Raw genomic sequence first — 72,089 nt, forward strand, 5'->3', positions numbered from 1 at the left:
CAAACAAATGGCCAAGCAGAAGCATCAAATAAAGTCGTCTTGGATGGACTAAAGAAAAGGTTAGAGCAGGCAAAAGGCAAGTGGGCGGATGAACTACCTCATGTTTTATGGGCTTACCGTACTACACCACGACGATCAACTGGAGAAACACCATTCTCCTTAGCTTATGGCGTGGAAGTAGTAATCCCACTGGAAGTTGGTCTCCCCACAATTCGAAGCAAAAATTTTGATCCAGACTTGAATGGAGAAGCCATAGCATTGGAACTCGACCTTGCCGGAGAAAGAAGAGAAAGAGCACTGGTTCACATTGCCTCATACCAACAAGAGTTATCCAGGAAATACAACAAGACAGTGCATCCAAGACAATTCAAGATCGGCGATTGGGTACTGCGCAAAGTGATGGGAAACACATTGATACCAGGAGATGGCAAGTTAGGGCCAAACTGGGAAGGTCCTTACAAAGTGGTTGGGTTAGCAGGCAAAGGGGCATACCACCTAGAAGACAAGGACGGCAAAGCAATCCTAGGCCATGGAACACGGCCAATCTCAAGTTATTTTATTTTTAGCTTTTCAAACATATGTAATTTCTTTTTCCTCAATAAAATGATCAATTCTTTTCAGCATGAGTTGTTCTTTGTAAAAGTTAGCTTTAGTGAAGTTTAGGCACATTACGAACATTTTATTCTAAGTTAGCTGGAAAAACTAACTTAGAGGTTGGCTGGAATAAACCAACACCCCTCCTAAGCTTAGGATAAGGATCCAGGCTGCAGGACGTTTGGTCGGAATAACCAAACATTTTATTCTAAGTTAGCTGAAAAAACTAACTTAGAGGTTGGCTAGAATAAACCAACACCCCTCCTAAGCCCAGGATAAGGATCCAGGCTGCAGGACGTTTGGTCAGAATAACCAAACATTTTATTCTAAGTTAGCTGAAAAAAACTAACTTAGAGGTTGGCTGGAATAAACCAACACCCCTCCTAAGCCCAGGATAAGGATCCAGGCTGCAGGACATTTGGTCGGAATAACCAACTCTTTATACTCTTCAGCCGAAGTAAGGGTATGGCTGAAGAGTGGTTGGCTTGATTAAATCAACTCTTTGTATTCTTCAGCCGAAGTAAGGGTATGGCTGAAGAGTGGTTGGCTGGATTAAACAAACTCTTTGTACTCTTCAGCCAAAGTAAGGGTATGGCTGAAGAGTGGTTGGTTGGATTAAACCAACTCTTTGTACTCTTCAACCGAAGTAAGGGTATGGTTGAAGAGTGGTTGGCTGGATTAAACCAACTCTTTGTACTCTTCAGCCGAAGTAAGGGTATGGCTAAAGAGTAGATTGGCTGGCTTTTAACTCTTTGTACTCCTCAGCTGTAACGCCCTCGAAATAATAACATTAAACCCATTAAATACGACATGCATTTACATATAAACTAACCACATTCCTTTATTTCATTAAGTTTCATTACATACGTATTACATGTTAACATCAAAACAAAATGCCCTACGGGCTTACAGCTTTCCAAGTTAACACTTGGTTACAACAAAAGAGTACTAACTCGTTTACACATTAAGCCCTTGGCTTGAAGTTACATGTAATACATCAAAAGTAAAACAACTACACTATGTCCGCCTCTAGCCTCCCAAGCTATGTCCTTGGAGGTGGCATGCTTCCTGTACCTGAAAATGATATTCCCATATAGGGTGAGCCACAGCCCAGTAGAAATGCACTAAACCAACCATGGACAATGACTAAAACATTAGCAATTGATAGTTGGTCAACACTGATACAATCACATAAATAACATATTTATGTCAACGACTTACAAGTCCCAATTACTTTTCATTTTCCCTTTAACAACAGATAAGCATACTAGCTCTATCATCATTTCCACAGATATGTATAAAAACTATATCTCACATTCAGATAAGCATAAAAACTATATCCACATTCTCAACAGATATGTATATCAACAATATCCACAGATAAGCATACAAGCTGTATCCACACTTCACAAAGATAAGCATATGAGCTCTATCTTCACTTCTCTAGACAAGCATATGAGCTGTGTCTACGGAGTTCATCCCCTATCTCCTCCCAATACCTATCCGGTTTAGAGGTACATCCCCTATCTTCCCCTAAACCGCGGAGTACATCCCCTATCTCCTCCTCTACACATAACGTATACAAACACAATGGTTCTATATACAATCACCCAATACATACAGTTAATGTATTCTATCAACCGTCAAGTTCCATGACACATTTCATTGATTAGTTTCAGTTTACCTAATCATCATGCATTGTCTACAACAATCACGACTATCCCCCACCGATAGCCCAAAACAGTTATTTCTAAACAGAAAATAAACGCACAATGGATATTCAATCAACATTTCATTCCTCATTTCTCACAATTAATTATCCCAATTAATTAAACAATGTAATTAGGCCATTTTTCCATAATTACCATTTCAACCCTTAGGTCCCATTTTCATCAATGATTCAATAATCATTCCATTTTTCTATGCCAAACATGCATCTAGGTTTATTATGAATAAAACCCCAACTTTTGTAAAATTACACAAAAGCCCCAAACTTTCACAAAATTACCAAACCAAGCCCAACATCTCAAAATACCAAAATTTAAAGACAAAACCCATAGAGAGGAGTAGGATATCCCTACCTCAAAGTTTAAGCCACAAAGGAGATGAAGACTCGAAGATCAACGTGCTCCAAATCCAAACTTTTTCAGATTAAATCGAAGCTCTTAACACCCTCTACCTTTTTAACAAAGGCCCTAGGCTAGATTCACACCCTAGGGAGATCAAACCTTAGAGAGAGTGCAAGTTTAGAGAGAGAGAGGCTCGGATTAAGGGTTTTGGATCAAAAAGAGAGTGAAAAAGTGATGTTTTAGACGCTGCTGTCCGCTGATATAAAACACTCTCGCTCGAGCGAAGGATTGGTCGCTCGAGCGACCAGACACAGAAAACCCTCGCTCGAGCCAAGAAGTTCTCGATCGAGCGAAGAAAAACCCAGACCGCTCGAGCCACGAAAATCTCGCTCGAGCCAAGAAAGACAGCTCTCAGGTCCAGAACCAGGTGCAACACCTCTCTCGCTCGAGCGACAAACTCCTCGCTCGAGCGAAGGACCAAAAATCTGGGCAGCAACACTAGGCTCCCAAATGCAACCAACCTGTAACAAACCTGCCCAACGCATCTTATAACTCAATATACAAAGTAAAGAGGATGCAAACTAGAAAATAAACAACTACCAACATTCACGGAGACATGTCCGGATCACTGTACAACAAGGGTAAGCCTGGGATCACTATAACCTCCCCCCCTTAAAGAATTTCGTCCCCGAAATTAAGCACAAGTTTTCAAAAACAAGTTTTTCTTCATTTTAAACAATGTTACACTTGAACATTCAACAATTCGACCCATTACCGGTCATCCCATCCCTTTAACAAGAGACATGTCACAATATGTAAACAACATATGTATTTTCAACATGCATCAACATTATGCACTAACTTTCCAATGTCAACAATATACTTAACACATATAATGTTACATTCAACTTCCATATGAGGCAAGTTCCTAAATATACATCCAATGATCAAAACATTTTCAATGTTTCACAACTTAAGACATATATAAAAGCTCTTAAGTTCAACAAAATGTAAAATTTAAATACAAGATTACATATCAACAAACAAGTCCGGATATTTCTCTCGGACTTCCAACTCACGTTCCCAAGTGGCTTCCTCCACTCCGTGATGTTTCCACAAGACTTTTACCAAAGGAATGGTCTTGCCACGCAGGACCTGGTCCCGCCTATCCAAGACCCGAACCGGTCTCTCCTCATACGAGGCATCTTTATCTACCTCTAAATCGCTCCAATCCAGCACATGTGATGGATCTGGTTCATACTTCCGAAGCATACTCACATGAAACACGTCATGCACTCCGGACAACTGTGGCGGTAAGGCTAACCGATAAGCAACCTCACCTATCCTCTCAAGGATCTCAAAAGGACCAATAAACCGAGGGGATAATTTCCCACTCTTCCCAAACCTCATCAAGCCTCGTCTAGGTGATATCTTCAGAAAGACATGATCACCTACCTCAAACGCCAAAGGCCTCCTCCTACGGTCGGCATAACTCTTTTGTCGACTCTGGGCTGTAACAAGCCTCCTACGGATAAGCTCAACTTTCTCCGTCGTCTCCCTAACCAACTCCGGACCCAACAAAGGTGCATCACCCACCTCGGCCCAACAAACTGGAGACCTACACGGTCGGCCATACAAGGCCTCAAACGGTGCCATACCGATGCTAGACTGAAAACTGTTGTTGTAGGCAAACTCTACCAAGGGCAAGTGCCACTCCCACGTCCCACTGAAATCTAGGACACAACCCCGAAGCATATCCTCGAGGATCTGAATAGTACGCTCGGACTGCCCGTCAGTCTGAGGATGATAAGCCGTACTAAAGGTCAACTTAGTGCCCAAGGCACTCTGCAAACTCTGCCACAACCTAGCAGTAAAACGAGGATCTCTATCTGAGACGATCGTCACTGGGACCCCGTGCAATCTCACTACGTCCCGAATATACAGGTCGGCAAGATGATCTACCGAATCTCTCACGCGCATAGGAATAAAGTGCGCCGATTTAGTCAACCGGTCTACAACCACCCAAATAGCATCACTACCCCGCTGAGTCCTCGGAAGACCTACAACGAAGTCCATAGTGACATGCTCCCACTTCCACTCGGCAATAGGCAAGGGTTGCAACAAACCCGCTGGCCTCTGATGCTCGGCCTTCACTTGCTGGCAAGTAAGGCACTTCGATATGAAAACAGCCACATCTCTCTTCATACCCCGCCACCAAAACTGGCGACCCAAATCCTGATACATCTTAGTACCTCCTGGATGCACCGCAAGGCGCGAATGGTGAAACTCTCGGAGTACTTCCTCTCGGCAAGACTCCGGTACAAACAAACGGTTTCGGTATCTCACACTCAGGTCGGGATACACCGTCAAACCCTTCTCAACTTTCCCACTGGAGATCTTCTCTCGGAGGGATTCTACCTCAAGGTCACCTCTCTGTGCCTCTAACACTCTAATCACAAGTGTAGGCTGCGCAACAACAGAAAACAAGGCCGCAGCCTCAACAGATTCGCCCAGTAGCAAATCAAACTCGCCAAGGGCTCCCAACATCTCCCATTCCCGGATGGCTATACAAGCTACATCACTAATGGATTTCCTACTAAGGGCATCGGCCACAACATTGGCCTTTCCCGGATGATAATGTAACTCAAAATCATAATCCTCGATGAACTCCATCCATCTCCTCTGCCTCAAATTCAAGTCTCTCTGGGTAAACAGATACTTCAAACTCTTATGATCCGAGAATACCTCGAACCTCTCACCATAAAGGTAGTGCCTCCAGATTTTCAAGGCAAAGATCACAGCTGCTAACTCTAGGTCGTGTGTGGGGTAATTCTTCTCGTGTATTTTCAACTGACGTGAGCCATAAGCTACCACTTTCCCCTCTTGCATCAACACACAACCCAAACCCTCTCGTGAGGCATCACAATAAATCGCATAACCCAACCCTCTCCCCGGAATAATCAACACCGGAGCGGTGGTCAATCTAACTTTCAACTCTTGGAACGACCTTTCACAAGTCTCACTCCACACAAACTTGACTCCCTTCCGAGTCAGCCTAGTCAACGGTGACGCTAACCTGGAGAAATCTTTCACAAACCGACGGTAATACCCAGCTAATCCCAGAAAACTGCGGATCTCAAATACACTCTTAGGCTGTGCCCAATCTTGCACTGCCTCAACCTTGGATGTATCAACTGACACCCCTTCCCCGGATACCACGTGGCCTAAGAATTTGACTTCCCTCAGCCAGAACTCACACTTCCCAAACTTGGCATACAGCCTATGGGCTCTAAGTAACTCAAGCACCACTCTCAAGTGTGCCTCGTGCTCCTCCTCAGAAGATGAATAGATAAGGATGTCGTCCACGAAAACAACCACAAATCGGTCTAAGAACTCCCGGAAAATCCGGTTCATCAAGTCCATAAAGACTGCCGGTGCATTGGTAAGCCCAAATGGCATCACCAGAAACTCATAATGGCCATACCGCGTACGGAATGCCGTTTTCGGAATATCCTCATCCCTGACCCTCAACTGGTGGTAACCCGATCTCAAGTCTACCTTAGAGAAACAACGGGAACCCTTCAACTGGTCAAACAAATCATCTATACGGGGCATAGGATACTTATTCTTAACCGTAGCCCGATTCAACTTCCGATAGTCAATACACAATCTCAAGGCACCATCTTTCTTTTTAACAAAAAGGGCCGGCGCTCCCCACGGTGAAACACTAGGGCGAACAAAGCCCTTATCGAGCAATTCCTGGAGCTGAACTTTTAACTCAACCAACTCTGCTGGAGCAAAACGGTAAGGTGCCATAGAAATCGGCGCTGTGCCGGGCACTAAATCAATAGAGAACTCTATCTCTCGGTGAGGTGGCAAACTAACAAGATCTTCGGGAAAAACATCCGAATACTCACAAACCACCCTCGGCAACAAAAGCTGGGTCTCACCACTCTCACCACTCTCAAAACTAGCAAGTAGACTACTAAGTTCACTCCGCCCTCGCGAATCATACCCCGGTGGCAAAACACTACCAACCCGGTCTCCCAAGAAATGGAACCACTCCCCGCTCAAGGTACATAACGTGACCCTCTGGCGGTAGCAATCAATAACAGCCCGGTATGACGATAACCAGTCCATACCCAAAATAACATCAAAACCCTTCATGGGCATGACAACAAACGGAAAAAGAAGCCTATAATCGGCGACCTCAATATCACATCCTCTAACACCCTGTTTCAGGATCAACTCACCACCCAAAGGCGATACCACACAAATAGGAGATGCTAATTGTGCTAATTCCAATTCCAAAACAGATGCAAATGCAGCAGATACAAAAGAATGAGATGCACCCGTGTCTATCAACACACTAGCAACTGAGTTGCAAAACAGAAAAGTACCTCTCACTACTGATGGAGCTGGTACTAAATCCTGCGCGGTAACAGCATACACGCGCCCCGTAGGCCCCTGGTCTACCTGCTCACCTCTCGGAGCAAAAGACTGCTGCACAGACTGGGATGACGAAACTCCCGGATTGGCCCTCGAGGCCTGCACAGACTGAGCTGGCTGAAAACCCTGCGTCTGCCTAGAACCAGACGCTCCCGAAGTGGCACTCAACTGTGGGCAAAACCTCTTCATGTGCCCAGGTTGTCCACACTGATAACAAGTCAAGACCTGCCCCCTGCCCAAACTCTGACTCTGCGGTCTAGCTGAAGAAGAAGCAGCTTTCTGACCCCCACCCTTCTGCGGGCAAACTGAAACCTTGTGACCCAGCTGGCCACACTTGTAACAAGTGAATTCCCCCTGACTGCCTCTCCCCGAGCCTACACTCGGCACTGGAAAGGTCGATCTAGAGACTGCACCCTGAGACTGCTGAGGGTTATAACCCTTCTGTCTCCTGCCATCACCCTGACTATCCTGGCTCCTCTTGGAGCCTCTCTGACCCTCATCCTCCTCCTGCATCATAAGCTCCATATGAGCTGCAGCGTCCACTAGGTGTCTATACTCTCGAATATAAGACCCACCAATTCTCAACTTGAGGCCCCGCCTCAACTTCCGCTCAAACTCATAGCAACGGCGTTCCTCAGACGCCACCAGTTCAGGTGCAAACCTAGACAGACTGGTAAAAGTAGCCTCAAACTCGGCCACTGACAAGCCCTGCTGATTAAGCCGGCTAAACTGATCCCTCAGCTTCTCCCTAGCTGCTGCTGATAAAAACCTCTCCTGAAAAGCATTCACAAACGCCTCCCAAGTACCACCAACACGAGCTTTCTCGTACTTCCACCATTGACCCGCATCTCCCTTCAGTTGGAAGGATGCCAAGGTCACTTTCAGTGTTTCGTCCTCGATGCCAAGCATCTCAAACGTCTTCATTGTCTGTTCGAGCCATTCATCTGCCTTAAGCGGCTCTTTAGGATCCCCGATAAACTCGTCCGGATTACACCGGAAGAACTCCCTCTTCAAGAAAGAAGGCCCTGTCTCAGCTGCCTGATTCCCAGCTCTAAGAATACCCAAAGCTCCTGCTATCTCTCTGGCCAAGGCACCCATAGCCTGCTGACCCACTGGCTCGGCCACAGTGGCCTGCCCAACCCCCTCCTGTACTGCCGGAATCTCACCAGGTAACGGTACTTCCTGCCTCGCAGGTCTACCACGCCTACCGCGTCCTCGTCCTCGTCCTGACATCCTAATAAAGGAAACAAAGCCATTAGCACATTAATAAATGTGCCGAAGCTAAACACTCGTGTCCTAATGCAATGGACAACAATAATTCACTCCACATAAGCACATAAACACATAAGCACTTACGAATTTCATTTCCGGATAATGATAGTCCCAAGGCGTTACTAGAGTTCCGGTTAGAAATAGCATTGATCAAGTGCCTTTCCAACAAGACTCCCAGAAACTCAAGGATCCAATCAACATCCTAGAAACTAAATCCCATACCCACATAGTCATATAAGCATGTTATCAATTAAGCACATAGCATATGATACTACATCTAAGTCTCTATCAAGCGAGACAAACCCATTGTGATACTAATCACTTCCCACGTACCCAAAGTATTCGAACCCGGTACGCTCTGATACCAAGTTGTAACACCCTCGAAATAATAACATTAAACCCATTAAATACGACATGCATTTACATATAAACTAACCACATTCCTTTATTTCATTGAGTTTCATTACATACGTATTACATGTTAACATCAAAACAAAATGCCCTACGGGCTTACAGCTTTCCAAGTTAACACTTGGTTACAACAAAAGAGTACTAACTCGTTTACACATTAAGCCCTTGGCTTGAAGTTACATGTAATACATCAAAAGTAAAACAACTACACTATGTCCGCCTCTAGCCTCCCAAGCTATGTCCTTGGAGGTGGCATGCTTCCTGTACCTGAAAATGATATTCCCATATAGGGTGAGCCACAGCCCAGTAGAAATGCACTAAACCAACCATGGACAATGACTAAAACATTAGCAATTGATAGTTGGTCAACACTGATACAATCACATAAATAACATATTTATGTCAACGACTTACAAGTCCCAATTACTTTTCATTTTCCCTTTAACAACAGATAAGCATACTAGCTCTATCATCATTTCCACAGATATGTATAAAAACTATATCTCACATTCAGATAAGCATAAAAACTATATCCACATTCTCAACAGATATGTATATCAACAATATCCACAGATAAGCATACAAGCTGTATCCACACTTCACAAAGATAAGCATATGAGCTCTATCTTCACTTCTCTAGACAAGCATATGAGCTGTGTCTACGGAGTTCATCCCCTATCTCCTCCCAATACCTATCCGGTTTAGAGGTACATCCCCTATCTTCCCCTAAACCGCGGAGTACATCCCCTATCTCCTCCTCTACACATAACGTATACAAACACAATGGTTCTATATACAATCACCTAATACATACAGTTAATGTATTCTATCAACCGTCAAGTTCCATGACACATTTCATTGATTAGTTTCAGTTTACCTAATCATCATGCATTGTCTACAACAATCACGACTATCCCCCACCGATAGCCCAAAACAGTTATTTCTAAACAGAAAATAAACGCACAATGGATATTCAATCAACATTTCATTCCTCATTTCTCACAATTAATTATCCCAATTAATTAAACAATGTAATTAGGCCATTTTTCCATAATTACCATTTCAACCCTTAGGTCCCATTTTCATCAATGATTCAATAATCATTCCATTTTTCTATGCCAAACATGCATCTAGGTTTATTATGAATAAAACCCCAACTTTTGTAAAATTACACAAAAGCCCCAAACTTTCACAAAATTACCAAACCAAGCCCAACATCTCAAAATACCAAAATTTAAAGACAAAACCATAGAGAGGAGTAGGATATCCCTACCTCAAAGTTTAAGCCACAAAGGAGATGAAGACTCGAAGATCAACGTGCTCCAAATCCAAACTTTTTCAGATTAAATCGAAGCTCTTAACACCCTCTACCTTTTTAACAAAGGCCCTAGGCTAGATTCACACCCTAGGGAGATCAAACCTTAGAGAGAGTGCAAGTTTAGAGAGAGAGAGGCTCGGATTAAGGGTTTTGGATCAAAAAGAGAGTGAAAAAGTGATGTTTTAGACGCTGCTGTCCGCTGATATAAAACACTCTCGCTCGAGCGAAGGATTGGTCGCTCGAGCGACCAGACACAGAAAACTCTCGCTCGAGCCAAGAAGTTCTCGATCGAGCGAAGAAAAACCCAGACCGCTCGAGCCACGAAAATCTCGCTCGAGCCAAGAAAGACAGCTCTCAGGTCCAGAACCAGGTGTAACACCTCTCTCGCTCGAGCGACAAACTCCTCGCTCGAGCGAAGGACCAAAAATCTGGGCAGCAACACTAGGCTCCCAAACGCAACCAACCTGTAACAAACCTGCCCAACGCATCTTATAACTCAATATACAAAGTAAAGAGGATGCAAACTAGAAAATAAACAACTACCAACATTCACGGACACATGTCCGGATCACTGTACAACAAGGGTAAGCCTGGGATCACTATATCAGCCGAAGTAATTATGTCGGCTGAAGAGTGGTTGGCTAGTAAGCGTAGTTAGATTGACCAGCTAAAACCGAGATAACAGTTGAAAGTAAAAAGATCATGGAAAAATCATAACAAGTTCAAACGTACAGATCAACCGAAGTAAGAGTTCAAGCAAATTTTCATTCATCAAAAGGCAATTACAAAGGAGGGGCATAGCCCGGTTACAAAAACAAAAAGTAACAAAGAAGAAAAGTACAAAATCAAGCGAAAAGGTCTTCAATTTCGGCGTCAATATCAACTTGAACACCAGTTGCTGATGGAAGATCAGTCTCAGTAGCAACTGGCAGACCGATATCAGTCGATGGCTCAACAGTCAGGTCTTCAACCAAAAGAATCAGTATAATGAGGAATGAGACTACTATTACTGTGACAACATTGTTATAATTTGACATTTTGATATTGTATCTAGTCAAATTTTGGCTTTGACAATGCCAAAGGATGCACCATTGGGGATGCTGTAGCCAATTTTGCACTTTGCCATAGTGACAGAACTCATTTCAGTGGAGGAATTATATCTGGCTCCAGAAGCAAATCTATGTACTATTGGCAAAAACAGTGAATTTCAACATTTTTTGTCTATTTTGAGGAGATTTTGAAATAGCTTCTCATGTTTAATGGATAGTTTGGAACATTTTTTTTTGTTTTTGTTTTTGTTTTTGTTTTTGTTTTTGTTTTTGTTTTTGTTTGTTTTCTTGTTTTGCTTTGTGTTGTTTTTTATTAATTTTATTTTATTTTTGGGTTACGATCCTCAACAAAAGATGTGTTGTTGTTATGCCTTTAAGCAAAGTAGTTAGTTGTGCGGTTCACACTACAATATTTTCTTAGTTTAGTGACATTTAAAAGTGTCATAAAACTATTCCTCTAGTGACATTTTTTAGTCTTGTGGCATTTTGAAAAAGTGCTATTTATACCTATATCACGGTAGATTCTAGTGGCACCTCAGTGAAACTTGCAAGTGTTATTACACCATCATGGCTAAAGACTTTTAATGACACTTTGATGTCATAATAGGCACTATTCGTGACACTACCAAGTGCCATCAAAAAAGGACTTAGTGACACTTTAGTGACACTTGTAAGTGCCATTACACCATTAAGACTAAAGACTTTCAATGACACTTTGATGTAATGGTAGACACTATTCGTGACGCTACCAAGTGCCATTAAAAAAAACTTACAATCTAAAAAATGCCATTATATTCTTTTTTTAATGGCGCTTGTTATGCCACGATTGATATTTTTAACAACTTTATAAATACTACTAAATCCAATTCATTTGTGCTATAAATGTATATAAGTGCCATTGGAGCTTATTCTAGTGACACTTTGCAAAGCTACTACCACTACTATGAGATGCCACTTATATGTTCTTTTTAACGACACTTTTAAAAGCACAACTAAGCATGCGTAAATACCTATAAAAATTGTCCTTTATTTTATAAAAAATTAAATATTAATTTGACATCCTATATTAATTTGACATCCATTCATCCTGTAATATTTCCATAATAATAAACAAATATTACGACCATATGATCATCACATTAAAAACAAAGAAAATTCAAACCACAATTATTTTTTGATCTAAAGATATAAATTTATTTATATTACAATAAAAATCATAATGAAAATTAAAAAAAATTCTACCATACTAACAAAGTTAAAGCTTAAAAATAAATAAATAAATAAAAATTCCAATATAAGTTCTCGAAAACCATAGTTATATCCATCTTTTATAGAGACAAATTACCAAAACAAATTCAGTCTCCAAATTCTCAACCTTGCTTGTATAAGTATTCTTGACTAGCATCCATAACTTACGAAATTGCATCTAAAGATAAACATACAAAAGTATTAGAAACTATATTGAGTTAATATAAAATTGTTAATGAAATTAGAATTTATGGAAGAAATATACCACAAATAGAGCAGACCAAGCAACATGAGCTCCAATAGCTTGTCCAATTGTTTTGACAAGTCCATATGTTTTGATCAAGCTCTCATTAGGTTTGACTGACACTTGAACATGTATCTCTCAATAGTCAAGTCCTACTTCTTTTCCTTCTACTTCTTTAGATGGACCTGTATTTTCAAGTACTTCAATTGCAACTGTTTCTGTTGGCCTAATGATACTTTTTAGAACAACTATATCTCCAACCTATAAATCAAAATTTAACTACTTAAGTAAATATGTATTTACAATTAATAAATAATAGTTTTTAAAATTAAAAAAAAAACTAGTGCAAAGTGCTAATGATCACAATTGAAAGTGATATGTATTTCTCTAGTAGATAAGCAAGCCACATGCTACTTGTCTACTTTTATATATTTTGGATACAAATATATATTTTAGTGAAAGGAAACAAAAATATTTTGGGAATCAATTTACCATGATTTAATCACTTAATTGGTCCACCACATTACAACAAATTTTAGGAAAACAACAACCGTAAGTCTTTAGACCGTATCAAACAATAGCTTAAAAAATTACGACAACCAAAGGCACCAATCAACAACAATCACAACCATGCCCATTACCAATATCAAGATCCCTTTCACTACTTTTGCCTTCTTTCTATAAGTTAGAAATGAAAATGCCAAGGTTTAATGACATTCATGTACCTTTATAAGTTCAAAATGTCTTTATTTATAATTGTTACAAGCCTTAACCAAGAAAGAAGAGCTCACATAGTTTCTCACAAGAGAAAACAAAAATGAGAAGAAATTTTCTAGAATTACACTTTCTTAAAGAGTACTGATTACAATTTGTTCCTTTTTCTATTTTGCTTGGACCCTATTTATACAAAAGTCTTTGTAAACAGATTTGCAACCCGATTACAATTGTTTTAGCTGCCCCAAAACAGGATCAAATAGAGCATTAATCCAAAACTTACTGCTAACTAAAATTTGCCATCCAAATATGAAGATATATTTTGGAACACTTTCTTGTCATTCTACAATTCTAAGACAAGTTTTGCATGCTATTCTAAAAGAAAGCTAGAAGTAATGTCATATATATGATTAGCTCTTAGTGGTTACTTAAGTAAGAGAGGCATCTTGTATTGATGATGAGGACTAGATGTTGAGTTGCCATGTCAAGAGGACTAAAAGTTGTTGTGACCTAACCAAATTTGAACTAATTATTTTTATACACACACACATAGATATATGTAGGAAAACAATTAATAACTTATAATTTCTATCTAGGGACATGATTGACGGCTAGAGTTGAGAGATCATCAAAGTTTTTTAGTTTAGCCCTCTCAAGGTGACCCCACTTTGGCTAGACATGATAAAGAGACCTCTGCAAGAAGATCAAATAGACCCAGTCATGTGATACCACAAGAAGTGTATCATGCCTACCCACTATGGTACCTAATAAGGTGTATCACACCTACTAAGCACAAGTCTGAAGAGTGAGTCTGTCCCTATTATCCAATTCTGCTATAAAAGGAGGTCATCTCCTGCTTGAAGTGGTCTCATGCCATTATAATGCCTACCATGATTCCTAGAAGTCCCATGGTCTACCAACATTACCAATGATTGTCAACAAGGTGCAACCATATTCATGTATATATGAACATCCATGATTTATAGGAATGAGCCTAAGTATATCTCATTAAATTAACTTATGGAATAATCCACAAGACTGTTTTCAAGTTCTATAAGCAAATCTCGCTTTTTGTAACTTAAAATTAAACTATTTAGAAACAAGCAAATGCCAAAACAATTATGAAAGCATATACCATAAAATGCTATATTTTAAAACAAATATTGTGTTTGAAAAACTGATTTCAAGTATCTCTGTTGATGAGGAAGCTTAGCTACATACCATAGAACTAGTTGAATGATCCCAAAGCAAGGTCATGGCAACTAGGCAAGCAACATACCAATGGTGTTTAGCCTTTACATCCATAAAAGGGTGGGTCATTGACCACCTTCATATACCCTCAATACGTTGCAAACATAATTGACTTTTCCAAACCAATTATTTAATAAACAAAATTCATAATGTAGTATGCCACTACACCCATGAAGTCAAGCCATAAAAATAATTTCATTTGCATATTTTAAATAAAGTAAATGGTCAAATCTTCCCTTTAACATTCAACAAACATAAGATGCCCAACACTATCAAAATTGCAAGTAATATACATACTATTTATATAAACAAATACACACACACAAATAGAAGGCACTAGAACTCTCCATAATATAGTTCAAGAGAAGTCAATAAAGGATGAACAAGGGGATAAAAACAAGGAGAATCATAGTTCTTCCAATCTTATTTTTCTCACCTCTCTTAAAAATCCTAGAAAGAATGAAGAACTACTAGTTTGCACTGACCCATCAAAGCTACATACAATGGAAGTTGCATGGTATTTTCATTATTATTTTTAATCCAAACCATTACTTATAGTCAACATAAAATGGTGACACATCTTATATAAAATGGTATAAATGCTCAATGGCAGATTGGAGGGGCAAAGTTTTGAAATCCTATTTGATTTGTAGTGCTTTTCTTCTTGGTTGGTAAATTGCCATGGGATGCCTATAACAACCCCAACTTGTGATTAGCTGATTAACTATGATTAATTATGCCCAATAAGTAATTAAGACAAAATTCTAAATTAATTGCATGTGTGTTGCATTATTTGTGTTTTTATCTGTCTATCGTAGAAAGATCTATTTGTGTTTTGTCTTATTCTGCGAATTGAAGGCCTTATCGGCATCCGATCACGAAATTGACTTGATATATGAGTTATTTGAAATTTTTATAAATTTATGGTAAGTTCAATTGAAGTTCGATTTGGAACGAATTAATTAGAATAAAATAGTGTCCATTTGATTAGTGGTAGGCTAAATTGATTAAACTCCCTAATCAAGCCTATATAAGGCTAATTTAACTCCTTGAGATCATTTTTGCACCTTCATTTCATCCTCCTTGAGCCCAGAACGTGAGAGAGGGAGAGAAATGAGAGATTTGAGCTCAACTAAAGGGAATTGCTAGGAAGAAGAAGGATTGGACTTGGAGACTCAAGAATTAAGCCTCTAGTTCTCACATTGGAAAGTCTAGATAAGAGTTCAACCCTTAGATGGTACAATTATGATGTCTAGCTCATGAATTCATAAGAGTAAGTTGAGTTAATCTAGAATTATGTTATTGAGTTGGTAGGAAGATCATATCATGCATGCATGCCCATTTGAGCACAATTTGAGTTTGATTTCAAGAGATTCCCTCATGCATGTGTTCATCTTACCATTATTTTGAGAATTCATCTTGTTTGATACCATTTTATGGCAAATGATCATGGTTTGGAAGCTTTGAAGTCAAGATAAAGCTTGCATGTTATACATGTTATGTTTTCAAAGAAATGAAGAGTTGTTTTGCACAATTGGCAAGCTTTTGGGCCTTGATTTTGTGAAATGATATTTAATTCACTATGTTTTCCAAGTTTATATAAGTTTCCTCAAGTTTTTGGGCCAAAAGATCATGATTTGCAGCTTTGAAATTGAGTTTTGCAGCTTGGAGGTGAATCTAGAAATTCCAGAATTCGACCTCCCGCTCGAGCAACAAAACTTGTGCTAGAGCGACCACTTTGTGATCTTGCGCTTCTGCTCAAGTGACCAGAAGTTTGCTCGAGTGAGAAATGCAAGCTCCTAGAAGTTGACACATTTTACAGACCACTCAAGCGACAGAAACTACGCTCGAGCGGGGACATCAGTTTCATGCTCGAGCGACCATCGAGCAACCATTGAGTGGAGATTTCAAATAACCAGTACTTTTTCAAAGTTTGCAGACCATTCGAGCAAAGGAAGTTGCACTCAAGCGGCCCCTTACATGTTTGCATGTCCGCTCGAGCTAGGGAAGTTGTGCTCGAACGGGACCCTTGTTTTCAGCAAGTTTTGTTAAGTGTTTCCAAGTGCATTTTGGCATCCTCATTGCATCCTAGACATTCCTAAGCTAAGATTAAGACACAATAATGAAAGTAAAGGCTAGAAACACACTAACAACGAAATGAAATGAGTTATGTGCAATCTAAGCGTGTGTTTCAGTATATGTATCTGTTATGTTGATGTAGGTCACGCGTTGTGAGTTGTAGATCCATTGGTTTGCTAACAAGCTATCTGTGAGTAATAACTTAGTAAAGCTATGTTCGATATGAAATACTTTATGAATATTCTGATATGATAAGAACGGTTTTGTTTCGAATGATAGAAAAGAAAATTATGTGATTACATGAATGATGATCTACTCTTGTGAAATGTAATTGTGGTATCCTTAGCAGAGGCCCTTGCCCAGGGGACATAATACTGTGGCTTATGGTCGTGAGGCCCTCGCCCGGGGGAGACAATACCGTGGCCCAGGCCCTCACCCGGGGGAAATAATGCCGTGGCACATGCCCTCGCCCGAGGGAAACAATACCGTGGCCCACGTATGTGATATATTACCCGGTATCGGAGGTTTCAATGTGGAACTTAATATGCTTGACCAAAGAGATAAGTTTAATGCTAACGGATACATCGCTCATGATATGAATATGCTTATGACTCTGTTTCTGATACGAATTTGTTTATGCTTCTGTTCAATAAGAGATTTGAAAGTTATATCTGCAACGGACACCATTCATTTAAACTCTTTACTCTGTTATTATTTACTGGGCTTCCGCTCACTATTTATATTATATATGTAGGTGACCAGGCATGTGACCAAACTCAGAGTTGAGGACCTGGTGTCTTTGTTTTGTCAGCCAGCCATTGAGCCTCTGAGGAGGTTCCCTTTTGTGAGCGAGTCAAGTCTAAATGGCTTATGTTTAAGACATTGTCTTCTTTGAATTATGAACAAGTTTTCTGTTATCTGTATATTGGGCTAAGTCCCTTTTGGCTATATCTGTAATGAATGTGACGTAAGACCTGCATTATGACGTCACGTATATGTGTAGAAGGTTTAAATTTTTTGTCCCATAGATGTCTCCACAGCTCAATGAACTATGTATGTTTTTATATTTGCTTCCGCAGCCCCTAATTATAAATTATTTTGTTTAGAGGCCTTTGGTAATCCAAGGATTACTGGTCGGTTACGACGCTAAACCTATAAGAGCGGGTTTGGGTCGTGACAATGCCCCCCACCCCCAAAGGGCAATCTAAAATCTAATAGCCCCTCCCAACACCCGTAGAAGAGGTGGCCCCACAAATTATTTTATGTTAATACAAAAATTATTTTATGGTTATATATTTTCAATAAATTGAAATTTATGTTGTCTTCTTGTTTAACTAATAAAAGACTGGCTCCACAACTAAATTTTATACAATAATTTATTTTTTGACAAAGGGGTCAAGCCTAATTAATTGGAGGTCATGAAGTTGGCTAGACTAAGAGGTTAAGTATTCAAGTTTTGTTATAGGCTAAACTACTAATTCCCAGGCTATGGCCTCCTATTGATCAGGAAAATAAATAAACAGAATGATGAGTACAAGCATAAAATATTTTAAACAACAGAGCAAAATACTTATTAGAAAAGTTCTGATCAATGTTTTCCCTGACTTGGAAATCAAAATACTCTTTCTTGATTGAGAATTTTATTTGTGGATTTAATGATATTTTTCATTTTATATGTAAAAAATGTATCTTTTAATATAGTTACGTACGATACTATTGCTATGAAAGAAATAATTAGAACTTTGTTATCAAGTATGGCCCCCTCTAGTTATAATTTTTGCTCTATCACTGATATGTTTAAGTTAAATCATCATAAGATAGTAAATTTTATGCATAGCATGGTACTCCAAACATTGGATCACATAACCAACTTGGAAAAATAGAATTTATCTACCCATATCACTAAATTATTATCCAAAGACACCCAAAAAAAACATTTAAAAAAAAAAATCATCAACAACCACATGAACATTGAGCAAATATCTAATATAAAATCAAAACAAAATCTACTAAAAGGATTGTTTTTTTCTTACTCATCCTTACAACAGGATTAAAGAAATAAAAATAAATAAAAAACAAACATAGCAAAATAATGCAAGATCTCATTGAGACATTTAAACAAACACTAGCATGGCATTATATAAAATCACAATATAAATACAAAAATAGTAAATCATAATTAACCCTTAATATTAAAAGATGAAAATTAATAAATTCATGGATTAGAAGATTAGACTTTCAGATTATATCAAGTTTTATACCTAAAATAAGATCATAAGTAAGAAAGAAAGATAGAGGTATTGTGTGTGTTTGCCTCTGTGTGTGAGAGTGAGAAAGAGAGAAAGAATACCTAATGAACTCAGTAGATTGTAGAAGATGAAAAAAATGCAAATTTGTGGTGTAGATGTTAGATAAGAGTGGTGTAAAAGATGAAGAACGATAAACCCTTACTTCATTACTTCGCTCCTGCCTTTTTGCCCCGCCAAAATCGATTTTGCTTTACCAATTTCAGATTTATTGTGGATTGGGTTAATGAACTCAAATTTGTTGGATTCGTGAATTGGATTGCTTCACCAAAATCAATTTTGTCCCACAGCTGCTCTAGTCTTTTGATGTGGTTTAGTGGGTTTTTTGGCCTCCCGTAAGTCTTGTTTCTTCTGTTCTTATAATATATATATATATATATATGGAGAATTGGTAATGAGGTGATAAATTGGTGTACCAAAAATTTATTTATTTATTTTTAGATAAGTTTGTTCATATTTTAAATAAAAATAAATAAATATTAATTTTGGTACTTACACTCTTAATTAGATTGATTTTAACTTTTAATTTTAAATTTTGTGTCAATTTCATCCAATTGATAATACCGTTAGTGTTTTTGACAACAAATGATCACTGAATTGGTTGAGATTAATTTATTGAATTGAGCAAATTTATAATTTTGCTTATAAAAAATGACATGTGTATTTTTATTGAAAAATGCTAACAATTAGGGCAAATTACACTGTTAGTCCCTCTATTTTGGCTATTGTGTCATTTTAATTCCTATAATTTCAATTTAATCGATTTTGACCTTGAGTTTTTTTTATTTTGTCTCAAATTGGTTCAATTGATAGCATTTTTTCATGGTAAATGCAACATGTGTCATCATTTTATGAGCAAAATCATAAACTTGGTCAATTAAGTGACCATAACCAATTAAGTGAATTTTTTTTTTATCAAAAACCCCAATGACGTTATCAATTGGACTAAATTGATATAAAATCTAAAATTAAGGTTCAAAATTGAGTCAATTGAAACTAGGGAACAACAAAATGTAAGGACTATTGATGTAATTTACCCAACAATTATAAGCAATTGGGAATAAATTGAGATAAATCTATAAATTTAGAATCAAAATCGAGTCAATTAAAACTACATGGACTAAAATGAAACAAAGACCAAATCACGTCCCTTAAAGTTTCCAATTTTATAATAAATTAATTAATCATCAAGTTAATTAACACGTTTTGATAATGTTAGAAATTTATTTCAATTGAAAATTCAAGTAACTTTATCATTATATAAGAGAGTAGTTTGAAATTGTATTTATTTAGTTAATTCATATAAAGTTAATTCATATAAAGTCATTGATCAATTCTATACATGCGGCAAGTACAGTTGAAAAACATGTTATATTGAGTTTAATTTATTTGTTCATATTTATTTTGTGCATTTTAAAAATTTTCGAAGTATATTGGCATTTTTTTTTTCAAAAAATGCCATTAGATAACTTGGAAAGTTTTTGGCTTAGTGGCATTTCTCAAAATGCCATAAAAAGTAACTTGCACTTGCTTAGTTTAGTGACATTTTTAAAAAAGTGCCATTGCTACTAAAGTTTAGTGGCATCAGTTAATAAGTGTCACTAAAACAACTTTTTGTGTCATTCTTTTATAAAATGTCATAAAATTGATGTTACTAAATCACATTTTTGTTGTAGTGATGTGGCACTTCCTTATTGAAATGCTACTAGAGCCTTTTGTGTTTGTGGCTCTGTGACATTTTTCTAAAATGTATCACAATATTATTTTTGTGGCATTTTCTAAAAATATGCCACTAGTATAGTGTCACTAAAGTGTGTTTTTGTTGTAATGTCAGTGAGAGATTATTCCATTCTATTTTGATGATACGAACTGTTCATATTTTAGAATTAATCAAGTAGATCATTCATGAAAAAAATTTAAGTTAATTAGAGATCTGTAGCCCCATAACAAGGCTACATTTGTTTTCAAATAATAAATGATTTGTATGATTTTGATAATTTTTTACAAAATAATTAAGAACTAATCATAGGGTTACGATTGTTCGATTGACATAATTTTTTTTGGGTAAACTACTAATTGGTCTTAATAGTTGGACTTAATTCTCATTAAATTCTATTGAAAGTTAGTCCTAATGTCACTAAAAATATTTTTTTGTGACATTTTTTTTGTATATGTTGCTAAAAATTGACAATTAATGAATTTTTTTGTTATGTGTTACAATATCTAAGAGAGAGAAATCTAAGTATGGTAATACTAAATATGGTAATGAGCATAATATGGTATGTATGATAGATAAAATATATAGTTATTATATTTAACACATTCCTCAAACTCAAATAGAGATACCAACTTGAGTTTGGAGAGAGAAACTAAAACAAGAAATAAAACTAAAAATAAAATAAAATATGAATAGATCCGAGACAAATAGATTGCAAAATCTAGATGGAAGCACATGGATGCTTGAGATAGATCAGAGGCCGAAACTAATGTCGGGAGGTAGTTTATGGTCGTGCTAGACCATTGTAGAAACTGGTTGAACAAATGTCGGGATAATTTAAGGTCATATTGGATTGTTGTAAGAACTGATCGGAATCAATGTTGGGACAGTTTATGGGGTCATGCTGGACCGTTGTAGGAACTGACCAAAATCAATTTCGGGACAGTTTAAGGGGTTATGTCGGACCGTTATAGAGACTAACCGAAATCAATGTCGGGACAATTTATGGGGTTATGCCGGACCGTTGTAGGAACTGACCAGAATTAATGTTAAGACAGTTTAAGGGGTCATGTTGGACTGTTGTAGAGACTAACCGAAATCAATATCAGGACAGTTTAAAGGGGTTATGTCAAACTGAAGTAGAGAATTGGATGTTGAACCAGCAAGCATGTCAAACACATAACTTATGATGTGGTGCTGAACGATGATGGCAACAGATGACTGAGTGCGCTAGGGGGCTGCTTATTAGAAAGTGCGCTAGGAGGTGATTTTGGTGGTGTGCCAATGGAGCGACTTTAGGTGCGCCAAGGGGGTGGCTTGGGTGGTTTGCATAGTGTATAACAATGCTCATCATGATATAGGTATAATACACCCCCCCCTTCAAACTCAAATAGGTTTGAAGATAGAAACTTATTTGAGGTTGAAATAAAGAGAAAGACAAAGTAGAGTAGAAGCACAAAAAAAAAAAAAAAAAGAAAAAGAAAAAAGAAAAAAAGAATTGCGAGTAAAAAAAAAAATTGATAAGGATAGGATAGAGAAAGAGATCACCACAAAGTGATACTGAAAGGAAAATATGATAGCGGCATAGATTGAGGTCCGGCGGACGGCCAAGGCAAAGTTGCCGCCCACCGGTGAAGCAAAATTATTAGGTATTTGACCTAACTTTGATACCATGTTACAATATCTAAGAGAGAGAAATCTAAGTATGGTAATCCTAAATATGGTAATCAATATAATATGGCATGTATGATAGATAGAATATATAGTTACTATATTTAATAATTATTATTAATTGTTACTAAAACTTATAATTAGTGATGTTTTTATGTGATGAATTTTTTAAATTGTTGCTGAAAGTTGAAAATTAATGACTTTTTTTGTGACAATATTTTTAAACTGTTACTAAAACTTATAATTAGTGGCATTTTAAACTATCGCTAATTATCATAAGACTTATTGAATAATAAGTCTACTTATTAGGACATACATGTAAGTCCCCTCAAAATTTTTATTTTTATTTTTATTTTTATTTTAATTTTTTTAGATGATATACTTGATAAATCCTACAAAATGAACTATTCAAATTATAAAAATGCATTTGACACAAATCCACACAAATCCTCACGCACCCTCACGTAAGGTGATTTGTTGTGAGTAACTGAGTTTTCTAAAGATTGGAGCATGGATGCCCAATTTTCGACATTCAATACTAAACAATGTTAACAACATTATCATTGGAGATATTTAAATTGTGAGTTGACGTATTAAACAACAAAAATTAATAAAAGTGAATTGAATTTGCGTGTTAAAATTTATTAATTCATAGAGTAAATGAGTATTACAATAAAGACGTTAGAAAATAGCCAATAAACTCTCTAATAGTTCATTAGAGTTCTCCTTAGCACGCTGTGACAACAGAAATGGAAAACACTCTCAACTCCTCCAACGATAACTTGAGCAAGAAATCCCCTGAAGAACAAGATCACCTTATGAGAAGTACAAAGAAGCGTAAAGCTCTTGATTCACATGAGGATGAGACGATGGCAAATCATCCCTTTGTTTGAGAAAGGGAATGAAAAACATATGGTTAACATTTGCGACTCAACTGTTAAATCAACAAAAACCAATGGTCCTAGATCCTTCATAGAAGCACTCATGAATAGGCGATTCAACGAAAGGGCCTTTGATGAAGATCTGGATAGATTATCAATGGATGAAGAGGAATCGACTATAGAGGATTCGAAATCTGATGAGACTATGGATGAGGATACAAATTTTGGGATTCCTGGAGTCAAAATCCATGATGTTGTGTTTGGTTGGGGGATTTGGGAAAGAATTTGGAAAATGAAAGGGAAAATGTGTGTGAAACTAGATGAAACGTGGATATATTTTATTTACATTTCACCTTCCTTGTCTATTTTTCTTTCCAAATCCTTTCCCAAATCCTCCAACCAAACACAGCGTAAAAGTTTGCTAAACAAAATTAGAAAGCCATGGTGAGATTGCCTTATTATTAGGCTTTTAGAGAGGAATGTGGAATACAAATTGCTTATGAATAAAGTTAGAAAAATTTGGGACCTCCAAGGAGACTTTGAAGCCATCGACCTAGGGTTTGGGTACTATCTTATTAAATTTCAAATAAGGGATGATTGCTCCAAAGTCAACACAAAAGGGCCATGGATTATCTTGGATCATTATCTACCTATTAGGAAATGGAAGCATGATTTCAAACCCTCTTAAGCAAAAGAAATATCTACAACCATTTGGGTAAGATTTCCACAAATTCCCATTGAATAGTACAATGAAAAGGCTTCCTTTCATATAGGCAAAGGAATTGCAAAACCTTTGAAAATATATATAAATACATCAACCTCTACCAGAGGGAGATTTGCTCGAGCTTGTGTTGAAATGGATCTAAATAAGCTATTGATGTCACATTATGCTATTGGCATGTATACTCATGGAATTGAGTATGAACACCTCCACCTCTTCTGCTTTAACTATGGTTGAGTTGGTCACTGGAAAGAAAGATGCAGTGATCCTTTGATAAAGACAACCAGCGGTAAAGGTTCGATCAACACACTAGCTCATAATCAGACCGTTGAAGCTATAAAGACTGACGGGTCCAACAACCAAAAGGATTGGCTGAGCCATTCAAATGGCCCCACTTTCAATGAAATTATAGGAGATAACTTCGGCCCATGGATGCTTGTAAATAAAAGAGGCCCGAAGGAACAACTATGCCAATCAAAGAGAAAACATATTTGAGCCTAAAGGCAAAGCCCAAAGGAAAGAAATTAACAAAACCCTATTACATACAAAAGAGAATCTCAACTAGACCTAACAAGAGTTATGGTGAACTGCACTCTGATTAAGGTATAACCCCAAAGGTAGGTGTGGTCATTCGTAATTCTTTCAATACACTATCCTCTAGAGTCGTTTTGATGGGAATCTCTTATGAAGTTAGAGAAGCATCTGTTGATAAAACTAGCCTATCTTGAACCACATTTCAAACTTCTCCTCTTGAGATCGTCACAAGCCCATTACCTAAAGCCAAAAAAAACCCTGACTCTATTTTCTTGGCTCGTAAATCCACCGTATACCTAAATCAGTGAACTCAGTTAGCCATGGAGATTCCAGAAGAAAACTGGCACAGAGATTCCTGAAGAAAACTAGCACAAAGTTCAACACAATTCAATTTACTTTTCACTAAAACAAGACAAATAAGCCACTCTCATAATAAGCTCCGTTTGATGGATAGAAGAAGCTTGCCTCATAATCGAGCACGAGGAGATAAATCACAACAACAACAAGACATCACGGTTAGAATGGGCTCCATGAACTCAGTGGTTAACGATTAATTAAGAGTGAGAAGAATTTTGGGAACTTTTAACTGTGTTCCCTTTCCATCATGCCCTAACTCTGTATACATGAAGTTGCTCATTTGGAATTGTAGAGGTGCAAGAAACTAAGTCTCTAGAAGAACCGTGAAAGCATTGGAGAAAAACACATAACCCTTCCATTATTGTTTTGATGGAGACTAAAGTTGATCTCAGTTCCATGGGTTTGTTTTTCAACAAACTAGGTTTTATAGCTTCCTCTCATGTTGATCTAGTGGGTACAAGTGGAGGAATCTAGGTTCTTTGGAATCCTTTTCGTGCAACGGTTAAAGCTCTGGATGTTAATGCTTAAGTTATTCATGGAAAGAATAAACGCGACAACTACTCGGATTGGATTCCATCTGCAATTTATGGAAGCCCTAACCTTTGAACTAGAGACTCAATTTAGGAGAATCTAGAATTTGTGGATGAAAATATGAATCTACCTTGGTTGGTTATGGGAGATTTTATGACATATCATCTCAAGGAGACAAGAGAAGCTTTACAAATAACCAAAAACCAAGCTCGTACTTGGAAATTTAAGGCTACTGTAGACACCCCATTTTGACTGGCTCTAAGACAAGGGTGCTTTCTTTTGATTATTTGATGATGAAAGTAAGAATGTGTTTGTCACAATAGCCTCAGTAAGAAAGATGAAATTTTTGCTTCATTCCAAACCCTAAGCTTGTTTTGGCCAAGTGTTCAAGTCTCATTCAAACTTTCTTTTCGCGTTTTGTTCCAAGTATTTCCGTAGTGTTCTGAGGCTCATTTTTAAGCTTCAAAATCAAATATTTTTTTTTTCTTTAGAAAATTGAGCAAAGAATAGTGTGGAAGTAGGAGGGAAGGATGATGATTCTGTCGAAAAATCATGTTTCGTGCAAAATAGTCAGGCCACGACCAAGATTTTGGTTGGCCGGCTACTTTTTCCAGAAGCAGGAAGTTTCGGAAGAATTCTTGTTGAAAGCGTGTGGGTTATGCCATTTCAGATCTTTCTTGATACATTCATGCACGAGATGTATACCTACTCACATTTCCTTGTCTTTCTTTGGCCTCCATTGTCAAAAGAGCATTTGTCTCTTCCCCAAAGGAGGCATCCAATGCAATCATCCTTGTCACCCCATTATCCTTTTCTTTCACCTTGTCTCCTCCCACCTGTGCCATTGAGTCTTGCATATTGTGTATCTACTCATCTTTCATTGTTAAGAGAGCTGGCCTCTTCAACAAAGTTCTTACTTCTTGTCACCTTGTGCCTTTGTTTTCAACCTTGTCCCCCGCCATCTTTTCCACTAAGCACACTTGCATTGCCTATTTGAAGATGATCAAATTATTAGGAAGGAAGGAGGGATTCAAAAAAGAGAGATAGAGAGAGAGAAAGAAAAGAGAAAACTTTGATTAAGAGAGTTTTTACCAAAAACAAAGAAATTGTTTTCATAAACCTCCATTTTCCTTGCATACTAATATACTATCTTGAGAATTGAAAATACACTTCCTAAACTTGAGGATAGTCAAAAGGAAGTGTAGAAATCAAATCATTTCCTTGGAAGGTGAATTTCGCACACATTTATTTTCTTGCATTCTCTTTCTTATATTGCTTTCTTGCTTTCATTTTGTATTATAAATTGTTGTATTCTAACTGGAACTGGTGAGTTGAGCTACCCACATATCCCCTGCATGTTCTTTCTTTGGTGTTATAACAAAATAGAGTTTCTCGCTTGGCCTAATTGGCTGGCTGGTGAATTAATTGGCTGGCCGGCTACGTTTTTAGCCGGCCAGCTCACCTTTGGGCCAGCCATCTAACTTCTTCCGGATAGAACCTAGCTGTCTCCCGGCGTCAAGCAGAACAGTCTCCAATGGTCTCCAAGGCCCCATAAAGCTTCTATTTTTTTTTATATAATTTTTTTTTCTATTTTTCTTTTAATTAGATAGAGTTGTGAGGATATTTTGTTCTAATATTTTTTTTCCTCTTCTGCCTTATTCGGATATGTAACATTCAAAGTGTTGTAATAATTTCCCATGCCCGCTTTTTTCCATCTCGTTTTTTTACTTGCTTTCCTTATTTGTAAATATGCTGCATATATTGTCTTTTCATCATATCCATGCTTTGCATCTATGTTTCATGCCTTAAGATTCGACTAAATTTGTATCTGTGGGTTAATCGATTATTATGTGATTTTGTATACTACCTCATGTTCTTGAGATGATTCACATGTCATATATTAGAAGCCAGATCTTTAATTACATTTCATGAGTAAATTGCATTAGGATTTTGTATATAAGATCATGCATGTTTTACTAACTTTATTTTGTAATCGTTTACGGGACGTCAGTAAATATGTAAATTTTTGTTTATGCTTAATGAAATGGCTTTTTCTTGTATTTGCATTGGAAGGTATTTATATATAAAATTGTTTGCAAGAAGGAAATCTCCATGCATATACGGAAAACATAAAATTTTTGGTATAATGAACTTGCTATCATTTAACGAAATAGTTATATTTTTAGCCTTGAATTGTATGGAAGTATGGTTTCCATCAATTCCAGTAACCAAAATTGGATGTTTCATTAATGCCCATTTTTCTTTTGGTAGGGCCTTCCATTTACATGAGCTGACTGTAGCTCTTGTATCTATGAGAACACTGAGGCTATAGGGTTTATAACCTTCAAAATTAAATGTTTCCAATACATATGTATATCTTCTTTTTCCTTGGCAAGGAGAAAAAATAATATCATCATTTTTTGTTTGAAAATGATACATAGATGTGGACTTAATATGTTCAATTTGTTTTCTTGTTCCTGGGAAAATAGGAATCTGAACATTATTTGAAGTAATAGATTATTGATTAGAATTATTACTTGATTCTCCAATCCTTAATTTTGAAAATGATTTGTTAGGAAAATATTTTTTAAATATAGAAGTTGATCTTTTAATTTTTGGAACTGTATTTTCAATATACAAATTTTTTCCTGATGCTTGCGTTTGTAATTGTGTAGGATTTTTTGTTTTAGAAGATTCTCCTTGTTTCACTAGGGTATGGATTAACCATTGTCGAGGGACTTCTAAATCACTCCAATTCATTAGACGAGGTTGTATTATCGTGTCACATGGTCTTGGTTCAAAGATTTCAACGATTTTATTATCGTTGGATCTTGTTTTTGTTTCAGGAAATTTGGTCAATTCATGAATTGTTTTCGAACGAAAATTTGATAATCCTTGTGTTTTAATTCTTATTCTAACAGTGTCTTGAAGATTAGGATCATTTATGGAAATAAAAAAAATTTGGTCTAACATTAAACCAAACTACTTCATTAGCCAAATTAGATTGGATTCCTCCAATGATTGCTTTCATTAGGTCGGAAAATCTTTTATCAAATATTACTGCCAAAATAGGAGTATTTATCCCTTGGCAAAATAAGTCTGTTATGGTTACTTGAATTAATCCAATATGAATATATTGAATTTCAGGATATTTCTTTTCCCATCTTGCAATCTTTTTCTTATCAAAAAAAGGAATATCAATATTTCCTTCTTCTGACCATTTTGCTTGAGTGTTACCACTGTATTGTTCAAACACCCTTGCTGAAAAGAAGTTGAATTGGGAAAGTTTATAAATTTCTGGAACAACAACTTCTTGCATTTTTCGAATTTTGCTAATTCTTCGCTGGCAAAAGTTTTTTATTCTCCGATTACGTCTCCAAATCGAATTGCCTGTAATTCTTCTTGAGATATTTCTTGACTATTAATATTAATCATCATGAAGACTAGTTCTTCATCTAAACTTTTTTCGTCACTAGAAATTTCGTATAAGATTTCTTCTTCATCAGAAATTTCTTCGCCATATATTATTTCAAAATCTTGTTCTTTAATAATTTTGATAATTTTCTTTGCACTTTTTTCCCTTTTTGGGCATTCGGGTGTATAGTGACCTTCTTCGTTATAAATGTAACATTTACAAGTTTTCTTTTTTGAAACACTTATCGGTTTCTTTTTTCGAATATACTTTTTTTTTTTTTTGAAAAAGTTTTGTTCTTTTTCCAAGGTTTCCATTTATGTTTTCTGCATTTTTTTGAAAAATCCTTTTCGTTTAGGAAATGTATTATAACCAATTTTCCAATTTTCTTTTGGAATTTTATCACAACATTTTTGACCGTATTGTGAGTTAGAAATTTGATTTTTTATTTGTTTTTTTCGCCTTTGCTTCTAGACACTGATTTGCTATCAGTCTTATAACATAATTAATGCGAAAACCAAGATTATCATATTCTTCCTTCCCCATTTTTTTTGAGAAAATCAAGATATGCTTTAATACATAACTCATCCCATGGATTAGGGAGTTTATGAAAAAATTGATCTAGCCAAGGTTGATTTGCTGGTGGATCAATAAGATAATAATATTTTTAAAAAAATTTGAACATAGTCTTCAAAAAGACAAATATTACATAGTTCTAATTTAATCAAAATATAATTTGCATTTGCTTGCAAATTAGTATCTCCTGCAAAACCACATAAATTTTCTTTTATGATTTTTGCAAACTTAGTTAAAATTGTGTAAGTGTAAGAAAATTTGTCAACAAAGCCGTTTTTTGATTTTTTCCAATTTCAGATTTTTCCCACTATCTTAACCATTGCAACACATCTCCTTGGAGAGTTGCTGCAATATAATCAAGGAATTTTTCCTTTGACCAACTATTTTTATAATTAGTAACAATGATGGACGAAAATTGTGCCCAATCATCAATTGCTTGTTCTTGATCCTTAAATGGAACATGAGACAAGTCTAAATAAGTACCATTTTGAGCTATTTGATACTTATGATTATTATCTTTTCTAGATATTACTGGCTCAGGTGTAGGATTGGAGGTACTTCCAGTGTTAGGATCATTTTTAACTTCACTTGTTTGAATAAAGTCAAAATTTTCTCCATCTCTCTATGTGCCAAATAATTCGGGGTTAATTGGATCTTCTGCCTTTCTTTTCCCTTTATTTATTTCTGGTGAAATATCTTGATTTAATGTTTCTTCAGATGAGGATGATTGACTGTCATCATCATTAGTTGACATATTAATATCATAATTAAAGTGCTGTAGAAGGGCTTCATGTTCCAGATAAGTTTATCTTATCTGATCTAGTAGCCTATTTCTTTCATCAATATCTAAATCTGGGTTTTTATATAATTTTCTTCAATAATCCAATATTTCAACAATATTTTCATATTAAGTCCTATTATAGGTATTGGTTTGAAGTACCATAATATCTTTTGTACCATAAAATATCCTGGGAATGTAATTATCTCCTGGACTATTCATTCCATCATTGTTTATGAAGGATATAATGTCTAATTTTGTTACCAAATTGTTTATTTGTTTTTTTGCTTGTTTGTTTAAGTCAATATTTATTATAGAACCCAAATTGTCTATTTTAGATTCTATAGACTCAAATTTGGTTTCTAGATAATTTTAATTTATTTTTTGATTTTTATCCAATTTAGAAAACCAAGAACACATAATATCCGTAATATTATTTAAACTGGAACACACACTATTTATATTTACAGACTCTTTAGTAATATGCAAACTATGGTCATATTTATTATTAACATTATTTTTTGTATTTCTAAAACATATTATTCTTCAAGGTTAATTGCCATTATAGATTTTTGTTGGTACCTAAGACCCTCCTAGTGTATTTATCCGGTGCCTAAAACCTCTCTTTATGATCTTAAAAACTTAATTATGGCCAATAGTCAAAAGATCTTAATGAGTATATGGGTTTTGACATACACTAAGCATATGTGTTTTACAACAACTATAAATGAAACAAATAATTATGAAGATATAAAATACAAAGGATACACAATTAAATACTAAACTTGACTAACTTTTTTTTTTTTTTAATAACATAAAGCACATCATACACACTTATATATATATATATATATATATAAAATTTAGACGTAAAGAGAAATACTTACATAGCTTGATCTTGCTTTTAAAAGCTCTTCACCAAGCTTTGATACCACTTACAAACACAAAAAGGAAAGGAGCTCTTTACTATTTTTATTATGGAAGGAGTTATGGAGTTAGAGATAAAGTAGGCAAAAGGAGAAGTTTAGGCAACGAAGATGGAGAGAATTTACATTGTTTATTATGTTGGCTTCAAAGCCAATTTATAGAATACAACTTACATATACAAACAAAACCATAAAGTCTTCCTAGTCTACTATCATTATTACATTGTAGAAAATTAGCACACTAATACAACCAAAATTTTACACCTTTCTACCAAAGGCTATAAACCTAGACATAGGCTTGGACAAAAGTTCTACAAAAATTAAATACAAGATCAAAAAAGTCTTGATGGCAATAAATAAAAACCTACCATTATTGGTAATATTCTGCACTACATTTATATACACAACTATATACGTTGTCTACCCTCCCCGATTTTCAAAGGGATAGACGGAAACAGATAAGATTTGGCTGATCTTTTCTGTCTTGTAGCGTCGACTGAAAAGATTTGGTTAACCACTTTTCGCCTAATAGTGCAGGTTGCTCCACGTGTCCTGGATAAGGTTGGAGTTGATAAGGAGACAGCTGCATTTGATAGTGGGGCCCACTATGCTTCCATCCTGTTGATGAGATTGTGATATTTTTCATCAGCCTTTGATAGAGATAGAGGGGAATCCGGATCCTTGCTGTGTTGCTCATTCCGAAAATATTCTACATCATCCGCGGTCATGGCTAGTTCCAACGGAAGATCCAAATTATTTCTCTTTTTGAGATTTAATAACATGTCAAGAGCCTCATTAATTTGTGTAGGAGACCTTTAATATGTTATTAAAAAATGAGTTACAAATAGTATTCTACCATCTGTGACTATGAATAGCAATTTTGCTAAGCCATGGATATTAGACACTGCCTGTGAAACAGATATTAGACTATCTATCCAATATTTTGTCAAAGAAAGTTTTTGAATATTTTCCAATCACTCTCTTCGGTGATCTTCATCTAAATAATCATCTTCAAATTCAAAATCTTCAGTTTCTTTAAGATTCCAAATCTGGTATGGTTGGAAAAAATGTTCTCGTTCCCGCCAACTAACAGTGCTGGTGATCGAGAAAGTAAAATATTTGCTCCATCAGAAGCCTTTTACTACCCATGAGAGCATTGCTTTGATGATTATTGGATATTCTATCCATTGGATTGGATCTAAAATTTGAAAAATAACTTGATTAGTTATTCTCCAATCTATGTCTTAAAAAAATCACATGTCATGGTTTGCCATGATGGTTATTTTGGGAATTCCATCTTTAAAATTTAATTTACCATAAGATCATTATAAGATTTGTCTAATCTTATCACGATGATCCTCAACTCGATTTTTTATTAACGTAAAAATTTCTTTTAGGAGTAAAGTTCTTGCTTTTTCAAAAAGACAAATTCTTTTATTTGTTTAAAAACTGGATCATCCGATATGAGGTCTGATAGCTAAAGAAAATTGTTTATTTTTTCAAAATTAAAATCTTCATTCCAATTCATTTGTTTAAGGATATTGAAACAAGGATTTTGTAAATCTTTTAATTTAGCTGTTTGCTCAGCTAATTTGTTGGCTAGAACTTCCATGTGTTTTCGAAATTTCACTTTGTCTTCTACAATGTGAGTTTTCCAAACTCCATTGAGTTATGTATAAATTTCTTTGGATATACCAGGGTTGAAAAAATCTTTTATTTCAGATTCATCTTGTTTATGTCTGAATATTAGTTGGAACTGGGTTAGTTCCCATTTGACAAAAATTCTTTTGATAAGCAAGCATAGTCGGTGCACTGTAAAAAGCTTTTTTAGCTTTGGTCATGCTATCATATGATTTATGATTGGCTCTAGGAAATCCGCAAACTTGCTTATTGCATTCATTCCAATCTGTGTAAATTCCAGGTTGTTTTCCTGAGAATACAACATAAACTCTTTCTTGTCTGGGGATTGTTTTTTTAGCAATTGTCACCTAATCTCCTTGAGCGGGTTGTTTACCCTTGTCCATTGTTTCCACTTCATCTAGAGGTCTTCTGAAAAAAATTAAAATTATTTGTTTAGTAATTTAAATTTCTGAAACAATTTCTACTAAGAAAATCTGCAAGAAAATTGTTAGTACCTTTAAGATGTTCTACCTCAAAAGTATATTTAGAAATTTTATTATACCAGGATAATTGTCTTCCTTGCTCAATTGGTTTTTTATTGATCAAGAAATCTCTTACTGCCTTATTATCAGTGCGTACAATAAAATTTTCTAGGGCTAAATAAATATGAAAACTTTTTATTGCCAGTTTTATTGCAAGTAATTCTTTTTCAAAAATAATATATTTCTATTCATTTGGTTTAAATGTTCTAGAATTCTATTCACAAATTAATTCTTTTTTTTTTTTTTGTAATTTTATGGGTATTGGATGTTTTCTTGGTCTAATCCCATTTTCTGATAAAGGTATCTGTTTATCATGCCATAAATTACTTGGCATTGCTTTAAGAACACATCCCCAGCATGCTTCTGAGGCATCTGTTTCTAAAATTAATTTATCACCTATTTTAAGAAGATAAATATCTGGTAAAGTTTTAACATTTTCTTTAATTTGTTTAATTAAAGCAACATCTTTTGCTGTCCATTTAAAAATAACATTTTTCCTTAATTTGGTTAACCAAGGAATTTCTATTTTTGAAAGATTTTTGATAAAATTTCATCCATAATTTAAAATGCCTAATAAACTCTGTAATTGTGTTATATTTTCAAGAGTATCAGGAAAATCTTGTACTTTGGAAAAAAATATATACTTGTAGTTTTAAACCTTTCTGATCTAAAATTATTTCCAAAAATTCAATTGATTCTTTTTCTAGTTCAATCTTTTTTGGAGACAAAATAATTCCATGTTTTTGGAATTTTTCACAAAGTAATTTTAAATGTTTCTTATGCTTCTCCTTGGTTTTAGAGAAGATAAATATATCATCAATATAAACTACACAACAATCTTTAAGATCTTTAAACATTGTATCCATCCATTGTTGAAATACCTGTAGTGCTATATTTAACTCAAAAGGCATAACATTCTAGTGGTAATGTCCTCTAGGTGTATTGAAAGTTGTCAGTTTTTTTGACTCTTCAGTTAATTGAATTTGCCAAAATCCACTATTACAATCAAATTTGCTAAAGATTTTTGATCCTTTGGTTAAGTTAATCAAAACATCTTTTTGTGGAATAAAATATCCATCAAATTCTAAATTTTTATTTAGCTGTTTATAGTTAACTACCATTCGGGCTTTTCCTCTTTTAATTTTAGCATGGTTTCTTACCATAAAAGGTGGACTAGAGTGAGGGCTTCTAGTTTCTTCAATTAACTTTTTCTCTAAAAGTTCCTAGAGTTGAATATCAAATTCATCTATATCTTGTCTAGTATAGATCATTGGTCTTACTCTAATGATAACATTAGGGTCTTTTAATTTCAGACTACAATAACGTGGACTACATTGCCATAGTTTTAATGGATGTTCACTAAAATTTTCTTCTAAAATTTTATAAATCCAATGTGATTCATCAATGGTTTTGATAAGCACTCTGCTTGTGTGTGTTTTTCTTATTATGTTTAGCATCCTACAATGTGGCTATTTGCTTATTTGACATAACTCTATGCATGCTGGTAGATGAAGGTTGTGTTGTTCGATTTTAGAATAAAATTGATTTTTATATTTATAGAACTCAATTTTCTGTATTTTGGTATGTTGTTCAAAACATTTTTAAAATACATGAAATCAAACTGTTCCAAAACAAATGACACAATCTGTATTTGTTTGCTTCACATGGTAAATTTTAGGATTTATTAAATAAATTGGAACATGAACATATAAAGTAATAATAATCATATCATGATTTAGTAAAGGCCAATCTTTTGTTCAGATAAGCAGGGGTGCTCAATTAATGACCTTCCCTTCTCATACCTAAGGTTTTGAGCGAAGCATCCTTGGTTACGACGAACATTGGCCTTGGTATGAGTCACGAGTTTCCTAATTTTTCCAAAATATTAGGTGGCGATTTTGAGATTTGATGACGCAGTCCATTTCCGACAAATGTTATTTTTATAATAAAATGGATTTTCTATAAAGTTGCAAAATCTAGACTCTTATCTATGTTTCACATTGTACCTGTGAGACTAGATCAAAGAAATCGAGGGTCCAAACTTTTTAACGAGCGCGAGTACCCTCTAGGCGGCGTTACAGCTAGGATGAACAAATGCAAACTTATAAATTTAGGCTGTCCTGGGCCTCATCTGACCTAGACTAATGGTAGGCAAGGAATGGCAAATACTTTGGAAAGATTAGACCAAGCTACTTGCAACACAGAGTGGAGAGCAATTTTCACTAATGGTGCGGCTAAGAACCTTCCCCACACTTACTCAAATCGCTCACCCATGATCGTTTTCACTCCATGTATGTCCATGCGTAATACTCTTGCGGAACCTTTTAGAATGGAGGTTACTTGGTTTACTGATCCTAGTTTTAAAATTATTGTTAAAAACGCTTGGTCTGGTAGCCATAATTCTATCACAGAGGGCATCAATTTACTAACTAAAAATGCTATTCTTTGAGGTAATATTGTTTTGGACTCTCGATTTCTTTGATCTAGTCTCATGAGTGCAATGTGAAATGTAGATGAGAGTCTAAATCCGACAACTTTTATTGAAAATCTATTTTATTGCAAAACCGTGGCCAGAAATGGACTGCATCACTAGATCTTAGAGTCGCCGCCTAATATTTTGAAAAAATTGGGAAACTCGTGACTCATGCCAAGGCCACTGTTTGTCATAACCAAGAATGCTTGGCTTAGAACCTTAGGTATGAGAGGGAAATGTCATGAATTGAGCACTCTCGCTTATCTGATCAAAAGATCAGCCTCTACTAAACCGTGATATGAATTTTATAGATGATATATGTTCATGTTCTAATTATTAAATAAATCCTAAAATTTACTATGTGAAGCAAACAAGTATAGACTATGTCATTCATTTTGGAACAACCTAATTTTCATGCATTTTGAAAGATTTTTGAAGATATACAACTCCAAGAAATTGAGTTTACAAACATGAATATCAACATCATTCCAAATTAAGCGATACAACCTCCATCCACTGGAATTTATAGAGTTATATCAAATAAGCAAATAGCCTCATGGTAGGATGCTTAAACATAGTAAGAAAAACACACACAAGTGGGATGTTAAAGCATAAAAACTCACATATTTATTGGCGTCCCGTGAACAACTACAAAACAAAGTTAGAAAAACATGCATGATTCTACATTTAAGATTCTAATGCAATACATACACAAAAATGCAACTAAAAATTTGGCTATTAATATATGACATGTGAATCATTGCAAGACAAGGAATAGCACACAAAATCATATAGAAATTGATTAAATCCACATATACAAATGAGCTGAATTTTAATACATGAAATATGAGTGCAAAAACATGGATATGGTGAAAAATAAAACATGTTGGTTATTTACAGATATAAAAAAAAAGAAGAAATAAATGAAAAGGGATAGAAAAAAGCGAGACGAAGAATTATTACAATAATGAATATTTATGTGTGACGGTTTCATCCACCACTGCATGCAAAACATATATTATTATAGTATAACAATATAATAATATACAACAAAATATAATTAATATATTATTATATTATTTACATTATTATCAGAATTAAAAAAATTACATATTTAAAACAATAACAAATGCAAGAAAATAAACAAATTACATAAGTTAACCATTTTTATCATGTTGTATTATATGTTTAAAGACAAGAGAAATAAAAAGAAAATAAATGAGAAAAGTGCAAAAACTCACCTTTGGAGGAAACGATGAATTTTCTGATTACCAAACTTTCTTCCTAACACCCTTACGGTTATGGAGTACGCTTTTGAGCTCTCAGCAAGAAGTTGCATGTTTAAGCTTTAATGTAATTTTTGGGTGGTATATATCAGTGGATAGAAAGGTTTAAGATTTATTGAAAGAAAAATTATTTATCCAAAGTTTTTTTTTTTTTGGTCAAACAACAAAATGAAGTGATATTTGTAGACTTCCAAAACACCCAAAAGACATGGCTAGCCATGTGGTATTTTCAAAGACACATGACTTGCCATGTGGTATCTCCAAACCATGTGGCTTGCCGTGTGGTATGAGAGTCAATTTTTCAAAACTGTTAAATTTGTCGGACAAGAAAAAATTCAGAAAAATATTTTTGAATAGGTCTAAAATAATTTGGCCAAAATGGGTGTAAGGTTGGAATTAAAACTTGAATCTAATTTTTCTATTGAGAAATTCATTTTCTAATTTTCATCACTGGGTGTTTGGAACAAAGCACCCAAGTCTTAAGGCCGGTCAAAATGGAGTGTCTATAAATACTCTAATATGTCACAGTGCAAGAAAAATGGCATGTCCCAGTTCGATATGTTTTCTTATATGGATCCTCTAAAAGTGGAGCTCATTAAAGATACTCTTTTTGATGATTTTGAATTTGATTGGGAACTTACAATGAGTTCATTGAAATAAATTAACTCAAATTTAGGAAATGATGTAGACTATTCTCACAACAAGAATCAGAGATGCCTAATCACACTTCTTCTATCAGGAATCCTACTAACTTGTCTTTTATGGAAGATGTTTGTGCTATAGGAGGTGATAAAGGAGGCGATATAAGCAGTTCCAGCCCATCAAAGCAAAATCATAAATAGGGTATTGACACATCCCAAGGTAGTTATAACTGGTTTGAAGCTAATGTTTTAAACAAGTAGAAGCCCAAAGAATATTAGAGGAAAAAGAAACAAGTAATCATGGGCAGAAATTTCCTTCTTATTGATTCTAACTTGCGCGAGACACTTAAAGTTGGTAACAAAATTGGAATTTTTTCATCAATCTAGTCTTTCGGTTACTAAGCTTCAGGTAAAATAGATTGATCAAACAAATATGGATATTGATATGGAGCATACAGCCCAAGCAAGTAATCCAATTGAGGGCATCTATCTACTTACTCCTGAGATTAATTTTGTTGGTAAGTCTTTTGAATCCCATAGTCTAGAGTTTAGTTCTGGTGAAAATTCTGCACAAGTTCAAATGGTGTCCAAGAGACGTGTGTGTAAGATAAACTAACAATGACAAAGATCGATAATCCCGTGAGGGTGTTTATCAAGCAAGAAGAATATACAATCCAAAAATGAAGACAAAGAGAGAAAATACTTAGCAATTCTAAGTGTATTGTTCCATTGTTCCAGCCATCTATTTATAGGCTACACGAATTAGTATCAACCATTGGTATTGAGTCTCCAAATCCAATAGTCATAATGGTTCATACAATTGTGTCTTTTCATTTTGAATTGAAACGAAACCTTCTAGATTTACATCCTTCTTGCGTGAAGGATCAATCACCAAGCCATGCGAAATAATCTGATGCAGAAAGTCACACCGTATTATGGTGTGGTCATTTCTATTTCCATCAATGTGAAAAGGGTAGTGTTGTATTATGGAAGTGGGTTGAAGAGATTCTAGACACCTTTGTCACATGCTCGGTGGTTACTCGAGCATGCTAAACATTTCGGACCCTCTATTTCTTTGATCTAGTCTCACGAGTGCAATGTGAAACACAGATGAGAGTCCATATTTGGTAAATTTTGTAGAAAATTCATTTTATTGCAAAACTTTGCTCGAAATTGACTGCATCACCAGATCTCAGAATTGCCACCTAATATTTTAAAAAAATTAGGAAACCCGTGAGTCATGCCAATGCTACTGTTCGTCGTAACTAAATATATCTTGGTTCGGAACCTTAGATATGAGAGGGGAGGGTTTTTAATTGAGCACCTTCACTCACTCGATTAAAGATCAACATCTACTAAACTATGATATGAGTTTTTATTAACTTTATATGTTCATGTTCAGATTATTTAATAAATCTTAAAATTTACTATGTGAAGTATACAAGTATAGACTATGTCTTTCATTTTGGAACAATTTGATTTCATGTATTTTTGAAGGAGTTTTGAAGATGTACCACATAAAGAAATTGAGTTGACAAACACGAAAATCAATGTTATTCCAAATTGAACAACACAACCTTCATCCACTAGCATTCATAGAGATATATCAAATAAGCAAATTGCTACATGGTAGGGTACCAAACATAGTAAGGAAAACACACAAAAGCAGGATGCCAAAGCATAAAAATTTATATATTTACCGATATCCTACAAATAGCTACAAAACAAAGTTAGCAAAATATGTATGATCTTATATACAAAATCCGTATGCAATACACACAAAATGTGACTAGAGATTCGGCTACTAAAACATGACCTGTGACTCATCTCAAGGCATGAGGTAGCGCATGTAATCACGTAGGAATTGATTAAATCCATAGATGTAAAATTAGCCGAATCTAAATGCATGAAATCTGGATGCAAAGCATATATATGATGAAAAATAAAACATGATGCTTATTTGCAGATAAGGAAAGCAAGTAAATGAACGGGAAAGAAAGAGGCGGGGCAGGGAATTATTACAACACCTCTAATAATTACAAATTCAAAAAAAAAAGACGAGAGGGAGAGAAAATATTACAACATAAATAAACCCCACAAATCTCTCAAAATTAAAATAAAAACAGAAACTGCATAGGCCTTGGAGATCATCCATATAAAATTTGTTTGCTGCTCTATTTCTCCTTTGGAAAATCATCTAGGAATTCCTTTTTTTTATGCAACAAGACCGAAACAAAGAAAATGAAACCTTTCCAAGAGAAATGTTGTATGATATGTACAAAAGCCATCAAATGAAAAATCTAACAAATATTAATTACAAATTATCTCCTTTTAATATCATTCAAGTTCATTGGAGGCCAAAATTAGAGCTTAATTCGACAATATTCAAAAATTATTTAGAATTTCTCCATTTTGACCTCATGGTTGCATTCAGAACGTTCTATTTAGCGAGGACCAACCATTGCTTGACTTCTGGGGGCCTCATTGAAAAACGTCCCCCAAAGTCGGGCCACACCACAATTATATGAAGATTCTGGGTCAAATTGCAATTCATAGAACTCAGGGAATATTCCATCGGTTGAAACTAACACTATCTGCCAACATCATGACATCATCCTCATAAAGAAAAAAAAAAAATCAAGAGAAAATTGTTATTGCTATGGTGATTTGAACCCTCCAACCTAAGACTCAACCCCGAACACCTTAACTACTAAGTCAAGCTAACTTTTGTGAGGTATTTCCCTCAAATAATATTTAACTACTTAAGGCAGACGCTGAAACAAGTAGGTAATTAAAGTAGAAAACAAAACGAAATAGAAAATAAATAAATGAAAAGATTGCGAAAATTCACCTTCGGAGGAAGTGACGAATTTTCTGGTTACAAACTCTCTTCGTAACACCCTCAAGTTATGGAGTACGTTTTTAGAATTTCAGCAAGAAATTTTAAGTTTTAGCTTTAATAGTGTTTTTGGATGGCATGACAGTGAAGGTGGTATATCAAAGGTATAAAAAAATTATTTTAATAAAACAAACTCTCTCTATTTGAAAAAAGTAAAATAATTATCCTCTCCTTTGAAAATCAATTCCTTTCTCTCCCAGACTCTTTCTGTTTCTCCTCCAGCTCTCTCTCTTTTTGAAGCTCCTAACAAGTCTTATATAGACTTAGCTTACAACAAACAAACAAACATTAAAAGAATAAAATAATATATATATATATATATATATGAATTGGTAAAGGGGTGTCAGCCAGCTGAGGGCTGCCGACATCAATGATGACATATAAATGTGAGTGGCACAGAAAGTAACCTATAAAATAATATATAATATACATATATATATATGTATATATGCAAGTGGTTGGCACCGCCACTGTAGACGCGCCCGTGGGCCTCATGCTACAGTTCGGACTCAATTTTGTGTTACGGTTCTTAATCTGAACCAAAGAGTCCAAATCCGGCAAATCGTTTTGAGAAAAGTCGGATATGTACCATTGGATCTCCAGATCCATCGAAACGGTCGATATATGGCATTTTGAATCTGTCTGGGAGCCGGATGGCAGCCTCGGTGTGCCCATCCTCAATGTCAGGAATGGAGTTAAGGCCCTGTGCCTTTTTGAATTGCTTCTCAAGGTTTGCAATTTTCACTGCAGTCAGATTGAACTCATCAACATGAAAGGGTTGATTTCTCTCATTAGGCTGCACCAGGGGTCTGAGCACCTGAGCTTGAGCCAACCCTTCTCGAGGATTCAGACACTGCAAATCTTCAACTGGCGGAATTGGGTCAAAGTTCGGCTGGGGTCCCAAAGCTGGATGTGAGGCAGATGCCCCAGATGGGCGCTGTGTTTCAATACTGGTCTCAGCCTGCATGGTAGTTCCCTGATTTAGCGCTGCTATCACGGCCACAAATTCTTCCGAACCTTGTGCCATCACGGTCTGCTGAGTCTGAACAAAGGTGATGTGACTGGTGACTAACGGATTAGATGAACAGATGAGCCCTGACCGGCTTTTCTTTACCTTGCCTCAGCGAAAGAACACTGGTTGCCCTTGAATTGAATTTCTGACCTAACAAAGTCTATCAGCACTAGTCCAATGTACCCGGGGGATATCGAAGCCTTCTGAATCTATGGTTCCAAGACTACCTAGCAAAAGAGAAAACAGACAGCACCTCAGCCTGATTTCACGATAACCCACATGAGCAAAGCTGAGTGAGTGTACTCTCTACTGAATTCTGCCCCAAAATTCTGCCCCAAATCTGAGTCTGATACCCACAGGTAAAGCTGACTCCCAAATACTGATCGTAATGCCCGCAGGCCTGATGCCCAGACTTGCAAACTGATACATGCATTCCTGTAGAGACGCACTCTAAAAGCACATAGCAGACAAGTGAGAGACAAAACACCCCTATGTTGGGGTAGGGTTTCCCTGTCTTATTTTGTCAGGAGCTAGGGTTTCACTACGCACGCAGCGGTTTCAAACAACCTACAATCGGGTAAGCAACCTGTCCTAGTTCGGAATGGTCACTATGGATTCCGAATATGCACTAGGTCGAATGGCCAAAGAGGGTGCCCCGGTAAAACCGGGGTTTGTGTTCCCATACTGGCAGAGCCCACAACCGGTCAGCCTTATGGTCATGCCTTGACAAGACAAGCCTCCGGCAAACCGTTCAGGAATAGCAGATGGCAAACACGGTGTCCTAGGCGCACCAATGCAAATGCAATGCAAAGAAACACACAAGTGTAGTAAAAAAAAACAGATATCAAGAGTTCGAGTCAAGTTCTCTAAATCCCCAGCGGAGTCGCCAGAAACTGTAGACGCGCCCGTGGGCCTCATGCTACAGTTCGGACTCAATTTTGTGTTACGGTTCTTAATCTGAACCAAAGAGTCCAAATCCGGCAAATCGTTTTGAGAAAACAGATTTTGAAAGAAGTGCCAAACATGGACTGCTTTGCCAGATACAGAGTCGCCACCTAAATATTTTTATTTTGGGAAATTTAGGAAACCCTGACTCGTTGCCTAAGGCCACGTGTCCGTCATCACCAAAGTTGTCTCGGCTCGGGAACTTGGGTACGATTGGAGAAGGTCACTTCGTGAGCACCCCCGCTCGCCCGATCAAAGATCGGCCTCTACTAACCATGATATCTATTTTTGAAAACTTTGTGTGTCCTTATTCCGGTTATTAGCCTAGGTTACTATGTGATGCACACAGCATATAAGTATAGACTGGGTTGCCCGAATTGGAACAAAACATTTCATGCTTGTTTATTTGAAAGATGGTTTGCTACTCGCAAGTAGGCTTAAAATGCAGATTTTGCCACCCGCAGGTGGGCTTAGAAAAGATGGTTTTGCCACTATCTAGTGGGCTTAAAACATTTGATGATTTATTCCAATCCAACTAACCCAACCTTCACCCACAGGCATTCAGGCAGTTATATCACATAAGCATATTGCCTCATGGTAAGCATGCTATCATGGCATTCACTCACACGCATGCAAGGATGCTAAAGCATAAAGCTTACCGGGTACTCCAAGCCAAAACAAAAACTCATTAGAAATCATGCATGAATCCTAAGTATACAGAAATGCCTAATGCAACACATGCAAAAATGCAAACTATCGCAAGCTCGGCTATTCTAAACATGGCATATGGGATGCTACAGCTAACATGTATTCAATCTTGGAATTGAAAATACAATGCAGTTAGTATGATGCGCCGAGCCCGGTACATGGAAAATAGATGAATGATGCAAACATGCTGTCATACTGTATGCTAATTGAAATATGCCCTAATCTAAACATCATAAGCGGATAAATAAAAGGGAGAAAGACGTGGGGTTGGAAGACATACAACACACACACGTACACTTATTACAGTTATGCCCTCGCGCAGAGGGTCCGAATAAATATACAGTCCCGAATAAAAGAATATTACAGTCCAAATATTACAGTCCGAATAATATACAAATTCCTAATTAATTAACAAATTAACTAAGAAAACTGTAAAACTGGCGTGCAAGCCAGGGACTGCTTTGCTTCTGATGAATGATGTATGTCTGGGCTGCCTTGCGCGGAAATCCACTGGGATGCCCCGATTAGCCTCTGTTTTGTGATTTTTCTTGGAAAGCGTGCCAAACTCCGGAAGTTTGCTGATTCTTCATTTTGCTGCAATAGAGAGCAGGAAAGGGGCATGGCAATGTATTTTCACGGATATATACATGCCTCGATCCTCGTGCCACCAATCACGCATATCTATGCATGATGACAGAGGGATCGAAATGTGCAACCCAATATAGAATGAATGCACGTGTAAACACAACAAGAACCTAACTCCATCATGGGTAATCCGGAGTGTCGGTGACTGGGAATTGAGACACGTTCCGTCACTCGGAGTACGAAACGCACCTCGTTTCCCGTGCCTGGGCTAACTTCTATCCCGAACACGATGCAATATGCATGATATGCATGAATGCAACTAAGATACAGCCTAGTATGCACAATGCTATGAAAATCAGATGTCTCGAAATGCGTGCACACAGGCACACAAACCGAGAAAATGACAGAATGCGATCTAAGATACAACCTAGTATGCACTATGCTGTAAAAAAGAGATGCCTCAAAATGCGTGCACACAGGCACGCAAATCGAGGCAATGGCAAATGCAATGCAATAGGGCTAAAATGGCATATAGAATGCAACATGGACTTACACTAACATGAGGGAGCCTCAGCCACACTCACATAAGAGGCCGATGGATGAAAATGAAGTGCCTCGAAATGCGTGCACACGGGCACGCAAACCGAGCAATGGCATACGCAATGCAATATGGCTAAAATGGCATATAGAATGCAACATGGACTTATACTAACATGAGAGAGCCTCAGGCACACTCACATAAGAGGCCGATGGATGAAAATGAAGTGCCTCGAAACGCGTGCACACGGGCACGCAAATCGAGACAATGGCATATGCAATGCAATGGCATGGAAAATGATATGCAAACATGCTAATGGGATTTCAGCACTGAAATGTGGGGGAAAACAGCCCCGAAATGAGGCGAAAGTACACCCGATGCATGGAATAGTCCCGAAACATGAATTTTGGGACCCGAAATGGCCTATAGCTATACCAAACATGCACAATATGGATATGCAATGAATATACAGTAGCAAGACAGCCCCAAAATAAGCATTTTACCAGTACAAATCATGGCCAATCAGCAAACACAGATAGGGCAACAATGGAATGCAAAAATGGCCCTAAATATGAGGTTATGAAGCAACTCACAGCTGCTGACCCCAAACAGGTTAGGGCCCTTCAACAACATTGAAGAGGGGCCCAAAATAAGCCACTTTACAGAACTGTAAAAACCCTAAAAACAAACATAGATATGGCTAAGCTCTTATGCAAGAAAAAGGGCCAAAAGGTGGCCAAAGAGGCAAGTGGTATATGCAAAGCCCAAACTGAAAAATTCCCTTCTACAACATTGAATAGGGACCAAAAATATGCACATTTACAGTTTATGGAAGCCCCGAAATCAGTATACAAACATGCTAGAAATGCAATGCAAAATGAGGCTCAAAAAGTGGCTATAACATGAGGTATACAAAGAATTCACCAAACGAGCAAAGACCCTTAATAAAACATGTTAAGAAGGTCAAAATAAGGCCACTTTCAGTTCTAATCATGGTCCAAAAATAGAAAAATGATAGGTTAGTGAAGCATGCAAGAATATTGACATACAAGGAGATATTGAAGCAAGTGCAAGATGGGGGGCTCAAAGAGGGTTGAGCCCTTCAACAAACATGTAGAATAGCTCAAAATAGGCCTAGTTTCAGTTAGGGTCGGAGCCTAAAACAGTAAGCAAGATGGCTAGAGGAATGGTGCAAAAAATGAGCTACAAAAGGGGGAAACTCTACTTACCCTTGAAGACCAACACTTTTGTTGCTTCTCGGACCAGATTTGATGACTCTAAGCTGTTGGAATCCCTTCCTTTGCTGCTGGAATGGAGTGGTGATGGTAGAGCTTGGAGATGATGAAGAAAATGGAGCCAAAACTTGAAGGAAATGGAGTGATATGTATGTATATCCTCAAGCCAATTCTTGTAACCCTCTCTCTTGAGTTGGGAGGCCAGCAATATATGCAAGAGAGGGAGAGAAGAGTCTAGGCAAAAGTGGAGGGAAATGAGCCTTCTTTTCCCTCCAAAAGGGTCCCCCGGATATAGATATTTTTGGGGGAAAACCAAGGCACTGCTGGAATGTACTCAACCTGAAGAAGCAGGCCGGCTTGGCATTTTGGCTGCTGGTGGCCGGCCGGCCACTTCCCCTAGCCATCCGGCTAGGTCAAAGGGAAAAAAGTGGCCGGCCACCCCCTAGGATTAAGCCCCAGAAGTTAGCTTTCCAATGGCGCAAACCTTGCATTAAAATTCCTCCTGTAGAAAAAGTTATGCCCTTTTCCGTGAAGCCGCGTAGATTCGGTCCAACTAGACTTCAACCAACCACATCTCCCCCCCCCCGGACTTGGACTTGGGAGATTCTTGAGTGTAAAATGAAGCCCCGGAAGTAAGCTTTCCAATGGTGGTGGCCTCATATCTTAATTCCTCTTGTCCGAAGAGTTACGCCCGTTTCGGTGAAGCCGCGCAAATTTTTCTCCTTCCCAGATTCATGCTGAACCACTTTTGAACAAAAAGAAGTTGGCTTTTCAGCAAAATTGCTGGCCTCCCACCCTCCTACAAGCTTTCTAACAGTGAAAATAAGGTCTCCACCAAAAATGAGCCCAAACCGATGCAAAATGAAGGTTCGGGGGCCAAAACGCGCAGCCCGAGGCCCCGAAAACTGGCTGTTAGGCACTGGGAGTGGTGTTCGACCACGAAGTGGGTCTCTCAGACCTCAGTGTCCCTCAAAATGGAGTAAATAAGATGCATGCCAAAAACCGGAGTAATAGGATATGGTTAAGCGGTCCCGAACCGAGGCACACGGCCTGACGGCTCCGAAAATCGGGAACCGGGCTCCGAAATGGGAAAAATGGCCTACAGCCACAAAATGTAGCCCACGGCCACTGAGAGATGGTCTACAGGACCTCTCCCTCCCCTCAGGAAAAGAAACAGAGAAAACCGAGCCTGGTTCGCAAACCGAGGCAAAGCACAAAAGAGTCCGGAAGTCCGGAGGCAAGGCTCGCAGCCGAGACTCTAAAACTTCTGGACGAGCACGATATGCAGTATCACCAAGCGCTCAACTGGTGATGTCTGAGTCTCAAGGTCGGTCAAAAATGGGGTGTCTACAGCCACCAAAAGCTATACATATACATATATAAAATAATATCTACATAATAATAATAAAAAAGTGGAGAACGGATGATTTAAAACAATTTGGCTAAAACGGGTATGGGGCTAAGATTAAAGCTTAAATATGATTTTCTTACTGAGAAGTTCGTAATATAGAAAATTCCAATTTTCATCATCGGGTGTTTGGAAGAAAGCGCCAAAGTCTTAAGGTCATTCAAAATGGAGTGTCTGTAGTTGCCCCTCTTTGACAGAACTCGATACGTGATTTCATTACGTGAGTGAATGTCAAAGCCCGAAGACGACCCTTTTGAGAAGGTCGTAAGACTTGGGCAAACAAACAAAATGTAGATGTAATCGGTTGAACCCGAAGGTTGCCTACGTATCCCTTTGTAAGGAATCAAACCAGCGTAGTTCAGGGGCAGTGTGCAAATGATATGCTCGAAATGCAATTGAAAGTTGGACTTACACGCTTCGCGTAGTCTGTTGTTTTGAAAATTCATGATTATGCTATGCAATGCAATGCAATGGATGATAAAGCTGTAAAGATGTCAACATGCGAGGCAGGCCTCGTGCAAGTAATATGAAACATATTAAGGTGAGATGCAAACAAACATATTTCACACAAGTGAATGCAAACCTAACCAACAAGTAAGCCTAAACATGCATCATACAAAAAGGGAGAAAGTACAACAAAGTGAACCTGAGATCCAAATGCATTTCACGTGAGACGAAAAAGAGTGTGATGCGATAGATGCAACATGAGTGATAGATGTATGAGAATAATGTAATTGTGCTATAAATGCACGAGAATGGTGTGATTGTACGCTAGATGCACAAGGGTGGTGCGATCATGTCATAGATGCACGATAGTAGTCGGATTGTGAGATGGATACACAAGAATAGTGCAATCGTGCGATAGATACACGAAAGTGATTGGATTGTGCAATAGATGCAAAAGAACGGTGTAATGATGCGATAGATGCATGAGAGTGGTCGGATTATGCAATAGATGTGCGATAATGGTGTAATCATACAATAGATGCACAAGAGCAGTTGGATTGTGTGATAGATGTACAAGAATGGTGCAATCATTCGATAGATGCATGAGAGCGGTCAGATTATGCGATAGATGCACAAGAGTGGTGCGATCATGCGATAAATGAACAAGAGCGGTCGGATAGTGCGATAGATGCACAAGAATGGTGCAATCATGTGATAGAAGCACAAGAGCAGTCAGATTGGATGATAGATGCACAAGAACGATGCAATCGTGCGATAAATGCACAAGAGCGGTTGAATTATGCAATAGATGCGCGATAATAGGGTGACCGTTCGATAGATGCACGAGAGCGGTTGGATTGTGTGATAGTTGCACAAGAAAGGTGCGATCGTGCGATAGATGCACAAAAACGGTCAGATTGTACAATAGATGCACAAGAGTGGTTAATTTGTAAGATAGATGCATGAGAGCGGTTGGATTGTGTGATAGATGCACAAGAACAGTGCAATCGTGTGATAGATGCACAAGAGCGATCTATAATGGTTTGATTGTGGGATAGATGCACAAGAGCAGTTGGATTGTGCGATAGATGCACAAGAACGGTGCGATCATACGATAGATATTCGAAAGCGGTTTGATTGTACGATAGATGTACAAGAGCAGTTAATTTGTATAATAGATGCACAAGAGTGGTTGGATTATACAATATGCACAAGAATGGTGCAATTGCACGATAGATGCACGAGACCGGTTGGATTGTGCAATAGATTCACAAGAACGATGCGATCATCCGATAGATGCACGAGAGCGGTCGGATTATGCAATAGATGCACAAGAGAAGTGCGATTGTGCGATAGATGCACAAGGTGATTGGATTGTGCGATAGATGCACAAGAGCGGTGTGATCGTATGACAGATGCAAAAGAGTGATTGGATCATACGATAGATGTACAAAAATGCTGTGATCATGTGGTAGATGCAAAAAGTACGACAAGATTGTGTGATAGATGCACATGAACGGTGTGATCGTAAGATCGATGCACATAAACGATTTGATTGTGAGATCAATGCACATGAACAATCTGATCGTGTAATCGATTCACAAAGATGGTTTGATGGATGCAAAAAAAAAAAAAAAAGTTTGACGTATGTGCAAAATTATTTTTCATATTATTTTTTTGTATTTTTTTTTCATTTTTTATATGTACACATTATATACATATATACATACATACATACATACATACGTATACAATCTATTCTCTTCCCTTATTCTTGTTCCTCTCTTTCTCCTTTGTGTTCTTCGAGCGTCGTGTCTGGGGTGTGATTTCAATAAGTGTGGTGCCTGATCGACATAGCTGGGCCGACCTAAATTCTTAAATGATCACCTCAACTTCCCCCTTTTGTCTTATTCTTCTCTTTCATATTCTTTTTAGTTTGAGGCCTGCAAGAAAGATAGAGCAGAAAGCTGCAAAACAAATCCCTCCTTGCCATTACTGTACAAACTCTCTTTTGGCATTACTCTTCTCTGACATGGCCTCTTCCCGCCGCCCTCTTTTATTTTTTCCTGATCTAAACGACACACTGATAGAAATAACTAACTCTTATTCTTCTAAGCCTTTTAAGAGTACGCTCGCCCCTTGTATTTAGTTTCCTTGCGATGTCAGTCAAGCAAATGATGGTAGTGCAGTCTGACATCAATGTGAACTCTTATACATTGAAATCATGTGTGGAGACCTTGACCGCGGTCTCTAACTTGTCATGTCGTTTGCAAAGTAGAACAAACGAGGTGTAATGGCTTACAACACAACTCTATCTGTTCCAACGTATGTATCAAAAGCGTGGTAGGAGATTAGTCATTTGAAGAGATAGAACAAGGAGTTGACTTGCTAGATAACAAACATGGAAAGATTTGCAGTGCCTTGGTGTTCCTCATTCGATGGCTAGCAGGGGATGATTTCCTTCGAATATCCTTAAAATTTCAAGGTAGGGCCTTCGAAGCGTTCCCCGAAATGAACATCTTGAGGCAGGGCAATTGGCAGTGGAGTTGAGCGATGAAGCTGTCTGTAAGTGAAGTCGATCTTTGACAATCGCTGCCGAGTTGAAATCTGAGAAAATTCTCCCTCTCTCTTTTTTTTTCCATAATTTTTTTTACAACTTTGATTAGGGTTGATCCCTAAAGTTAATAAAAAGAGTTTGTTTTGAAAATCTGAATGGCACAACACCTGACCATGAAAAACATTTTGTTTTGAAATTGAAATTGAAGTTGAGAATGGTTACATTCTAATGAGTTCTGAATTGGATGTCAAGCCTACAACTGACCAAAGCACAAAATAAAACTCAATGAAAAAAAAAAAAAAAAAACACCAACCTAAACACACCTATTGACACTTGCCAGAATGGAAAGGACACAAACTTGATCGCTGACATGGTTATAAACACCGTAGGCATGACTAAGTAAAATAATCACGAATGTGGTTTAGAATATCACGGGTGCGAAGCCATAAAACAAAATCCAAAATAAAATAACACTGTCGGTCAACTGCCTGGACGATTGGCCGACTGAAAGGATTTGAAAAGACACAGGTTAGTATAACCTTGGTAATGAAGACTTTCGAGATTGCGAGAAAAGACAGGAGATCTGACTCAACTATGCTCCTAGTTCATTGCTTTGATTGTTCCTTTGCTTTCTGGAAAGAAGATTTTGATCAATATGAGAGTTAGATTAGCATGTTTGTTCCACTCTCTGTTTTGAAATCTTTTATGTCAAGTTATGAGCACTGATTTTTTTTTTATTTTTATTTTTGGGTCCAATGAATGGTATGGGTTTTGCAAAAAAATGGAATAATTTTTGAGAAAATCAGTCATCCTTATTAAAAATCATCAAAACCTATTTTTGCAAATGATCACTACCCGACCAACATGAAATCAATCCTTGAGATGTACAACTTCAAATTAGATAACTTGAGCATGAGACACAACATTACCACTTGATCTGTCTTGCAACTGAATCTATTATGAAGAAGATATAGGACAATCGAACAGAATGAAGATAACCCTCTTGAACATGGATAGGACAGCCGAGTTGAATAAAGATAAACCAATCAAACATGGATAAGACAAGCAAATTGAAAATGGTTGGGTCCAAACTTCAGAATGAAGTTGCCTACATATCCCAAAGATAGGAATCATGCTTTATGTAGTTCACGGTAAGGCTCACTCGAGTATTTTCATTATTCCTTTACGCTCTAACTTTTGCCAATGCCGCCCTTCCGGATTTTTGACCTTGCGAGCTCTCTTTTTCATCATCATTTTTTTTATTAATTTTTTTTTTATGCTTTAACTTTTTCCTGAGTCACCCTTTCAGGTTTTCGGCTTAGTGAGCCTCTCAAGGATAGTACTTTTTTAGCTTGTTCATATTGATTGGTTGCGAGAACTCCAAACCATCCAAATCAATGAGAATGACTGCTCCCCTTGACCAAATTGACTTGATGATGTAGGGACTCGTCCAATTGGGCCTGAACGTGCTCCTAAGGTTATGAATAGGAGCTCGATTATCCTTTGGCACTAAGTCTCCTTTTCTAAAACTCCTAGATCTGACCTTTTTGTTGAATGCTTTGGCAATCCTACATTAATACCCTTGAATGTGGTATAATGCCTTCAATCTTCGCTCATCAAACAACATCAGCTCCTTAAATTGGTTCTGTTGCCAATCAATTTCTGCTATATGATTTTAGCCATAATCCTCAATGAAGGCATTTCTATCTCAATCAGCAAAACAACTTCCATTCCATATTCCAAAGAGTAAGGGGTTGCCCATGTAGACGTTCAGATTGATGTCTTTTAACTGCCTAGCCAATCATTGTAGGTTTCCACCGTCTTACGCATAATGGTTTTGAAGTTCTTATTTGTAGCTTCAACGACTCCATTGGTTGGTGGCTTGTATGTTGATGACATGTGAAAAGCCACATTATATTTCTCAAGTAGAACTGCCACTTCTCCTCTGAAGTGTGAGCCATTGTCTAAAATTACTTCGTTTGGCACCCCATATCTGCAGATGATGTTGTTCCTGATGAAATTTACCATGTGTGATGCTTTTAACACTAAATACCACTATGCTTCAATCCACTTGGTAAAATAGTCAATGCAACCAAGATGAATTGATACCCATTTGAACCTTTTGGTGTGATTGCCCCAATGACATCTGTGCCCCAGACTGAGAAAGGCCAAGGCAAAGTCATATTGTAGTGTGTAGACACCCCATTTTTGACCGTCCTCAAGACTTGGATGTTCTTGTAGGTTCATCCAGCAACAAGTTTGATTGCTTGTTGAGTGTCCGACTTTCGCGACAGAATGCTCCAGGTTTGAACCTTCCAAACCCTATTTCCATTCTGTCTCATTTTGGACTATGTGTTGGTTTTTGCTTTGTGGAGTCCTTGATGGCCTGCCGACCATCATAGAGGGCTGCCGGCCATGGGTTAGGCCCTGCTGGCCATCAATGAGGCACTGCCGGCCACCACTGATGGCCGACCGGCCACCCTTGTTTTAACAGATATTTTCTCAGATATTTTTGAGCCAGCTGTGGCTCACTGAGCCCTCCTCCATACACGTGTATGGAGGGATAGAAGGCAAGCTTTAAGCTTGTCAAGCAAGCTTTGTTTGCATTGCCTATATAAGGGGAGGCCTCTCCCCCTATTCAGGGGTTCAGATTTTCAGAGACAAAATCTCTCTCTCTAGAATCCTCACACACTCTCTCTATATTGTGCTCTATAGTGTTTAGAAGTGTGTTTTCTTCACATTTTTGCAAAAAAAACCCCAGTCAAACACCACTACCTTGGAGCTAAGGTCCTTGGAGGTTTGTTTGGAGTTCAAAAAGTTAGTTTTTGGCTCAGAAGTTGTCCTCTTACTGCTGTGCTTCAAGGGTGAGCATATTCCCTCTTTTAAGCCTATTTTTGTATACCATATTAGCCACCTTTGCATGTTGTTTTAGGCTTGGTTGTTAACTACAAAAAGCTCTATTTTTAAGTGTTAAAAATGGTTATTTGAGGCCCTATGGGAGTTGGGGGTGTTTCACCCCCTTGTATGCCTTATTTGCTAAGCTTTTGGGCCATCCTTTAAAGCCTTTGGAACTATCTCTCTTTGGCCTTTTAACCAATGAATTCCAGAGGAATTTCAGCGGTGGAAAGGTGATTTTGAGGTCCCAAATGGGAGGGGGTGGTCCCCTCTCCTCTTATCTTGCTTGCTTGTGTTGATGGCCTCATGCTTGAGCATATTTTTCTACCATCTCTTGACTTGATCTAAGCATGTTTTTGTGACTTTTTTTAACATGTTTTGGCTCTGTTTGTGGTTGGCTTGGCCACTTCTTGCATGCTCCTTACACTTGTAGTGTAAATCTTGCTTACTAGCTTAATATGCTTGCTATTTTGGCCTATTATTCTAGCTTATTTTGGCTACACTCTGCATATTTTTGCTCATGTTTTGGCATGATTGAACTCTATTTTGGGTGGTCTTGGTCATATGAGGCTTGCTTTGTATAGCTATAGCATGATAGGTTTTAATAGCTTTGTGTTATGAGTCCTCTAGTATGCTTTGCTTGAGATTGTTTGCATGATTTGGCATCATTTAATATGTGATTTCAGAGCATATATCACTATCATATTCTCATAAGTGTCACTCTTTCAACGCTTTTGAGAAGTTAAGCCACATACGTAGTTTGTGAGCCAATACATGAGCATATCTTTCTTGCCATCTATGCTGCAAGTCTAGCATGTTTTTGATACTGTTTGACCTGCCTTAGGTTTGTTTTGAATGGTCAAGGTCATTTGAGCATTGCTTAGTATGGTGGTAGTGTAAAGGGCCTTGACTGGCTTTGAGTTTTAAGGCTTTTAACATGTTATGCATGTGATGTTTGCATGGTATGGCACCATTTAGCATGTAATTTCAGTGTATATAGTGTAGTCATAATCTTACACACTTCACTCCTTCATTGCTTTTGAGGGTTGTGCATTGTGCCTTGTTTGTGGCCTAACATGCATGCATGAATGTCTAGTCCTTTGAGCTTCAATTTCAGCATGTTTTGACCTCTGATTTGGCATGCTTGAGCTCTGTCCAGAGCTGGTGTGGTTGTTTAGGCTATGTATTGCATACCTCTTGTATGATGCTCTTCACTAGCCTTAATGTTTCGGGCCCTTAACATGTCTTGCATGCATTGCTTACATAATAGAGTCTTGTGCATGCCACTTTAACATTGAAATGTCTACCATCTTTCCCATTAGAGGACTTTCACAATTGGACCAACTGGTTAAGGAATTGATTGGTAATCTAAAATGTGTAATCAAAATCAACCAAGTAAAACATGCCAAGATAAGCATGTTGTTTGCATTGCATGCTGTTCAATCGGACGTTATGTTGAACACAAGGTGAATTGGTTCATTTCATACTCAAAGTGATGAAAATGAACCAATTCCCTTTGTCTCCATTGCCTTTGATCTTCCATGATAAGGTAGTGGACTTGAGTCTTGTTTGCATTACATTTATTGAATGTGTACAACATTGGATCTTTGGCCATCATGCATTCCAAATGCTTGATTGATGGTTTTGGATCCAATGGTGCCTCTCCCTTGATATTTTGAAGTGATAGGGAGAGGCATGGTACACATAGACCCTAGGGAAACCCTCTATTTCCTCTGTTTTGTACTCTGTTGCAGTTTGGTGTCACAACACACCAGTTGCCGGCAGTGCCACATTGATGGCCGGCACCCTTGCATTATTGGCCAGCAGAGGCCCATCTTTGGCTGGCAAGTGGCCGGTAGCAGCTTCTCATGGTCGGCAGGCCACTGGTACACTCCCCATCATGGATTTGGTAAGTTTTAGCAGAGGGTTCTTGAAGACAACCTGCAAATAGAGCGTCCAAAAGAGCAAACCAGAGAGCTTTTTGGGGCGAAAACCGAGCATGCATCATCTTCTTCTTCGAACAGAGCTGGAGCAACTTAGTTTAATGCTTATTTGTTAGTTAGCATCAATTTGTAATTTGATTAATTTGTTAATTAATTAAGTGTTGTAATAATTAAGTAGCTTAGTTTAGATATTTCTTCATTGGTTTGTAATAATTAGTCTAATTAGCTTAATTAGATTAGTTAGAGTAGCTTAGCTTAGATTAGCATAGTTCATTCAGACCCTCCTTCGAGAGGGCATATTGTTATAATAAGGGTGCGTGTGCGTGTGCATGTCTTCCAACCCTGACTTCTTTCTTCTTTTTACTTATCCGCTTTCGATGGTTAGTTTTAGGGCATATTTCAATTAGCATACCTTATGCTTGCATGCGTGCATCATTCATTCGTCTTGCATGCACCGGGCTCAGCGCATCATTCAAACCGCATTGTATTTCAATACACTTTCTTGAATACATGTTTCAAAGCATGTTATCAAGTGTTGCATTCATATGCCATTTTAGATAGCCGAGCCTATTTTAGTTGCATTTTGCATGTGTTGCATTCGGCATTGTTGACATAGTTAGGATCATGCATGATTTCTAACTAGTTTTCTGTTTTGGCTCGGAGTACACTGTAAGTGTTTACGCTTTAGCATACTTGCATGAGTGTGAGTGTTTCCATGTTTAGCATGCTTGCCATGAGGGTATTTGCTTAAGTGTTTAACTGTATGAATGCCTGTGGATGAACGCTTTATTGCTTGAATTGGAACAATTCATCAAATGTGAGTTTTAAGCCCACTTGAAGTGCAAATCATCATGTTTTAAGCCTACCTTGTTTGGTGACAAATCTGCGTTTTAGCCTACTTGCGAGTAGCATCTTCAAACCACTTTCGAAAAACAAACATGAGATGTTTTGTTCCAAATCGAGCGATTTAGTCTACACTTGTGTGTTGTGCGTATCACATAGTAAGTTAGCTAATAAACCGGAATAAGAACACATGTGTTTTCAAAAACAACATATCATATTTAGTAGAGGCCGATCTTTGATCGGGTGAGAAGGGGTACTCATTTCAGGACCTTTCCCTCTCGTACCCAAGTTCCCGAGCTGAGGCAACTTTGGTGATGACGAACACATGGCCTTAGGCACGAGTCAGGGTTTCCTAAATTTCCCGAAATAAAAAATTTAGGTGGCGACTCTGACATTTGGCAAAGCAGTCCATGTTTGGCGTTTTTGATTAAAATTAATTTTTCAAAATGATTTGCCGGGCTTGGACTCTTTGGTAATTTATCAGTCTTACATTGCACTTTGTGAGATTAGATTCAGAATCGTGATAGGAGTCCGAACTGTAGTAGCTAGAACCCAATTCGTGCCCTCTCTGAAAAAGGGAGAGCGTAGAGAGAGTTCCGGGTGGTCTACATAGTGTTTTGATGGCGGGATATTCACGTGATTAGCGTTGATTTGACATATGTGGCATCGTATAACAAAGTTGATACAATCATTCTCCATGGTTAACCAGTAGTATTCTTGTCGAAGGATTTTTTTGACCAGCAGTATACCATTCATATAGGCTTTACATTCTCCTCCATGGATGGCTTCCATGATACGCTTTGCCTCTTCTTTCTCTACACACAACTTGTGCATTCCCAGATGCCCTCTCTTGTACAGCTTATCTCCGCAGATAATGAACTGAGTGGCCAAACACTGTATCTTCCTTTTGTCCTTGGCATTTGCCCCTTGCGGGTATGTGTCACTCTCTAGAAAGTTTCAAATATCAAAGTACCAAGGTTTTTATCCTGCACTTTGTCTATCGCGACTATCATCTCGTATACCGGTGCATACCTTTGCTCTATAAGGATTGGATGCATTTTGACCCAAATTAGTATGTTTACCATCAAGGCCAAGGTCGCCAAAGCATCGGCAAATTGGTTATTCTTTCTTACCAAGTGTGTAAATGTTAATCTTTTAAACCTCGGGATTAAATTATCTAAGGTCTGGTCGTAAACTTTAATCTTCTCTTCTTTGACCTTCCAGCCCTTATTGGCTTAAGAGGCGACTAAGTTTGAATCCCCGATCATATCTAACCCTGTTGCCCATAGTTCTAGGGCTCCTTCCAATCCAGCAATGCATGCCTCATATTCTGCTTTGTTGTTAGATAACCTGAATTAGAGTTTGAAAGCTAGGGGTATGTGGGAATCATCTGGTGCTGTAAATTACACCCCAATCCCACAGCCAAATTGATTAGCCGCTCCAAAATACAATCTCCAGGAATCCTCTTCGAGGTACAATATCTCTTCATCTGGGAATATGTATTCTGCATCTTCTCCTCCTTTAACTAGATGATTGGCTAAAATTCTGCCACAACCCTTTCTTTGATGGGCTTGTGAGCAACATATCTGAGGTCGAACTTGGAAAGCAAAAGAAAAGATCGAGCTAGCCTACCGGTAAGCACTGGTTTCTCAAAGAGATATTTGACAGGATCTAATCTCGAAACCAAAATTAGCGAATGTGCTAACAGGTAGTGCCTTAATTTCCTAGTAACCAAGGCTAAACAAGCCTTTTCCAAAAGAGTGTAACGGGTCTCGTATTCTTGCAGCTTCTCACTCAAGTAATAGATGGCCTTCTCCACTTTCTTATCTGACTCTTATGCAGGCATACATCCCATAATTGATTCGGTCATTGATAAGTACAGCATCAGCGGTTTCCATGGCTCGAGTGGTGATAACATAGGTGGATTTTGCAAATACTGCTTTATCTGCTTGAACACAAACAAACATCAATCATGCCATTGGAACTTCTTTCCTTTCTTTAGGAGACCAAACAATGGTTCACAAGTTAAGGTTAGCTTTGAAATAAACCTCCTTATGAATTGCACCTTTCCTAGAAAGCCCCGCACCTCCTTTTTAGTGATTGGTGGCGGCATTTCTAAGATGGCCTTCATTTTAGATGGATCGACTTTAATTCCCTACTGTGTGAAAAGAAATCCCAACATCTTGCCTACAATTACTCCAAAGGTGCATTTATGTGGATTTAGTCGTAGCCTGTATTCCCTGATTCTCTTAAATAATTTCTTCAACGCGGTGTAATGGCCTTCCCAATCTTTGGACTTGACAATCATGTCATCTACATACACCTTAACTTCCTTGTGGATCATGTCAAGCAAAAGTGTGGTAGTGGCTCTTTGATAAGTGGCTCTAGCATTCTTCAAACTGAATGGCATAACCTATAACAGTATGTCCCCCATGGTGTGGTAAATGTAGTCTTTTGCCTATCCTCTAGAGCCATAAGGATCTGGTTATACCCTGAAAAACCATCCATGAATGATAGTAAGGCATGGCCTACAGTGAAGTCTACCAATTTATCAATATGTGGTAATGAAAAGTCATCATTCGGATTAGCCTTGTTCAAATCCTGGAAGTTAATGCATCCTCTAATTCTGTCATCTTTCTTTTGAACTGGCACAATATTGGCTAACCAAGTAGGATACTTTGATACAATTAAGAACCCAACATTGATCTGCTTGGTAACCTCTTCTTTGACTTTTAAGGCCCAATTCGAACAAATTCTGTGAAGCTTCTGTTTGACAAGTCGGGCCTCAGGTCGAGAGGGATCCTATGTTGTACAATCTTAATATCAATTTCAGGCTTGTCTTCGTAGGACCACGCAAAAACATCTTTGAATTCCTTTAATAAAGCAACTAATTGCTTGCGTTCCTCCAAAGATAATGTAGAAACAATCTGGTCCAAGTGAGGACTTTTCTCAGTACTCACATTTACGGAAATAATTTCTTCTATTAATGGCTTAGCACGCCTTTCTTCCTCTCAATCGATTAAATTTTCCAAAACCTGAGGAATTTCTTCCTCTTCGTTTTTATCAAAATTCTAAAAATTTCTGATAAATGCTATGAACTATAGGCACAGAGAAGTAAGCGAAAATCACAACATCTTCATTTAGAGCATCGGGCTCAACAGTTGCAACAAACTCAAAAGAAAAAGAAAAAGAAAAAAAGAAGAAGAAGACTCTGACATCCCAGACAAACTCGAATCTGACTCTAACGCCACAAGCTCGTTGGACTTAGACTTAATAACCAATTTAGAACTCCCAATAAAACTTTTTTTTAAAATGCCAATTTGCTTGCTAGCCATTCAGTGCATCAATGATGAAGCTTGAGCAATCAACAGGTGATCCTTCCCTGATCACAGAAATGGTCATATCCCCCAAGTTCATTGGTTCAACACTAGTATCATACTCTTTTAATAAATTAGTCAGTGTTAGACCTAGGACTTCTGCTGTACAACTTTCTGAGCTGACTTCTCTTTCTTGCCCGTCATCGATACTGGGATCCACCCATGCCTCATCGTTGTCGGAGAGCTGATGATCAAAGAATATCGCAAACCCTGAGTATCTCTTATTTTCCATTTGGTCAATCCATGGCTTGGGAAACCTACAAAAGGGGAAATCCTCTCCTTTATGGACAAAGCGCCGATTCAAGGTTCCACGAATTGGCTTATGGACCAACACACACTGTCACCCGGTTCTCTTTGCCTTGATCTTCTCCTTGATCTCTTCACTTTTCCGTTTCCATTCATCTTCTGCAGGCGCATACCCTAGTCCAAATGCATGTGGGTTATAGGATAGTTCACTTGTTGTAGCGATACCTTTTCTACCACTCTTTCCTAATCCCATTCTAGGAATATGACCTATTTTACTCATAAAATAAATTAACTAGGCGCTAAACTACATCCTCTCATCTTCTGCTATGAATGTTTGAACCAACTGAGCTTCTGCTAGAGTAAATCTAGAGAGTAAAACATCGTCTTCCTCATGGTTAATCTCTAGCACCGGTGTTCTAACCTCTAGGGGGGATGGATGGTAGAATTTTCGAAGACAGTAATAATTTCTCTTTCATGTGGGTGTTTCACCAGTTGATGTATCATGGATAATACAACTTTCATTTGATACAACCACAGTCTTCCTAACAATAAATTAAATGTCGTAGGGACATCCACAACATGGAATTCAACTTCATGTTCAAAAGGGCCTATTATTATCTACACCTAGACTATTTCCATGACTTCTCAGCTCGTATTATCATAAGCTCGAATCAGTGTAGTTGGTTTTTCATGCTCCTCGAAGGGGTTTAGTCTCCTCGGATACGATAGCCCTATAGTTCGGACTCCCGTGGTTCTGAATCTGGTTTCACAAGTGTAATGTGAAATAGAAAAACACAAATGAGAGTCCAAATTCGGCAAATCTTAGAAAATCCATTTATCATCAGAGACGCCAAAAATGTACTGTATTGCCAGATTTCTGAGTCACCACCTAAATATTTTTGGAAAATTTAGGAAACCTATGACTCGTGTCGAAGGGCACTTGTCCGCCATAACCAAAGTGTCTTGGCTAGGGAAATTAGGCATGAGTGGGGAAGGTCATGAATTGAGCACCTCGCTCACTCGATCAAAGATCAGCCTCCACTAATCATGATATGACCTTTATGGACAATATAGGCTCATGTTCTGATTATTATGCTAACTTACTATGTGAGGCACACAAGTATGACTACGTCAACCATTTTGGAATGCTTTGATTTCATGTTTGTTTGAAAAAAGGTTTTAATGTGTGCCACTTGAAAAAGTGAGCTCACATGTACACTAATCAAAGTCATTCCAACTTTAAGCAAAATACCTTTATCCACAGGCATTCAAAGAGGTATTTCAAATAAGCATGTAGCCTCAAGGTGGTATGCTTGACATGGCAACACAAACACTCATGCAATATGCTAAAGCAAAAATGCTCACCTAGTACTCAATCGAGGCAAGCCAAAGAAAAGAATATAGTTAGAAAAATGCATGATTCTAAACATGCAAAGTGACTAATGCAACACATACAAAAATGCAACTACTAAGTTCGGTTTATTTAACATGTCATATGGGTCAACTTAAAGCATGCTGTAATGCACGTATTCAAGTAAATAGGAAATGACAATGATATTAGAATGATGAACCAAACTTAATGCATGAAAAAAATGGATACAAATCATAGCAATGATATAAAACAAAAAATATGATGCTACCACGGTAAACATATAAATAAATAAAATGAAGAAAGATATGGGGTTGGAAGACATATAAATATTACAAGTTTGCCCTCGCACAAGGGGGTCCGAATGAATGTCCTAATTAAACTAATTATTACAACACAATTGAATGAATTAACTAATTATTACAGGTCTAAATGAAAGTAAAGCAACTAATTAATTACAACATATGAATCTAAAAGCTATTAATCTAATGGATTCAAACGGGAGGCGAGGAAACGCATGCACGTAACCGAGAACATCCTCCAGAAACCTCTCTGTTTGCTGCCAGAATCTGCTCTATTTGCAGTCAAAAAATTATTCTATTTTGGCCTCAGATTCTGCTTTGTTCTATTGTAAAAATGTCACTGCCTGTACAAGATAGGTGGTTGGCTGGCCTTGAGAAGTGGTCAACTGTACAGAATGATGGCCGATCGGCCACTGTTTCTGGTGAGTACCTTGCTACAACAGAGCGGAAGCTGAGCAAAAACAGAGTATTTCCAGGAGATGTTTATCCTCTCTGGTCTTCCCTATCATGAAGATGATCAAGGAAGGAGTAGATGCGATTCTCAAATTATCAATTATCACAAATTTGTTGCGTGATGATCTTAGAAACAATGGGACATGTGCTCAATAAATGAAACAAAAGATAGACAAGACCTCCTTCCTACCATGGAGTTACCTCAAGGGAGGGGGTAGACTTACTTCATGAATCATCAAACATCACTGAAGTAGTATGCGATAATTCAAGATGCAATAAGTTCAATATAACGTTCGACTGAACTTAACCAAATTTTATTATCTTTTTACCTCTTTTACTCCAATTTTATTAGCTCTTTCTATATTACCTTTCCATTTTCTTATCTTTTCTTCCTTTTTGTCCAAAGGTGATGATTATGTCCACTAAATCCCAAGCAATAAAGAAAAGCAAGCATAACTTGACCCAAGAAATGAACTCTTCAAGCCCTTTTCTGCGGGGGAAATTATAAAGGAAGAATCAAACTTATTTATAAGTGATAATGAATTTGGAGTGAAACTCGAAATGAGAGATAATGACTTCAAATCCAAACTCGATAATAAACTATAATGACTCTTTCTTTTATGATTTCCAACGGTCTAACTAGAAAATTAGTCCCTTAGAAGTAAATGCACTAGCGATAATGCGAAGTGTCAAACAAAAGATCATACTTAGCATAAGAGAGATGTAATGCCTTGGTAATGAACCTCTGAAGAGATTATACCATTTAGCATTAGGGGTCTTTTTCTTAGGCCTTGAGTGGTGATCTATTGTTTGATACAACTCTTAATCAAAAGAAACAAAGAAATGAGGGAAGTTGCAGATTATGAATGAACAAGTGGATGGTTACATGGTGTGAATATGTACATGAAAGCTATAAAAAAAATAAAAGAAAAGACTATCAACTCAAATAGATTGTAAGCTATGGCCTATACACCAAATCCATGAGGATTTATAACAATGCGACTATAATATTCAAAGCATAAATTAAATAAACACTTAAAACAACCCCTAAACTCCAAAAAACAGTGGGCAAAACCAAAAGAAACAAAGAAGAAAAAGACAAAGCAACAAGCTATGGAACAAGGCCTAAGGAAGGGTGGCTAACCCCTCCTCCTTTTGTGACTTTTTTAAGCTTCAAATAACTCTAAAATCAGTATGAAAACACAAGAAAAATAGAGAGAAAGATGGTGAAAGAGTTCAAAGATTACTCCTTTAAAGAGAGGAAGAGCTTCCTAGTTAACAAACCACAAGCTCAACATTCTCAAGATGCTGAAATTTTATTCACAAATCTCAGTAATAGTTTCAAGTTTAATCTTAGAAAGTGTATGTGTAGTGTATGTATATTGCAAGAGAGGAGGGGAGTGTGTTGGACAAGTTATAACTCTTTGCCAAAATTTTCTAACTCTAAACCATGAAGGGAGGCTTGTATTTATAGAAAACATCATCTCACGTTTAAAATATCTGTAAAGAGACAGCTGGTGCAAGGCATGCACATGGGGACAACAGGCTGTTGCAAAATATCTTCATGTGCTAAACATGGCCGGCAGGCCATGAAGGGGGACGACCGGCTACCTGAAAATGGCCTGTTGGCCACTTGTTGGCCAGCTCTTCTCTGAGTGGTTAGGCTAGAAAAAATAAGGTTTTGGTTCAAAGTGGGTGCAAGGTTTAGGTTTTAAAGCTTGAAATCGAAGCCTTTTGCTGAAGAATTGAATGATTGCATAGCGTAACATTTTATCATTGAGTGTTTAGCGTGAGACTCCCAAGTCTTAAGTGCGGTTAAAATGGAGTGTCTATAGTTGCCCGTCTTTGACAGAGCTCAGAGTCATGAAATGACGTGAGTGAATGTCAAAGCTCGAAGATGACCCATTTGACAAGGCCGTAAGACTTGGGCAAGCAATCAAAATGTAAATGCAATTGGTTTTACTCGAAAGTTGCCTTCGTATCCCTTTTCAAGGAATTGAACCAGCGTAGTTCAAGGGCAAAATTCAAATGATGTTGGACCTACATGCTTCGCAAATCCGATTATTTTTGAAAATTCATGATCATGTAAGACAATGCAATGAGCAATAACATGATGACAGCATATGAATGGAACAAGCTTCAAGCTTAAGTCAAAATAAATCCAACCATGTTTCACACAAAAAGGAGTAAGCAAACAACAATTCCAAACATGTTTCACATGAAAGGAGGAAAGCCGGTGTAACCAACAGGCGTATCTCATCATATTTCATACGAAGAGAGAGAAGGTTATAACCCTGTAAAACAATGTCCTAAAGCGTTTCTGGCGAAAGGATAGAAGGGTAGTATAACCAACAGGCGTATCTCACTGCATTTCATACGGAGAGAGGGAATATTTTAACCGAGTAAAAGAGTAACCTAACGCGTTTCACACGAAAGGGTACAAAGGTGGTGTAACCAAAAGATGTATCTCACCGTATTTCATATGGAGAGATGGGAGGTTTTAATCAGGTAAAGGAGCAACCTAACGTGTTTCACGCGAAAGGGGTACAAAGGTGGTGTAACCAATAGGCTTATCTCACCGTATTTCATTCGGAGAGAGGGCAGGTTATAACTAGGTAAAAACAACGTCCTAATGCGTTTCGTGTGAAAAGAGGGAAGGGTGGTGTAACCAACAGGCATATCTTACCCGTATTTCATATGGAGAGAGGGAAGGTTTTAACTAGGTGAAAGATGCGAGGCCAAACTATGTTTCACGCAGAAAGGGTAAACGATACATAGCAAACTACGCTTTCATGCAGAAAAAGGGAGGGGTGTAAGCCAGATCACACTCATGTGACAAGGATGTATATGATAAAATGAAAATCATAATGCACATGGATGCAGCATAATTGTTGTGGTTAATGCGAGATATGATGCGATGCATGCTCCATACAACATAATAGACAAGATAACTGAAAAGATAAACAGAAAGCGGTTGTTTTGAAAATACTTCATAAAGATCTCCTACTTATAATTCAGAAGTCCTCAAATGCTCAGAAAAGGATACAACTTGCTCAAGCTTGAGATCAGGGTACTTTCCCACTTCGGAGAAATGACGGGACCTAGAACAGTGCATTCAGAATGACATTTCGGAATTTTTTGGAATCGAAAGCCACCCAAAATTCTTCAATTTTTCTCTTTTCAAATGAATACAAGACCATCCATGCCTAGAATAGTTAAAGTTCGAAAAGAAAAAATAAAAAAAAAATCTCAAAACATACTGGAGAAGTCAACCGGCCAAAAAATGGGCCGACTATACAACATTTTGGCCGGCAAGCCAAAAGTGCCAAAGTCGGGGGCAGATTCGGGATTTCACCCCGTGGCCCATTTAAACACGATTTTGGCTCATTCTACCACACACACACCTTTCGAAAACTCATTCCCTTTCTCTTTATATTGCTCTCTCTCTCTAGATTTTCACTTTACTTACTTTACCAAACGACCCATGCAAACTTTATTCGTAAAACTCTTTTGGCCCTCTACGTTTTGAACCTATTGGATTTTGATTTGGTTGAGTTTTGGGGTTTCTCATTTGTTTTTGGCTCATTCTCATGGGTTTTTCTTGGTTTTTCGTACTCTCTTCCGAGTTTTCACTTTTTTCTCTCTCCTAGACCTTGGTTTTGGGTTTTTTTATTTTTTATTTTATTATTATTTTTTTAAAACTTGTTTCCCTCATTTTCCTTGCTTTTCTCTCAACACCCACCCCATTCTCCATGCTGACGATGTTCTACATGATGGTGCCCTTCCTGAGGTACTGGTGCTCCTATCCGCTACAGGGCTAGAGGAGTCGATGATAGACGAGGCCGGCAGGGCGATCGAGGACATTGCTGCCAACATTGCTACGGTAGAGATCTAGCCTCCGGAGCCTGAGCTTGAGTTGTCGTTGCTGAGGGTGAGGCCTTTCGATCTAGCCACCTATCACCCTCGTACACATGCGATGGCTCCTAGCGGTATGTTGCGGTTCGAGAACTTTGCTTGGGGGCATGCCCAAAGGACTTACTCTTATGGAAGCATGCATCATACCTCTCCCACGTCGCCTCAGAGGTAATAACCTTTGCTCTTTTTTATGCACTTTGCTTGCTTTGACATTTAGCATAATTTTTCCATCTACCATGCATTTAACAAACTCCTATTTCAACACAGGGTGATGCTCTTGACTGGAGAGGCTATAGGGCAGTGACTACGAGAGATTGGTACCGGGAACTCCCCGTTCGAGTCAGAGAGTTGGTTGATGAGGCAGGCTTCAGCCTGTTCTACTCGGGGCTCGCACGACTATAGGCTAGTTAGTCCTTGCTCAGTGCTTTAGTGGAGAGGTGGTGGGGCTGTAACGACCCCAAAATGCGTATAAGAAGTCATCCTTGTTTAACTATGGGATAATGTGTTTTAATTTAATTATATCTATTGGAATTGAAGAACTATCTGTTGAGTTATGACTTTAAAACTAGAATTGACGACCTTTGTGGGTTCAGAAATCGGAATTGAGTACATAGATATATTAATGTGAATTTTTAGAACTATTTGGGAAAATTAATTAGAAATCTAATTTGTCTGATTTGTTAATGTACGTTTAGGTGGTTAACTTGGTACTGCAAATTGAAGGCCTTAGAGGCTTCAGAAACCAGAACAGGGGACATATGGACCTAAGGTCGTTCTGTCCCTAGTAATAGATGTGGGCCTGAGGCCGTTATGATGTGAATTGTTCTGTCCCTATTAATGCAGTGATACATTGGCCTTCTGTTAATACTTATTATTAATGTTCTGTTATCCGCAAGACAATTATGTCAACTTGTAATAAACCATGGTAAAATCTTTGTGCACTATTGAGTAATAGTACTGTAGCAGTACGTTTTACTTACTGTTAATATTTAATACTGACGTTCTACTATCTGCAAGTTAATTATCTGAATTCATGATGAACAAATGGAACATATGTGTATTATGGAACAATGATATCTCTGTGTATCTGGAATCATTCTGTTTGTTAATAATGGGCCCGAAGCCAATCTGTTGATATTTGGGCCTAAGGCGACTCTGCATAATATGTTAGGCTTGAAGCCATCTTGTATTATCTGTGGGCTTAAAGCCATTCTGTATTATATTTGGGCTTACAGCCGATTTGTATTATATCTGGACTTATAGCCATTCTGTATCATATCTGGGCTTACAGCCGCTCTGTTCTATATCTGGGCTTATAGCCGTTTTGTATCATATCTGGGCTTACAGCCGTTCTGTATCATATCTGGGCTTACAGCCGTTCTGTATCATATTTGGGCTTACAACTGCTCTATATAATCTGTTAGGCCAGAGGCCGTTCTGTATAATCTGTTAGGCTAGAGGCTGTTCTGTATAATCTGTTAGGCCAGAGGCCGTTCTGTATAATCTGTTAGGCCAGAGGCCGCTCTGTATAATCTGTTGGGCCTGAGGCCAGTCTGCATAATGTGTTGGGCCTTTGGCCATTTTGTATTTTGTATGGGCTTGAAGCCAGTCTGTATTATATGTGAGCCTGAGACTGCATTGAAATATAGTTATGGATAAGACCTGTATATGGTTGGTATCTGTCTATTTATTTTATCCAAGGTTTTGCTTATTCAATTAACCTTCTTACATTGCTATTATTCACTGAGCTTTACTTATGCTGTTTTATGTATATTTCTGTAGGTGTGCCATCGGGGATTGACACTAGAGTTGTACTGAGGTTCGCCTATCTGCCAAGTCATCTGGGGTATGTCTCCACGTGGAGGCCTTAATTTATTGTTGGGAGTCTTATAAATTATTAAGTCTTATGTAAGTGTGTGTGAGATCTATGTAAATTCTGTGAGTGTATATGTATATTTGGAAATGTATGTAAATGCTTAAATCCAATTAAACCATCATGTATGCGCAAGCTCAATGGATGTTGTCTTTTATTGATATTGCTTCCGCCTAAGGCCCCATATATGGTTAAATATTATTTTAAAATTTTGTTTTGAGGCCTATGTACAGGCCGGTCATGAACCAAACTTTTAGGGGCGGGTTTGGGTTGTGACAGGTGGTATCAGAGCACAAGTTAAGATCTCACACATATGTACATTGAGCATTAGAGTGTCTAGAATGCATTTAAGTTGCATGTTTCTAGTAACGAAAGGACATGATGTGCATTTTAAAAGATGTATGTGAGCTCGTACAATATGTTGAGTATTGAGATTAAGAATGAGAATTCTCATAGACCTTGGGGTAATAAAAGAAGATTCATATGTTTTGTTTCATAGACTGAATTTTGTGTTTACGGAGAATTGGATAATTGTTATGAAATGAGAATGGGTTACATAAGGCTAAAGTTTTGAAAGGTGTGGAATATCGGTGCTCTTCGGCTATTGAAATTGATAAGTATAAGCATGTTCGTGGAAACATAATATGAAAAGAGATTAAACTTAGTTTCTATCTGTGTTACATGTGAAATTAGATCATGCGGAATTTCGGGGAAACTGAGGATGTTGTGAATCAATGAAGTGTATGGCAATTGAGAGATACAATGATTAAAAACGAGTATGGGATTTGAGAATGATTTGATATAAGAGGTAGAGATAAAGGGATTGCCCCACTCATATCCTTGTATGCTTATGTGTGTTATGACTAGGTATGCGAAACTATGTGTTATGGAATAATTAATGAATGATATGCGATATGTTAACAGTCTGCATCTTATGACTCTAGGAGTGGGGATGGAATGGAATGTTAATAAATACAAGTAGTATGATCTGTGATCACGTAGTATTCGGTGGAATTTTATGGAAGTTTAGTGATGCAGGGAAATTGAAATTTTGACTAGAATATGGGCGGTGTTGAGTACGTTCATTGTAGAGATAAAAAGTATGTTGAGGGAATTGAGATGTGTATGCTGGCGAAGGAAATATTATCTGAAATCTTGAACCATGGAGTTAAATGATTTGGTACGATCTTATGTATTAAGCTAATTTGTATTTAGTGGCTTGAGGGAAAGGTAGTGAGAATGAGGTGATGCTTATGTTGTCTTACCACGTGTAAGAATACGAATAGGCATTGTTAACGTAGTGAGATGATATGTTTGTTAATCAAATTATTTGGGATATTAATGTGGATCATTGGTGAAAAGAAGGTCGTGTTGTGAATCTTTCTATGGGATGATAAGTGAAGTTTCGTTCCTCTTTTCAGTATGAACATATATTCTTGTGAATGAATGTAAATAAAAGGAAAATTGTGTTTCTTTTGTGGACTACCATTTGTCTGAAAGACATAATTTTGTTCTGATGCGTTTTTGTTCTGAACCTAACATATTGTTATCATAACTTCACTATTATTGACTAAGGACGAAATATTTGTATGAGAATTAATTTAAGGCTTATTCATTTATTGTGATCTGAAAATGAGTGATCATTGGAATGAAACTTATGTGATCCGTGTTATTTAGAGATATCATACCACCAATTACGTTCGGTACTTCTGACATGGATGAATAATGTGTGATCCTGTGTGAGTTGACTTTAGACCTAAGTAAGTAATGTCCTTGTAAAGATACTTTCGTATAAATGATTCTGAAAAGGGCTATGCTATACGATGTTTAATGAAATCTATATTTTGGTTACGAACTATTCTATATGATAAGTATTTTCTGAAATGATAAAATATGTTATGAACCTCTGACATGTTTAGAATATGATGAGTTTTCCGAGTAATTTTCCCAAAATGACGAGATATGCTACGAAACTCCGATTGTTCAGGATATGATAAGTTTTCTGAAAAAAATATTTTGCTATGCATGAATGAGTTTCCCCTTTGATAATTTATTGTGGCATGCTTGATGAATGCTCTATGATGAACTTGAAGTCATTCTGTTTTATCTGTTATAAGTTGGCCCAGGGGTTGTTCTGTCAAAATTCAAATATGTTTAATGCTATTGGGAATTATCCCACCATCTGATAATCTTAGAAAGAACTGATAAGTTTATGAATAATGTCTCTAAACAACGTATTGTGTGTAATTATGAAAGGTTTGATGAACTTTATGAATTACATATTTTGGAACATGTTTTTGTCCATGATAGGAACGTCTTACTAAATATGGAACAAGAATATAATAACTTTATAGTGAATGTATTTTGTGCTTGATGTCACGATGTTGACTTTAAGATCTTCCAAGCGAATATGGAATTTAAATGATTATTACCTTACTGTAATTTGGGAATTGTGACAATTAAGGTTTGATCTGTATTTGATCTTACTAACATTCTATTTTGGAATTTGGGTTACTATTTGAAGTCTGTTAGGAATCTGATTTGAAGTGATAAGTTTAATTCTGATTATCTGAGCCTTCATTGAAGTTGAGGATTTGGGCCTAAATTTGAATATTCAAAATTTAGAGCTCACTTATTCTATCTGTTATGGAAGTAAAGCGCTTAAGGATACTCCAAATTACTAAAACTATTGTTCTGAATATTTAATTTATCAGTGAGCAAGGGTTATAAAGTCGTTAATGTAGAACACATTTGTTTATTCTGGACCTAAATGTTGTAGTATGTTTGTGCCATTTGAAATCCGATCGAGTAGTGAATGTTTCCTTTACCTTCGAGGAATTATAATAATTGGGGTTGTTTGTGAACCTAAAGAGTTTGAATTATGTTTGACAGCTTATGAGTCCCATGCAATCGAATACTTGAAGTGAATTTATTTCCGAACATCCTTACGTTATTATTAGGGGTGGGCGCGGGTCGGTTGCGGCCACGAAACCTTCAATCCGCCATCCGTCCGCCAGATTGGCGGATTGGAAAAAATTAATCCGCATCCGTCCGCCAATCTGGCTGATGTGGATTGAGCGGATTAGCGGTTTGGCGGATGGATGCGAATCGGTTTGGCGGTTTGGAATTTTATAAATTTTTAACATAGTTCAACTTGTGCACTTCCTCAAAAAAAAAAAAAAGAGAAAATATTACAGTCAATGACTTAAAAAAGTATTACAATTACTGCATGCCTCATCCAACGAAAGAAAGTTTAAAACTTTAGAATATCACAATCACTGCATGCCTCATTGTAGACACCCCATTTTTGACCGACCTTAAGACTCAGACATCACCGATTGAGCGCTCGGTGACGTTGCATATCGTGCTCGTTCAGAAGTTTCAGAGTCGCGGCCGTGAGCCCTGTCTCCGGACTTCCGAACCCTCTTCTGTGCCTTGCCTCGATTTGCGAACCAGACTCGGTTTTCTCTGTTTCTTTTCCTGAGGGGAGGGAGAGGTCCTGTAGACCATCTCTCAGTGGCCGTGGGCTACATTTTGTGGCTATAGGCCATTTTGCCCATTTCGGAGCCCGGTTTCCGGTTTTTCGGGACCGTTGGCCGTGTGCCTCGGTTCGGGACCGCCTAACCATCTCCGTTTGCCCCAGTTTTTGGCATACTTTCTATTTACTCCCTTTTGAGGGACACTGGGGTCTGAGAGACCCACTTCGTGGCCGAATGCCACTTTCGGTGCTTAACAGGCAGTTTTCGGGGCCTCGAACTGCGTGTTCTGGCCCCCGAACATTCGTTTTGCATCGGTTTTCGTTCATTTTTGGCAGGTACCTCTGTTTTATCACCGGGAAGGCCGTAGAAGGGTGGGAGGCCAGCAATTGTTTTAGCAACCAGTTATATATCCTCCGGCGCCCTCCGACGCCCGTTTTTCTCATTTCCGGGCCAATGTTGAACACCCTTGAGCCACTTTCTTGAACTTTTAACCACATATTTGTGATGTACACACATGGGAGGACCCTAAAAGTTGGTGGCCGGCCAGTAATTCTTCCTGACCCTTTTGACCCCCTCCTAAAAATGGCTTGTTGTCCCTCCTGTTTCACATTTTCCAGATTTGAACCACAGGGTTGTGTTGAGAACACATGGGAGGACAGCAATTTGTGGTGGCCGGCCACTAATTCACCTTGACCTTTTTGACCCCTAGCCGGCCGGCCAGGGGAGGTAGCCGGCCGGCCACCTGGAGCTCCAAAAGGTGGCCGGCCATGATCCTCACAAAACACACTTTACAGCTGTATAGCTGTATCCCCCAGAAAATATCTCAATCCGGGGGATATTTTTGGGGAAAAAACTTGTCTCCTTTTTCCCCCACCTTTGCCCCTCCTTTGCTCCCTCTTTTTTTGTCCATATAACCAGCAGGCAACATGGCATACAAGGGTTAGAAAATTTGGTCTTCAAGCTTGCATACAAAAATCCCCCTCCATCTCTCTCATTTCCTCAAAAACCTCCAAGTCCTACACCACCATTTCTTCTACACCACCAACCCCCACCCTTCCATCCTCCATTCCAGAAGTTTGAAGGTGTTCTCCAAGGCCTAAGGGTGCTACAAACTCAAGCCAAGAGTTGCTAAAGACTTGTCTTCAAGGGTGGGTTTCATTTCCCCTTTTCTTGGTCCATTCCTTGTATCATTTGTAAGCCATGCATGCTTACTGTTTTGAGCTCCGGCCCTATCTGAAAGTGGCCTTCTTTTGAGCTCCTTTTCACTTTTACTTAAGGGCTCAACCCTGTTTGAGCGCCCCATCTTGCACTTGCTTCAATATCCTTCTTGAATGCCATTTTCTTGCATGATATTTTTAGTATATATGTGATCTGTTTTGGAGCATGATGT

This window comes from Camellia sinensis, chromosome 9 (assembly GCF_055761805.1).
Source record: "Camellia sinensis isolate YWXY chromosome 9, ASM5576180v1, whole genome shotgun sequence".
In the NCBI taxonomy this organism is placed as follows: Eukaryota; Viridiplantae; Streptophyta; class Magnoliopsida; order Ericales; family Theaceae; genus Camellia; species Camellia sinensis.